General features: G+C 43.9%; 3 protein-coding genes, 2 long non-coding RNA genes and 1 pseudogene across 5 annotated transcripts; 2 read left to right on the top strand and 4 right to left on the bottom strand.

Annotated features, from left to right (window-relative positions):
• Nucleotides 1–15,555: 15,555 nt before the first annotated feature.
• Nucleotides 15,556–17,125, top strand: LOC123162340 (ervatamin-B). Its single transcript, XM_044580138.1, has 3 exons — nt 15,556–15,821; nt 16,056–16,237; nt 16,459–17,125. Exons 1-3 carry the CDS (start codon nt 15,622–15,624, stop codon nt 17,058–17,060), a joined length of 984 nt encoding a protein of 327 aa, XP_044436073.1. The 5' UTR covers nt 15,556–15,621; the 3' UTR covers nt 17,061–17,125.
• Nucleotides 17,126–41,581: 24,456 nt separating this feature from the next.
• Nucleotides 41,582–48,893, top strand: LOC123179843 (uncharacterized). Its single transcript, XM_044591733.1, has 16 exons — nt 41,582–41,712; nt 41,816–41,954; nt 44,980–45,045; nt 45,455–45,550; nt 45,651–45,966; nt 46,035–46,183; nt 46,265–46,441; nt 46,522–46,647; nt 46,721–46,924; nt 47,009–47,304; nt 47,392–47,590; nt 47,669–47,785; nt 47,851–48,110; nt 48,204–48,279; nt 48,370–48,499; nt 48,598–48,893. Exons 3-15 carry the CDS (start codon nt 44,989–44,991, stop codon nt 48,493–48,495), a joined length of 2,199 nt encoding a protein of 732 aa, XP_044447668.1. The 5' UTR covers nt 41,582–41,712; nt 41,816–41,954; nt 44,980–44,988; the 3' UTR covers nt 48,496–48,499; nt 48,598–48,893.
• LOC123179844 (probable serine/threonine-protein kinase PBL28) lies at nt 42,819–62,963 on the bottom strand (annotated as a pseudogene).
• On the bottom strand, nt 49,909–56,038 carry LOC123179846 (uncharacterized). Its single transcript, XR_006490601.1, has 3 exons — nt 54,837–56,038; nt 51,953–54,736; nt 49,909–51,495 (listed from the first exon to the last, which is right to left on the bottom strand). It is a non-coding gene; the product is annotated as an uncharacterized lncRNA (long non-coding RNA).
• LOC123179845 (uncharacterized) lies at nt 56,228–57,768 on the bottom strand. The gene is made up of 4 exons (XR_006490600.1): nt 57,479–57,768; nt 57,354–57,406; nt 56,958–57,044; nt 56,228–56,869 (listed from the first exon to the last, which is right to left on the bottom strand). It is a non-coding gene; the product is annotated as an uncharacterized lncRNA (long non-coding RNA).
• Nucleotides 62,964–66,110: 3,147 nt separating the features above from the next.
• LOC123162332 (wall-associated receptor kinase 2-like) lies at nt 66,111–70,785 on the bottom strand. The gene is made up of 5 exons (XM_044580129.1): nt 70,708–70,785; nt 69,800–70,604; nt 69,271–69,396; nt 67,706–67,867; nt 66,111–67,264 (listed from the first exon to the last, which is right to left on the bottom strand). Exons 1-5 carry the CDS (start codon nt 70,783–70,785, stop codon nt 66,276–66,278), a joined length of 2,160 nt encoding a protein of 719 aa, XP_044436064.1. The 3' UTR covers nt 66,111–66,275.
• Nucleotides 70,786–72,089: the final 1,304 nt, after the last annotated feature.

Below are 72,089 nucleotides of genomic sequence, written 5' to 3'. Positions count from 1 at the left end.
CACCTCTATTTATAGGAAATCCCAAGGGGTAGGGTAGTTTAACACAAAAACCCAAAATGAACATGAATGAAGTCCTTCCTCAAGGACATAAGAGTGAAACCATGGAACAAGAGGGGCTCCAAGGTGGAGCCCCAAGTGTGGCCGGCCACACCCCTTGGTGGGCCCCCATGAGGGTCTCCCAATCCATCCATGTCATCCCTAGATCTTTTGGGCAAAGCCCCAAAAGGTGGCTTTCCATAAAATATCCCAAAAAGCACTTTCACTATTCACGATGACATTTTTCAGCGTCCGTTCGAACTGAAAATATCTATGTGGGCTTAGAACATTTCCAGTACCCATCATAATAATTTTCAACGTGTTCTGGAACAATTCCAGTTTAGTGATTTTCATCCGCGAAAAGCATCTGAACCGGTTCCTGCAGCTCCGGAACATTTCCGGTTTTTATTTCCGAAAATTCCAAAAAGTTTCGAGAATGATTCTGGCACCCTCCAAGAATTATCAGGCATGTTTTGAAACCATTTTGACTTAATGGCATACCCCGAAACAACTATTTCGGTTTCACCGAAACTCATCCAGTGACCTCTCTCTGCGGAACTTTTCCGCTGTCCGAAACTCTTTCGATGATTTTCTCTCAGACTCCTTGTCTAGTATTCAGCAGATAGATGACCCTTAAGCGTGTGACCCTATAGGTTCGGTGAAGTATAGACATGACCCGGAACCCCTTCCGATCAATGATCAACATCGGAGCCGTGGACACCCATATTGTCCCCTATACCCACACGAATGAATATTCGAGTGAACCTCCAGTTGCAGTGAGCTATTCCTGTTGCTTCGCGATATGTCACAAACACCCGTTGTGAGATTTGTTGCATCCCCGTGGACGAAAAATTTGTCCACCATGCAAGTTACCTCGTTACCGGTTTTGTTCTCTTTTCTCGTTTCTGTGTTCCGGCATCCCAGTGATCAAATCACACTGTGTCTGGCCAGACGATGATGGATACCGTAATACCGAGAGGGCCCGAGAATATCTCTCCATCGTCGGAGGAGCAAATCCCAATCTTGAGTTATCAAGTTAGTTGACACACTTTTCCATGAACCCGTAAGCTGCCGTAATAGCCACCCATTTACGGATGACGTTTAACAAACCCCAAAGTTCATGAAGCAAGCATGAAGAAACTCGATACTCTCATGGTCTAAGGAATTATGCAAACGTTAACCATCTCTGTGTTATGCACCATTAACTTGTGACGAATGAATCTCTTAGCATAACATCAATCCGGGTCGATTCAACACAAATGTTCTCTTAACATTGTGCCCTCAAAATTGCTGGCATAACATGCCCATGATCAGGAAAACAGAACCATCATGCAACACTAGAGCTAGTCTTAGAGGCCAGACTAGGAATACTTCTTACCGTTTATTATTCCACACGTGCATATGAGTCTTCCTCTGAGCCTCGTGGATATTGCAGACTCGAGAATCATTGCAGTTATAGCATGGAACATAAACATAATTATGAACTCGGAGATAAATAATATCATTTATTATTGCCTCTATGGCATATCTCCTACAGACTCCCACTTGCACTCGAGTCAATAATCTAGTTAATGCTAATGCACTTTACACCTATGGCATACTGGTGTAAAAAATGCTTCGCATGTGGTATAGCCTGATGTCCATCGGATTTGACAATTTCAGCTCCGTATGTATCTCTGCATATCCTCGCATTTTCATGCTTTCACAAAATTCATATTTTGTGTGGACTTGGCGTTGTATGTATGTGAATCATAGGTCGAACCTGGATTCCTCAGACTGAGTTATGGAGCAACTACCTGCAGTAGTGTCCCATTGACAGAAGCCATCTTGGAACCATACTAAGTTCATGAATGAACTATATGATTCAACATCTTCTTTTGTCCCTTCTAAAGCGTCAACATACTTAGTCATTTGTTATAGAATTCGCCACAGTATCCTGTTGGGAACAATTTCTAACTACCCTGCCACCATATTGTGTATTACACAAAACCCTTAACTTAAATTGAAAATCGCATGGAGAAAAGATGAAGACTGTATCGACGTAGCATTTTATAACGAACTCTTCATGATCTCCGCTTGAAAGAAAACATATCATCAGTACTTACTCTAGTACTCAATGACATCTTTCACTGTTTTCCCACGATCAGTACTTTGATCACTTTAGTATCCATACTTGCAACACCTTGGGAGTATCGGACATATCTGGTTGTTTTACATTGGTTGTTTTACATACCATGGAATACATGATTAGTCCAAAACACGAAGGTGTGTGGAATCTCATCAAGTATTTTACTCCTCAGTGTTTTGGGACAACGAGTCTTGTAAAAGCTCTTTTCATGTGACTTAGTCAAGAATCACTACTTAGCGTTTTAAATGCTAAATAGGTTTTAGCACCTTGTCAATATGTATTCATTGCTTAGCCATATTAGGTAAATCTATCTCCATAGATCATCATGCCTAAAATTGAGGCTATTTAGCCTAAGCACTTCATCAAAAACAATTTCCAATGAAGTCCTAATTCGTGTCAAGAAATTTATTTCCAATTAACAATGTGTTAAGCACACAAAGTTTTTAGAAATATTATTACGCTCCCACTTACTTTCTTGAATTACAAGCATCTTCGTTACCCATTGATGAAGTCAGAACCCTTTGACCATTTCACCAAAACACGAAGATTCCAACTCCATTTTGCTCTCTTCTGTCCATCGCTGGAATTCTGAAGTTTGCACCCTTACTAGCATCCTCTGGATAGACAAAATGCCTTGGACTGTAACAGATGCAAGTCCTTAGTTTCATTTCCATCAGATGGAAATCCTATTGTCATCCATGTTTCATATCTCATGATTGAAATATGTATTAATTGCTAGTTCAACCCGAACCGACTTTAAGCATCGCTACGATGAAAACAACCTTATCGTAGTCAACTCTTGAACTTGTTATTTCAACAAGTCGAGCTTTATGGATAAAACATTTTTATCCGTATTAGTTTAAGGTTCCATAAATATTCGTTAGAATCTAAGTCTTCGGAAAGGTGTGTCAAGGTTTTAATCTTGAATCACTTATATGGAAACTAACTCGGGTTGTATTGGCATTTAGCCAATTCCAGAGTCAGGTATAATGTTGTCTAACAACAATATCTCATTCGCGCACCTGAGAGGTTTGCACGAGCCTTGCCTACGTGGTTCAGTTGCAAGTTCGACCGAAGTTCATACATTTTATTGTAGAGACTTCCGTATCAATCGCAGTAGGAAACTCTGGAATTACTTCCAAGGTCTCTTTCCTTTGATCTGATGACGAAGATACTGTTTATCTCGTCGAGTTGCACTATTCTCCCACTTACCTTTTTGAAAGAACCATTCTCTTTAAAAGCACACCGTTTCGCGGCAAAACTATTTGCCTCGGTATAGTGAGGGAGGAATACCCAACATTTTTGTATAACCTACAAAGTAGCACTTGTCTAATTTGGAATAGGTTTGTAACCTTTTACACAAGACCCATATTCCAAATGTTAAGAAAAGAGATAACATGGTTGGGCGTACCATACCATGGATTCATTTCAACAGACCCGATGTAGCTCTTTTCAGTGTAAAAGCCGCAGCCTCTAAAGCATCACTTTAAAAGGGATAATGGCAAATTTATTTATGTCATCTTTGACCTTACCATGTCATAAATGGTTTGATTACATCTTCACAGACATTCCACTCATAGTGGTGTTCCAGAAGGTGTATGTTATGAAACTCTTTTCACAACTCATCACACATTCGCTAAACTTGTAACTCAGATATTCCTTTCTGCAATCAAATTATAGAAACATAATTTCCTTGTTACAATAACTTCTACTTCATTTTTGAAAACCTTTTGAATGATTTCAAAAGATCCAGACTTACGACTCATCAAGCAAATATCCATATATCTACTTGAGTCATTTCTGAAGATATATAAATCCACTACTTGCAACAACATTTATTGAACTACATACATCAAAATGTATGATCACCAATAAGTTTGTTGCTCGTTCCTTATGGCCTGTGAACGGTATTTCAGTCACTTCACTTTTCAGAGGAAAGTTTCAAGTGTCAGATGATTCAAAATCAAACGACTTCAAAATCCATCATAATGGAATTTTTCCATGCGGGTTTCTCCAATGTGACCAAATGCAGTTCCACACATGTGTGGTATTCTCATAGTCTTGCGACATTTAGCGTCAGTGTTATGGATGTATCATTTTACCATCAATATTCCCAACATACATCCCATCTTGGATGGAAGCATGGCCCTTCATGTTATTCATAATACTGAACAACAATTGTTCTTTTATGAACAACCCTTTTGCAATAAAAATTATGCAATGGGCTAGAGTGTAAAAAACTCTAAAATGAATTATGAAAGTAAACCCAGAGGTTTTGTATTATTATCAATATTCATAACATACATATCATTCATAATGAAAGTATGGCCCTTGTGTTATTCATAACATCGAACATAAAAAGTTCTCTTATGAACAACCTTCTTGCAAGATACCTTATGCAATGGGCTAGAGTTTGTAAAACTCTAAATGAATTATGAAAATAAATACAGACGGCAATACACCGATGGAAAATATAGTAACATTTACTATGTTCCCTGTGTATACCTTAACCTCATTTCTGGCTAGTCTTTTTAGGTCATAGTAGCTTTTACATTGATTCGCAACAGAATGCAATCGAGCGGGTATCTTTGTGATTAACTCACAATACCCAAGAATTAGTGATTAACATGTTTAACCAAAATTCCCAAGAACTATATCTTTGACCATCCTACGATACATCAAAAACTTGTATGGCATTCATACATGAGATGGATATTCCAGTCATCTCTCTTTCTGCCTTCATACTTCTAACTGTTTAACTTTTAGTATTTCTCCTACTCGCAAAAGAAGCACCCAACATAAGAGTGGCGTTAGCCCCGGACTTCCTAGGCGTGTAAGTCATACTAACACCCTTTGGACACTTCCTTTATCTTTAAGTTGTTGTTTTATTCACCTTTCATTATATGACAGTCGTTCTTCTGGATCCCTTTCCCAACAGTCAAATGCATAGTAAACACTTTTATTAATACTTGCAAACAAACATTGCTTTGTTTGTATCTGAAAATAATTTTCAGTTCCATGAATATCAAATAACTATCCCAACTTTCGAAGTTTGGGTTTCATGGAAGCAAACATATTCCACTTGACCGTAACAGAATTCTAGCTTTTGGATCGAAGGACGAGAGTCACATGATCCATAGCATTAGCGGGAGGATACGGAAAGCATGCGATAAGACAAAATCCTTCTCGGCACTTTTGAGGACAATCCTCACATTAAGTTACCAAACGTAAAGTTTTAACCAGATATTTAACAGCTAATCAATTTTAACAGGGAAGGTGGAAACGCGAGCCATTATTCTACAACTATTTTGCAAGAAACACTTAGACAGTGTTCATAATTAATTGCACTGAGAATTAAACATGTTAATTCAACAGTGCGCTCCCACTCAAATCAATATCTCTCATAATTGATTTAGAGTGATTCAAGATCCATATTTCTATTCGATGCCATTGACGGGTTCATCACTAATGACACGAATTTCAATCGGTAGGCCAACTTGCCGATCACATCTCTATGTGATTCTTGTTCATCTTTCGATGGGCGTGTTCCAAGCTCAGGACTCTCCTGCCTGAACGTCAAAGACAGCCAAGTGATCTTGCTGCGAGGTCTGACCTCACCCGCCTCATTCCTGTCGATTCGTTCGTGCTCATGTGTACATGGCGCACCCCGAAAAGATACGAATTTCAGACGGTGCTACACTTGGGTGAACACTAACTACTTTGATATTTTAAGTGAGAGATCACCCTAATAAAAAGCGACTACCGCGCAATCAAGAAGGGTGCATCATAAGGGATAAACATCTCAGGCAATTCATAATAGCATGATATGGTATAGCCCTTCCTGTCGGAGAAGTATTTCATTTCTTCGTCTTCGGCATTTGCGTCGGTGTTCACCTTCACGAAGATTGCCACCACCCTGTTGATGCACCACATAATATTGCTATCTCTATAGCTAATAAAATAAGTGCATTACTTAAGGTTGACACGCAGGTCATTAAAGTGACAATCATATGGCTCCAGCCATCATGCCGAATCATGAAACGCAGGTCATGTTAATTACATCATATAGTCATCTCATACATAATCAAATTGAATATGAGCATTGCTATACCACATCACATGCATATCCTGCAAAACCAAGTTAGACGCCTCTAATCGGTTTATGCAAAAATTTATTTTTCGCGGCTTCTAAGGTTTTGACTTAAACCGCAGCTACCAACGTTTTATCATCAAGTATGATTATTCAAGTTGCTAGATTAACATCTCGGGGTGTATGAAACACGAGATAATTAAATCTCGAGCCCCATACTAAACTTCGTCATACGCATGACCCCCGTGCAGATCATATCTGCAATGCCCTTTCATCTGCGAATTTCATCTTTCTTTTGACTACGGCAGAACCCAAAGAACTGATAGCACTTCCATGATCAATCAGGATCACGGATTGCCAGAACTTTGTCAAATTCCACCATGCTGTCTCGAGATTGAGCAAACGCAAATTTTAGGGAAGCAACAAGAACGTCGGGTAACAGATTTCATCTGTCACCCGCATAAATAATTTTCAGTAATAGATCTCATCTACCACCTAATTATATTATGCAATACCCATACATCTCTATGTATTCTAGATCGCAACCTGCATCTACCCATAGCACGGCTCATGATGCCACTGTAGGGGAACGCAACAGAAAACAAAAAATTTCCGACCTACGCACCAGCCCAGGACACTACTCTAGTGCCAACTCCACTGGAAGAGCACCACCGCCCACCCATGAACGCGGAGGTGACCGGCCGCCCGCTGCCTGCCAGGATCTCCTTCCTGGCTAGGCCTCCTCTGCGCCGCCGCCTCCGTGGCCGTGGACATGCGCTGATGCCACCCGCTCACCTTGGCACACTCCCTGCCTCCCTGCTGCCTATCTCGTCGGATCTGCTGCTCCTCCGCGCTCCTCGCCGTGTGGGCAACATCACAAAGCTCTCGCGTCACCGGCCACACCACCACCACCGAAGCCCTAGTGATGGCCCGCCTCGACAGGAAGATGGCCCGTCGGTGTCCGCCGCCTTCAACGGCCGGGTGCCACCGCTGGGAGCGGCAGGGGGGGAGATCTAGGGCCTTCCGGTTGTAGGGTTGGGGTTCCTCTGGAGCCGCACACGCGTGCGAGTGTGCGACCTTGGAGGCGAGAGTGATTCAATTCGATTCAATTCAGCAAAAGAAAGAAAAGTGCTTGGAGCTACATCCACCTCACATCAGTAACCGCATTCATCATCTTATTGTGACTGCCTTTCTTTCAGTCCCTGGACAAGGATCTCGTATGCATGAACTTAATATTTTGCTAGTATAGAAAAAGAATCTAGTAGGATGTTACTGAAGGCTACCAAATTAATGGGAATGCCGGTTTAGCTGTGGTTCTACAATTATGACCTGGAATACTTGAATTATACCATGTAACTTTATTCTTTAGCTGAGTGAAAGATTGCTACATATTATGTCAATAAATACAGATAAATTTTGGTGGTGATGACGTGCTTACCAGTTATCTACATGGCCTCTGTATCTCCACCGAAATCGTTTTTTGTCGATCAATAGCATTTAAATGTTGATACACATTGTATTTTCATACACTAAAACCATATCTCGGTATGTGATCTCAAGATATTTTTATAAATGAGATTGTTTAACTTTATATTATTTGGTAACACAGAAACATATTATGATTTTTTTTGTAAAATAAAAACAATACTACCTTACATTAGAAATACTAGGACCGGCACATAGTTAACAATAATGTAAATTTTTGTTTCGAAAAGAGAAAGAAAAAAATACATTTGCAAGCAGATGTAGGTAGGAGTATTACAAATTAAGTGAAAGGATTCCAATGGACTATAAGGACATACCAGAGCTACCTCATTGATATGTAATCCCTCTGTTTCAAAATAAATGCCTTAACTTTGTACTAACGTTGAAGTGAGTAGTAAGTGCTACTATTAATATTCATCATTTCATGTACGCATCCAGGAATGATAGGAAATTCAAGGCAAAGTACATGGATGTTGCTTGGGTATAATTCTGAAGGCAAAGTGTGTTAAACAACCCACGGGTGCAAAGGTATATATATATATATATATATGCATGTGGACTGAGTATAGCTATTTATGAGAATCATGCTCGCTGCGGCTAGGGTTTGCTCCTGAGCAGCCCACGGGAGCAACACGTGAGCGACCGGGCATGGCAGAAAGAATTCGTGGTTCCTTGTTTTTTCAACTTTATATTATTCTTTTTTTTTGCGGGTCAAACGAGTATGTATTAATTAAATTGTGGCATTACACTCGTTGTGACAAAGGTTACTAAAACTATCTGGGCCTGCTCTCAGCCAAACAGCAGTACGTAAAGAGGTACGGCCAAACTGAGCCATAAAATTAGCAGCTTCATTGCTGGGGCGGTGAACATGAGCAAAGCGGTGTTCCCGCTGTCCATGCAAACGCCTCTTCGTCTCCCCAACTAGGGACGCCACCTGAGACCGATTAATGCCTTGCTCCTGGAGAAATTCTACGGCCTGTAGACTGTCAGATTCGATGATGAGGGGTTTGTCCGTCCACTCCAATGCCAAAGATACTCCTTCCATGCAAGCCGCCAGTTCAGCTTCCAGTGCCGAACAGCAGCAGCGAAGGTAACGGCAAGCTGAAAAAATAATAGCACCCGCTTCGTCTCGCAGTACCATGCCCGCCGCACTTGTGTCTTCTCCCGGTATGAAAGAACCGTCAACGTTTAACTTTGCCCAGCCCGCCGGGGGGGCTTGCCATTTATCTGCAGATGGCGACGGCACCGGCGGCGGCTGCTGCTGGGTATCTCTCACACGGCGCACACCTGCACCAACGTCGACCACCATCTTGCCTTTAGCTATGTCCCCATATGGATTTTGTTTGATGCACAAGAGTGATGAGATGTAGCTATATATCAAGGAATCTCCGAGAGCTCTCCACAGGTGGTGCCGGCTTATGGTGAGAGACCTCATTTCAACAGTGCCATGCCCGCCAAAAGGTCATCAGGATGACGAGGCGTTCTATCTCCGTGCTCTTGTCAAGTAGCTGCAGCAGCCAGTCAGGGCCCGAGTTGTTGAGGCTGTTCAGGTCTGGCAGTGGCCATGACTCGCGCATGGCCTCCCACAATGCTGGCGCCATCGGGCATCTGCAGACAACATGGAAGTTGTCCTCCGGTTCAACACCACAAATGGTACATATGTCAGATCTTTCAATGTGCCTCTTAAATTTATATTGCATAGTGGCCAAGGAATCAGTCGCCAAACGCCAGCCGAAAACCCGTACCTTTGGGGGAGCAGGGCACCCCCACAATGCCGTCCAGACGGCGCGATTGCCGTCCGGTGCCCTGCTCATGGCGCACGTAGATGTGCGGGATTTGTCGTCGAGGGCGATCTTATATGCGCTCCGTACAGAGAAGACGCCTTTGGGATCCGGTGCCCATGGTAGCACATCATCAAGGCTTGGTGCTGGCCTGATGCGAAGAATTTCCTCAACGTCCGGTGACACGAAGTATTGGCGGAGAAGATCCACATCCCAGGTTCCATGCGCGCTGAGCAGGTCAGCTACACGTCGCAATCTGCATCTTCCTTGCACGGTGACGGGTCTGTATGATGGTGGTCGAGGAAGCCAGGGATCTCGCAAGATTCTGACATTCTGGCCATTGCCGACCCGCCACACAAGACCCTTCTTCAACAGCTCAAGCCCGTACGTGATCGCTTGCCATGACGATGAGGCGTTCCCTGCAAACACGGTGTCTTCCAAACGACCGTTAGGATAATACTTAGCTTTTAAGACTCTCGCACATAGGCTGTCCGGATTGACGAGAAGCCGCCACGCCTGCCGGGCTAGTAAAGCTTGATTAAAGATTCTGTAATCACGAAAACCCAATCCCCCCCTAGCCTTTGGCTGAATAATTTTCTCCCATGCCATCCAGTGAGCTTTCCTCTTGCCTTTCTCCGAACCCCACCAGTAATTTCTAACCATCCGTGTTAGATCATCGCATACTGACAAAGGTAATTTAAACACGCCCATAATATAAGCAGGAATGGCATGTGCCACAGCTTTTATCAAAGTCTCCTTTCCTGCTTGAGCCATGTGACTATCACCCCAAATGCAGATCCGTTTCATAAGCCGTACTTGCAAATTCTGAAATGTACCGCGATGCATGCGCCCATCAGGTGTTGGTAGCCCGAGGTACTTTGGTTCAAACTCATCTTTCTTTACTTCCAGAACAGACCGTACCACCTCTTGTGCCTCATTGGAGCATGCAGGACCAAATAAGATAGAACACTTGAGGGGATTGATAAGTTGGCCCGTAGCATTTTCATACACATTTATATTATTCAGTAAGACAGAAATATATTATGAATGTTCACGCTAGTGGTGAGAAATATTTTGGTAGAATAAAAACATTACTATCTTACTTTAGAAATACTAGGACCGTCACATGGTTAATAATGTATGTAGATTTGTGTTTCGAAATTTCTGTATTTTTATCTGGAAAAAATTGTGTTTCAAAAAGAGAGAAAAAAGGTAGATTTGCAAAAAGATGTAGTAGATAGGAGTATTATTGCAAATCAAGACGAAAGGATTCAAATGTACTACTACAAGGAGATACCAGAGCTACCTCATTGATATGTATCATTAGTTTTCCTGATTTTGTATACGGGAATGATAGGAAATTGAAGGCAAAAGTACATGGATGTTTCTTGGGTATAACTCTGAAGGTAAAGTACATATATGCATGTGGAATGAGTATAGTGATTGATGAGAATCATGCGTGACTTTTTTCCATGACAAAATTAATATGGATCAAAAAAGGGGTGTGGCGCAAGGCTCTCCTTGAAGAGAAAGTGACGAGCCGATGTGTTGCTGTTGATAAACCCTATCTTCTCTACGCTCCACTTGTCGGTAAGATGGTATACCGCAGCTAATTTTTCCATGTAGCCTCCCACCAGAATGACGTTAGGGATACCGGTGCCCATCGTCCAACGTACACAGAACGGCGGCGGCAGTTGGATCCGGAAACGGTGTGACCAGCTCCGGTCGTCGTCGTAGTTCTCGAGCACCCAGACCTCCATGAACTCGCCACAGAGTAGAGTGGTTGTTATGGCTAGCCTGCCGTGCAACTCCATGAGGCAGAGGTCGTTCAGGTAGGAGTATTGGCCCCTTGGCCACTCCGGGCACGATATTAGCCGGAATTCCTCGGACAGTGTGTCGAACGCCAAGATCTTGCCCATGCTCGTGGCCTGAGGATGCGTCGTCCAGTGAAGCTTCCCCCGATGGTAGAGGTGGCTGGGGACCTGGTTCTCGGAGCCGTAGGGGTTGACGACTACGTTTCCGGGCACCGGTCCCAGCCGGCGAGGAGCCTCTGAGGACACGGTGGCGGCTGCAAAATTGAAAACATAGTGCGCGGCGGAGCCAGTGAAGAGGTCCATGTTGGTCATCAGGCTATTCGGGCTTCGTGGTTCATTGGCCAGGACGAGAAACCGGTGCTCGACGGACGGGCCGTGGCGGTAGAAGCCGCAGAGCACCCGCAGGTTGCCGTGGCAAGCCGGCGGCATCAGGTCTAGCCATGTCCCCTGCCTGGTCACCGGGTTGCACACGAAGAAATAGGAGCAGCACTGGCCTGGAGGGAATCTGTCCAGCAGGAACAGCAGGAGCCCATCGCAGCAACCCACCAGCAAGTGAACATCACAATGCTCGGGATAATAGAGCTCACGCTGGCACCCCGCCGGGCCGTCGTCGGCTCGGAGAGAGAGCGGGATTGTGTCGACACGATCTTGGTAAGCCCATTCAGATTCAGGTTCTCGTGACACGACGAGCAGCTCGGCTGGGCGCCGCTCGGCGTGGGCTGCGAGGAACGAGGGGTCGGTGGTGATGCGGTGCCACGCCTTGCAGACGGCCCGGGAGCGGAGCACAGAGGTACACGGTAGCCTGAGGAGGATCTCCGTTACCACATCATCGTCCAGGGTCGCGTCTTCACCCAGCGCCGACATGGCGTTTTCTTCTACTACGTATATTGATCTACTAGTTATTATACTACAGCTTGTTAGGTAAATCTACGTAACATAAGTAGGTTCTGTTCGTGTAGGAGTCAGTTTGGGTGTAACCACATGTGTCAAAGGTAGCCGTGTTAATTTGGTTTCCTCGTGTCCATGCTAGTTGTGTACGCGGAGTACTAGTCCGAGTAGAAGTTCTTTTTTTTTCTCTCTTGAAATTCAGTCCGAGTAGAAGTTAGATGAGTATAAAAAAAATCATTTTATCAAGCGGCTAAACTGGACCTAGCCGATCCCTTATATGCAGTCTTTAGGGCATCTCTAATGACAACCCGCAAAAAACCTCCCGCATCCGTCCATGAACAGAGGTACTAGTCCGTGGTCACGGATGCGGAAGGCAGCCATCCAACGCTAACGGCATACATTTTGACAACAACTCCAACCAACTGGACGAAATTCGTTCAAACAAGTCCGGATTTCATATAAACACGGTCTGATTTCATATAAACATATCAGATTTCATATAAACATGACGGATTTCATTATAAATACATCAAAGCTGTCCGAGGCGGTGTCTGGAGTATAATTAATACCTAATCTAAATGATCGCCGGCGTCCTTGGCCCGTGTCCGATCATGAACCAAGAGAATAGAAGCTGCGCCTTTTCCAGCTCCGCCTCCGTGACCTCCGCCTCTGGAGGCCCGGGAACTGAAGCTGCCCGCCTCCATGTCGCCGCCAAGCGACTAATCGGCCGAAGATGTTGAGCCCACCAAGCTTGGCGTCAACGGGAGGGGAGGAGCGGTGGCGGCCTACCGTGCACTACTCTTCCTCGCATCCGGCGGTGCCCGCGGATGTTCCGGCTTCTTCGTTATCGTGGCACTGGGGCACGATCTCGGCGATGTCCTCTTCGTCGGTGCCGAACAACGCCTCGCCCGCGTCGTCGCACTCCTTGCCGGTGGCCGCCACCTCTGTCACACGCTGCCGGTACCGCCAGTGGGCGAGGCGGATCTCCCAGGAGGACCAATAGGACTCGAGCAGCGCCTCTTGCTCTGCCAGGTCTGTTTCCGACGCAACTGCCTACCGGCGGTGACGTGCTCCTCCGCATGCAGATGCTCCTGGAGCAAGTCGTGGTTGTAGTTGGCGTCGGCCTGCGCTTCCTGGAATTGCTCCTCCCGCTCCTCCCACACCAAGCCCATATAATGGGCACATGCCTCGTCGATGGTGAGGTTGTAATGCACCGGCGAGGGTGGAGCGGAGGAGGGTGCCGCAGAGGAAGAGGGGGGTGGTGCTGGCTCGTCGGAGGAGGCGTCTTGCATTTGCAAGTCTTTTGGCTGCCTGCTGGCCTGCCAGTCCGCAACAATGGCTTCCATGGCCTTCTTCTGCTCCGACGTAAGCTCGCCCCAGAGAGCTTTGGCAACGGAGGGATACATGGCGTGGAGTGTTGTGGAGAGGGATGACTTTGCAATGGCAGGAGCACTGGGGCAGCGGTTTATATAGCACCGGTGAGCGGCAGACGGACGAACGGGTGGCGTCGGAGGAGATGCCTCGGCAACCACGTGCCATCAATGCGGGCGGCAGACTGACGGACGGGCGGCCGTCGTATTGTTTGAACGCTCGGCAGTCGCCTGCAGTGGGAAGCGGCGCGGGCGGCACTCTATCAGCCGGCGCGCCACTTCAATGTCGGCGCTGACCGAAAACGCGCGGGAGGGGTGAGATATTTTTTGTGGGCCAGGAAGGTTAGAAACGGGCTTCGGATCGGTCTGAACTCCGGCAAACCTCCCCCACTTTTATCTCCAGTTTGCGAGAGAAATCGTGGCCGGACCGCCCTGCATACAACCCACCTAAGGCCGCCATGGTGGCGCTCTTTCCTCCTGCTCCTTCACGGCCGACCTGCCGGCACCACAGCCGAACAAGAAGTACCAGAACGTGCCGCAGCAACCGTGGGGGACATGGGTGTCGGAAATAAAGGTCACGGACACCGGAGTCTGGTACTGGCTGGGCTCGTTCTAGTCAAGCTAGCAGCGAGGGTGTATGACTTCAATGTGGTGGCACTCCATGACAGCGCTACTAAACTCAACTTCAACTTCCCCATTGACAACCGCAATGTCCCGGCCGGCGTCGAGATTGACCCCCTATTGGTCTCCCTCCACAAGTTGCGAGAGAACCAGGAGGCTCTCGAGCGGTTAGAGGTAGGGAGCGCCAATGAGCAGTATATGGCTGAGCTCCACCGGATGTATTCGAAGCTCTTCGCCGAGAAGCACAGGCAGCTCGAGCTGTACAAGAAAGGGGTTCCAACGATGACACCGAAGTAGACTCTGATTAGGTTTAAGTCGACTAGTTTTTTTATTGTTTCGTTCGAATCAACGAGATTAAGTTCATGTTTATGCACTGTAGTTTGAACATATTGGTGCTGTCCCTATGCAATGTAGTTTTAATCAAATTGGGCTGTTGATGTTCGTGTGAATATTTTTAAGAGCTAAATTTAAGAGTTCGGCTAGGAACCGCTTTTTTTGCTACAAGAATATAAGGAGTTGAAGGATAAGGGGCCGTTTGATGAGCTAAATTTTAAAAGACCTTCCACACGGAGGAGGGGCACTAAGGCCATCCTTGATGTTGTAAACATTATTTGAGTTTAATAAAACTAGCCATGATGGCCTTTCTTAACAAAAAGGGCCCTCCTTGAGGATGTATGCATTCAGCCCATAGGTCGCGGCTAAAACGAGATGAAGCACCTTCCCTTTTTTTGGCTACTTTTTTCTCTCCCGTTCATTTTCTTTTTCCATCTTCCTTTTACTTTCCCCTAGCTTTTTTTTCACTTTTTTTGTCCTTGTCTATTATTTCCCGTTTTTAACTTTTTCACTTTCTTTTCCTTTCTCATTTTCCTTTTCCTTTTTTGGGAAAAATATGAACATGTGTCAGAAACTATATGAACATATATCCAAACGTGCGTGAAAGAGCCTTGTTTAAGCCTATGATTTGTTTTTTAGGAATATATACAAATATTTTCCAATACATGAATGTTTTCTTATATCTACAGGAACCTTTTCCAAATATGATATTAATCTTCATTCCATATAATTGAACAATTATATTGAGGTATGTTAACATTTGTTTTTCAGTTTTCACGTTGTATAAAAAAATTCTGTTACTTGATTAATTTTCTCTAGAAAATACCCACCAAAAAACATGAAAATGAAAATAAATAAAAAAGAAAGGGCTAATGGGTCGTGCCAGTGGGCCGGTCCATACATGAGCTCGTGAGGCGGTTTGGCTGGTCTTTCTCGTCTCGGAGCAGCAGCTCATAAAAAAAAAAGCTCATAAATCTCGTTTTCTTGCCCAACACTCGTCCTCCTCCTCCTCCGCTATATTCATCGGATCCATTGTCGAGCGGGGGATGGAGATAGCGAGCTGGTGCAGGCTGGCATGTTTCGTCCGGCATTCGGCGCCGTGGGCAGAATCCTGTTGCGCCGCCGTTGCCAGGCCGCCGCGGCGGCGGCAGGCTCACTGTTGAGGCCGTCCGGAGCTAGGCTGCTACACCTACGCCCATCGCTTAATTCGGTCTTTCAACCATTGGTGACCAAATTGCAGTCTCGGAGTGTCCGCCGCTTTGGGCTCTTTGTGAGGTACGTAGTAGTAAATCTGTCAAACCCGCGGCATATGACTCTTATAGTTTCATCATCATAGACATGCATCATGTTTCCTCAGCGAGGAAACCCTAGAATATATGCATGGTTGCCTCTATGTAAACGTGCATCATGGCCCTCTATTAATCAAATCATGTACATGACGGGGTTGTACTCAGATTGCTCATGAGCGAGGTTTGTATAATTAAGTATGCTGTTGCATCGTTTTTCCAGGGACCACAAGATGCATGTCATAGCGATCCCTGCATGGTGCACCGTACACATTGCTCTTGGTCTTGGAGTTTGGCATATGAACAAGACTGGAGAGCATTCTGAGAAGTCTACCCGCCCATCAGAGATCGACTGGGTCCAAGCTGGCGCCGTCTCTCCAGTTGTGAGGAAACAAGGCGGTTGTGGTAAGGGTCTTCTTCGCTGTTGACATGCATGTGTTTGAATTCGCTCAATTAGTAGATCTTACTCCTTCCGTAGTGATCTAAAAGGTCTTATATTACTTTACAGATGTAGTAGGCTATTTCCAGCTACGCGGGCAGGGGTCGCTTAATTAAGAGTAATTACGCATCACAATTGTTGACATAGCTAGCATACACCACAACCTTAACTTGCACATTTGTTGCAGGCTGTTGTTGGGCCATGGCTACGACAGCATCAGTCGAAGCAGGACACTATCTGCAGACCTTGCAATCGATCTCCCTATCGGTTCAAGAGCTTATCGACTGCAACACGGAGAACAACGGTTGCAACGGTGGCTACTCTCAACATTCCTTCAAGTACATACGGGATAATGGACTCTCTAGCGAATCATCATACCCATACATGGCCAAGAGAAGTGCTTCGGGTTGCCAGAGGGACAAGACGGTAGCAGCAGCAACACGTATATTAGGCTTTTGGTGCGTCGACTCGACCGAGGATGCTCTCGAGGAAGCAGTAGCAAAGCGGCCCGTGGTTGTCTGTCTACAGGGTACGCCTGATCTCTTAAACTACAAAGGAGGCATCATGGAGTGCGAAGCTCTACCTGATGGTAGCGCAACTACATGGCATGCTGTCCTGATTGTCGGTTATGGTACGGATCCTGATGGCGTTAAGTATTGGCGCTTCAAGAACTCGTGGGGAAAGGATTGGGGAGAGGGGGGATTTGGGAGGATCCGTAGGCACGTTGCTGACGAGCGAGGTGCCTTGGGTATGTTTGTGTATGGAGGACTATATCCAGTGATTGACTAACATCGGATGCCACATCTTGGTTAGACCTTTGTGAAATCCCACCTCTTTTTTGTTGTAACTCTAGATTTTGCCTCACTAGCTACTTGACCGCCAGTGATCTTTATTGTGTTATTCTATAACATGCATGATTTTATATCTATTCCATGGTGAACTTCGTGCTAGGATGACATTTCTACACATCTTGAGCTTGTCTGGTTTGGTTTGTATTAAGAGGGACTGAGGCACGTGACAGCCGAACCCGCCGATGAACCCTTCCTTGACGGTGATGATCACCTTGTGGTACTTGGCGACGCTCCTGATAAGAGAGCGTGTTCCAACGGGTTGCCGAAACATGGCATCCAGGACGGTGACCCTGAGGCCCTGGCCATGCTGCTCCACCATGGCTAACACCGCCATGCAGCACTGCACCGTGGACCCATAACCCAGCAGGGCTACACTCTCACCCTCGATCATAGTCCCGCCTTTGCCGATCTAAATCCTCCGATACAAATTAATTGGCGCAGCTTTAGTGTACGTTGTACTAAAGGTGCGTCGACTAATTTGGATCTTATTATGAGCTTGATCAGAAAAATTAATGTACCTCGATGGCAGTGCCTTTGTTCTTTTGCGTCAATGGGACGCCGATGCCATTGCCTCTCGGATAGGAGAAGCATGAGGGGCAACCATTAATGGCCGCGGCAGTGGCGACCATGTTCAACAACTCGGCCTCGTCAGATGTGGCCATGACGACCATATTGGGCAGGCAAGCCATGAAAGTCACATCGAATGCGCCGTAGTGGGTGGGCCCATCAGCGTCGACGAGATCCACCCTGTCCTCACCGAATCTCACCAGGAGCTTCTGGAGGTCCACGTCGTGCACCACCTGATCGTAGCCTTCCACTTCATATACCTGCCATGACTACAGGAGGTTTGCCTTCCAATTGATATACCGGCGATTTTACATATGCCTTTGTGCACAGTTGATACCCGGGTTACCTCCGCATGGAATTTTGATAAGAGTGGAAGATGTTTTGTTTGGTCAGCTTTAATATGTTAGTGGACACGAAAGAAGAGATGCATGGCTGGATGGGACGGCATGATCATCAAGCATGGACCGCGATGCAAATCCATGGAAGCTCTTGTGGAGAACAACGGTTCCAAGTAAAATCCGGATGTTCTTGTGGCGTCTAGCAAAACAATCTTCACCAACCGAAGACGTTCGAGCACATAGGAAGATGTCCACAACAAGTTCATGTGGGTTATGTGGAGCACAAGACTCGTGGCGCCACTCTCTACTAGAATGCACAATGGTGAGATATGCTTGGGCCCTAGTTGATGGAGATTTAGCCGAACATTTATGTGAGACAATCTAGGCAGATGCGAAGCAGTGGATTTTCAATATGATTGATCTGTTATCTCATCCTGCTTTCACAAGGCTTGCAATGACATTGTCGGCAATTTGATGGGCAAGAAGAAAGGCCATACATGAGGTAGTATATCAAAGCTCATCAGGGACACATCAATTCATATGTCGTTTCATTGCTGACCTTGAGGTTCTTCCAGTAAGTCTCAACAGGGCCCCAGCCGCACGCACTGCAGCAACGGCAAAACCGAAAGCTCCTCCTCGAGGCTTCACCAAGATACATGTAGATGCTGCCTTGGCGCGGTCACTGGAAAGAGGGGCTGCAGCAGCAGTCTGCCGTGATATTTCAAGAAATTATATGGGAAGCTCATCGTTGGTGGTAAATGGAATGACGGATCTGGCTACGCTTGAGGCATCGCGTGTCGGGAGGGCCTTTCTTTGGTCGAGGATTTGATGATCCACAATGTGGTTATTGCATTGGACTCTAAACAGGTTATCAATGACATAGGAAGGAATAGTAGAGGTAACTATGGAGCTATCATTAGCGAGATTAGACAGAGAGCATCTTTATTAAATGAGTAAAAATGGACCGCTGGTCATTGAACTTGTCGTGTACACTTACTTTGGTCACTGTACTAACGAATACGGTCAATACATTCACTATATACACGTTGCAGTAAGGGTTTGACTATGTCACATCTAGATGTGAGATATTATCTCACATCTAACATGATGTCATGTGTTTCTAAATCTGGTTTCAATTTCCGGCATCGTGGTCTTTATTTTTTCATGTCTTTTTATTTGTCATCGTTGTTTGTTGTTGTTTCTTGGTTGGGCTGGGCTTTTTCTATACTAGTACTATAAAAAAAGTTTTACGATAGGGAAGAAATAATCCATTTATTCCTCTTGCTGCCTCGCTGGGTATCGATAACACACACTGGCTGGCTGACCAGTACCATCGCTAGACACCCAAGCTAAGCGGGGTTCATATTCTGGGCTAAACTTGATTAACACAAGTTTCCAAGCAACGTGGTGCACGCATGCATCATGCACGCTCCAGCCTGGCATGCATCCTCTAGGTCTTTTCTCGAGTATCATATAGCTTGCCTCTAGGTGAATGCCCTTTAGCTAAGCTACCCCATTTACGAATGTGATTTTTTTGAATTTTTTTTAAAAAAATTAGAAATGTTTGAGAATTTAAAAAACAATTTAAAAGAAATATGAATCAAAAAGTAATTGTGAATTTAAAAATTATTCATGATAAAAAATGTTCATAAATTTGAAAATTCTTTGACAACTTATAAATGTTCATGTATTAAAAAAAAGATTAGAAAAGATGTTCATGATTTGTTAAATTTTTAGCTTCTCCAAAATGTCCATGAATTAAAAACACCAATTTGAAAAATGTTCGCGAATTTTAAGAAAGTACATTGGGGCAAAAAAAGGATGAACAAACTAGTTGCATGTCAATGATGGACTTGCAACTAGGACGAACAAAAAGGGTGGGACCCTAGTTACGAGCTGTTGTTTGATGTGCAACTGCGGCAAAAAAAGATCAAGGGTCGAGTTGCATGTCAATAGTGGACTTGCAACTAAGACAAATAAAAGTTTAACCCTGTTGCGAGTCGATTATGGATTTGCAACTGAGATAAAAAAAAGAGTCGAACCCAGTTGCGAGTTCATTTGGACTTGCAATTGGGTCAAAAGAAAGTAGGGCCCGGTTATTAGTTGAAAGGTGGACTTGCAATTAGGAAAAAAAAGTCGGGCCCCGGTTATAAGTCGAAGGTGGACTCTCAATTAGGAAAAAAAAAGATCGGGTTCCAGTTGCGACTCGAGGGTCAAGTTGCAACCGGGACAAAAATGTTAGGCCTCAATTGCGAGTTAAGGGTGGACTTGCAACTGGGACAAAAACAGTTTGGGCCCTAGTTGCGAGTCGAGGATGAACTTGCAACTGAGACAAAAACTGTCGATGCTCAGTTGCGAGTCGAGGGTGGACTTGCAATTAGGACAAAAAGAGTTTGGGCCCCAGTTACGAGTCGAGGGTGGACTTGTAACTGAGACAAAAAATGTCAAGACCCAGTTGCGAGTCGAGGATGGGATTGCAACCGTGACAAAAAAAATTGGGCCCCAATTGCGAGTCGAGGGTGGACATGCGACTGAGACAAAAAAATGTCAAGACCTAGTTGTGTCGAGGGTGGGATTGCAACTGAGACAAAAAAATTAGCCCAATTGCGAGTCAAGGATGGACATGCAACCGAGACAAAAAAATGTCAAGACTCAGAGGGTGAGATTGTAACTGGGACAAAAAAAAGCCAGGCCACCGTTACAAGCTAAGAGTGGACTTGCAACCGGGAAGTAAAAAAGACAACCCCTGTTTGGTAGTAGACAATCAACTAACAAATATGGGGAAAAATCATGAATTTTAAAGAAAAAAGAAAAAGAAAATAAAAACGTGAATTTTAAAAGTTTATGGACTGAAACAAATAAATGAACAAAAGAAGAAAAAGGATAAAGTCAAAAGAGAAAATAAAAAAATCGCTTCTGGCCGCAGCCTACACGGAGGCAAACACACGATGCTGTGAAAAAACCTGTATTCACAAGCTTCTGGCCTAAACGCTACGACCTGCCACTTGTGCAAGCGACGCACGTACAGGAAAAACACTAAATGACAAAAAAGACAAAAAATACGAATCTTGATGTATAAATCATGTGGTTAGAAAGTTAGATGTGTGATAACTATTTCACGTCTAGATGTGAAATAGCAAATCTGTTGCAGTAATTATACGGTCGCTGCCATATCGCATAGCTTCATATTCCATCTAGTTGTTTGGTCAAACAGTCCAGCTCACTTTCTCTCTACCTATGCGGGTCCTACCTGTCGGTGGTGAAAGAGAGAAATAGAGGAAAAGTGAAAACAAGTAGTATAGTAATTAACTTGCTGTTAAGGTTTATCTAAATTGGAATCCGAGCTCTAACCTTTTCAAGGTACTCAAAATTCAAACTAGTTTTTGCTTGGTTCATATGATTAAGTTTGTTTAGATAAGGAGTACTTAGAACACTAGCGTTTGAATTAACAAAAAAATTATAAGCTTTAGAACTACACACTATGAAATTTTTTTTTATAGAAATTTCAAGTCATTATGTGCATGTACAAATATTTAGAAGTACCTTTAAGCGTTGGATGGGAGCAATTTGGTGTAGCAATTTCCTTTGTTAGGTGATAATTACAATGTTAATTAGTGGAGATTTGATGTAGTATCGTATATCAATAATATGTTAATAATATCTTAATATTCAACAATGCTATTCAATCACTTGATCTTATGGAGATCCCTCACAAATCCACAAGCTACACTTGGAGCAACATGCAGGACAATATATTATTGGAATAACTAGACTAGATATTTACCTCCTCCAACTAGACCATATCATTTCCAAGTACTATGGCTCTACCATTACCCACAGTATCATATGATCATACTCCTATTGTCATCAAGTTTAGTAATGATATCCCTAAGGCGGACGCGGCTAATCTGCACCCGAGCTCAAATGAGCTCGGGTGAACAGTAAAATCGAAAAAAAATCAAAAAGAGAAACATTGACAAAAGTTCTAAGTGCCTGCAAAAATTCGTCATAAAATCACATTCCTAGAAGGCGTGGCAAAAAAAACAAAAACAGTACTCTGAAAAAGCTACTTTCAAACGCATTTTGAAGCACTGAATTTGTTTTTTTTGTGGCGGAGCGACAGGGCAGGTTGAGACCGCCTAGGAGAGAGGTGGGCCTGGCCCTGGTCGGCGTTCGCGGATACTTAACACGCTTAATGAGATCTTGGTATTTGATCTGAGTCTGGCCATTTGGTCTATACGCACTAACCAACTACGCGGGAACAGTTATGGGCACTCGACATCGTGGTATCAGCTGAAGCTCTTCTTGATGTTAGCGACGAAGCGGCGCGCGCCAGATTGGACTGGAACGCCTGCTAGGCTAGGTCTGCTTCCGGCCGCGTACGCAACGTGCAGGTGTGCAATGGGCGATGGGCCCACACCCCTGCGCGCATAGGATTTAGACCGGCGTGCTGACCTCTCTGTTGAGCCTAGGTGGGGCTGCGACATGTTGATCTTCCGCGGCCGGGCATGACCCAGAAAAGTGTGTCCGGCCAAATGGGATCGAGCGTGTTGGGTTATGTGGTGCACCCCTACAGGGAAGTTTATCTATTCGAATAGCCGTGTCCCTCAGTAAAAGGACGACCCGGAGTTGTACCTTGACCTTATGACAACTAGAACCGGATACTTAATAAAACACACCCTTCCAAGTGCCAGATACAACCCGGTGATCGCTCTCTAACAGGGCGACGAGGAGGGGATCGCCGGGTAGGATTATGCTATACGATGCTACTTGGAGGACTTCAATCTACTCTCTTCTACATGCTGCAAGATGGAGGCTGCCAGAAGCGTAGTCTTCCACAGAATTAGCTATCCCCCTCTTATTCTGGCATTCTGCAGTTCAGTCCAATGATATGGCCCTTTACACATATACCCATGCATATGTAGTGTAGCTCCTTGCTTGCGAGTACTTTGGATGAGTACTCACGGTTGCTTTTCTCCCTCTTTTCCCCCTTTCCATTCTACCTGGTTGTCGCAACCAGATGCTGGAGTCTAGGAGCTAGAGATCCCGAGGATGATTCTACATGGAGTTCGGCTTCGAGGAGTAGTTAGGAGGTCCCAGGCAGGAGGCCTTGCCTTTTCGATCATTGCTACTTTTGTGCTAGCCTTCTTAAGGCAAACTTGTTTAACTTATGTCTGTACTCAGATATTGTTGCTTCCGCTGACTCATCTATGATCGAGCACTTGTATTCGAGCCCTCGAGGCCCCTGGCTTGTATTATGATGCTTGTATGACTTATTTATGTTGTAGAGTTGTGTTGTGATATCTTCCCGTGAGTCCCTGATCTTGATCATACACATTTGCGTGCATGATTAGTGTATGATTGAATCGGGGGCGTCACAAGTTGGTATCAGAGCCTACTGCCTGTAGGAATCGCCCTTCCACACTCCTTGGCCGAAGTTGAGTCTAGCCAATGAAAACTGTTTTACTAACATGGCTGTGTGGCTTACGGGCCCACGTCGCCATTGGGTGGTATTAGGATCTTTTACTCCTTGTCTATACCCTGGGACTCTGATCTCTCTTCTATTCGGGTTAAGTGAATTTTGCTAAATCTAACATTAGGATCTCGTTATCACTTTCACCCGGAGAGCCCCTTATTACTGATGATCGTCTGCTGCACGTGAAGACCCTGAAGATACTCTCCGCTGATAACTCGAGAACTTGTGTTCATCGCTTTTGCAATTCCCTTTCATCAATAAACTCCTATGGATAACCACGTATACTCGCCATTCATACAATGTTTCCCAGTTGATCTTGTTATTACAAGATACCCCGAAATTCTCTCTGTTGTTCCCAGAATCCTTTGAGCTTACTGCCTTGCTATTCTTTGTCACCTGAATACCCCTACGGATAATTCTCGCACTTACCGAGTATCCACTCACCCTCAGTTGATTCAAGTATTTCACAAAAGTGTTCAAAATACCATTCGATCTTTCGAAAATCCTGAGCAGCCTGTTGCTCTTGAAATTCTTGCTTGCTTGCATTATGGTTAATCCCATAAGTCTCGTAATCTTATTGGCATCCCTTGTCTTTATCATTTTAAGTCCGTTGATTCAATATGTTGAGGATGCTCGCATTCCTCAGTCGAATCCTAGAATTCACCCTTCCGGCTCAGATGTCATTTTGAACAGGAGCTGGTTCTCAACTCATCAAATTGTCGTCGATTGTACCCCTAAGGCTATTCAACTTATCCATCCCTAATCAGAGCATTGCTTCTGATCCCTTGATTTGGAAATGATAATTCCTTTGCATTTGAGCTTTGAATTACTCAGTTGTTTTTATAGTCCGATGCCCTTTCGTTCCTTCTTCCTCTGATAGAGTACCGATACTCGCATCAGCTCCGTTGTAGACCACAAGACCCCTTGTTGGGTTATTATCTGACAGTGTCCTTCATATTCAATAACCTTGTGATCATTTCCATGGATATATAATGCCTTTGGTAATTTGTATCCTCTGCTTGATAACCATACTCTACTTTTGAGCTGGTGATTTTACTCTTGAAGTTTGAGGTATATGTTTCTAAGATGCCCCGATGGATTGAACCTATACCTTCCCTAAAACCGTATGAACCCGAAGGTTTTCACAAGCCATACCCTTCTGGTATTTTACCAGATAATTTTCTACCATACAACTTCATCGAATGCGAGAAGTGAATGGAAGGTTATGCATTGGAGAAGTGGGAGTCGACCTTGAACTTTGTGTTCATGCCCATGGACACGATGTAGATCTTATCATTAGAGCTTCTCTTAAATTAATTATGCCCTGGGTATAAGTTCATCTTATATCTGGGATCTGGCCTTTTTCAATCGTGGTTCTGACCATGTTCTCCTTTAAATACCATTTCTCGTGCAAGTTTAAGCACTTGTCCTTTGCAGAGCAATACCCTCGTCCAACCTCTACTTTGGTCTGTCGTCGAGTATTACTCCCCTGGTATATCGAGAATGCCAAGGAACTACTTAACTTCTTATGAGTTCTTCATCAACTAATATTCTTGCCGATTCCATTTTTCCAACGGGTTCTGAGTTGTTAGAACCCCTCAAGGACACCGATAAGTGAATCAATTCCGCACTCCGATTCAATAACTCTATGTAATTTTTGTTGCTTATGAGTTTAATAATCCTTCAAGACATTCCTAGCCTAGTCGGCTATATCATTATCGTGCTGATTTTAACTGTGCTACCTGGTCCTTAATCCCGGAGCACAACTTCCGATGATGAGCTAAGCTTACGTCGATTTCCTCATCTTATCGTTCCACCTCAAACTACAAGCTTGATCCCGAGTTGGTGTTGTATCCGTGGATCCAATATCTTTCGCTACAACCGTCCCTTTGCTTGATGCAGTCGCTGTTCGATTGCTTCTTCGTGGAACCTCTCGACAAATGTGTCGTGATCATCATCAACATTCTGAGGTCTTCCAAGATATCTATCGAATTCTTGATGGGAAATACCATCCTTGCTCCTCGAGGATTTGTGTAATCATCGACAACATTCTTACCTTCTCCCAACACAAACTTGTTCATGTTTTGTGTTGTACCTTGATATCCTTGCTATCTAGCTTAGGTTATGTTCTACCTTGTAGTATTACTGTCTTCTATATCAAGAATGTTGTGAGGATTGCTCCACCTCTTAAGTATTCTTGGTATAGTGATGCTTCTCGCCATCACCATTCCCTTCTTGGTCCCCGTGTTGAGTGAACTCTGTTGTGCGAATTTATTATCACTGGCAGCCCTATTGCTTCAGAGTTAATGGACAATTATTCCAATTTAGTGTGTTGGTTGCTCAATCGCCATTCCGACGTTGGGCGTGCAACCCAACCCTTATTTCAAATGCACCTTTCAAACCATGTTTAATTGTGTATGTTTTCCTCCAGCATACATCATTAAGTCATTTGATCTGGCTAATGTTATCTCCTTGTTCACATAGTTGTGGAAATCCATCCTTTTTGGAAATGTCAATGGATTGTCGCTGAGTCAATCAGTCACCTCCTCACCTCTCCTTGATTTAATGATGAACCCTTGTTCGGAACTCGCTTCCATAGTTCATCTCCCGAGAATCTTCGATGTCGTTTCGACAATTTGTGTTGCACCTTTCTTCTCAGGCATCCTGAGTCTGAGTTATCCTGACACCAATCAGATCTGAATCTCGGTCAGATATGATGGTTGGAACATATTTCCAAGAGTTATAACATTGGTCTATTTATGACCCGGTAAGGTGATGTCATGCCTAACACACCTGGCCGGAGGACCTATTGTTATAAGTTTTCCTTTTTAGCAAGGTCAGCTATTCTTCCATGAGGAAATGGTAAGACTTACTTTATAAGTTGTTCCTGATGGATCCTTTGTGTATCCATTGCCTGACCTTACCTAATGACCATGTCAATGCTATCTCGAAGCATGTCTGTGGTACTCCGATCTTCAATAAAAACATTTGAAGCACAATGCTAAATTTTCGTTATCAATTATTCAAACACCGTTGTTTGGGTAATGTCATGAACTTCCTCTTCCCTAACCTAAATGGTTCTCTTCTAACCATTGTCCTTGGGAAGGATATACCCCTGAAATATGTGTTTAAACACATTTTCCTTTCCATTGTTCTGTTTAATCTGATAATCATATTTTCCTTTCCATTGGTTGGTTTAACGTTTCTGGTGATCTTTATGATCTAAGCACTATTAATTCCCTGCTTGTGCAAACACCTCGGCGTACAACCCAGTCAGTAAGGCCCCGTTACTTTTGTTGATGACATTTCGGTCGCCGATAGACGAGAACTTTTCCTACTGGTCCGCCTCATTTCAACGAGCAGGAAAATGGTTCTCTTCGTCCCTTGCCCTTGGTACCGACGTTGTTGACGACATAATCGACAGGCTACCCTCTGACATGTCTTGCTATCGTGACCGTGCAAGATGTCACCGTTCCTCCTACTTTTAATCCACATGGTGGGCCCATAACCCACAGTTCCACATGATCGAAACCTGACTCTCCTATACACCCCCTGTTCCCAAGGATGTTCCTCGCCCGTGGCCTCTTATATAATTCATGAGCCACCTCCCGTGGGATCATCAATTCTGGTATCAGACACAAGACTTATTCCCATTGCTCTGGACCCCTTTTACACTTTGTTTCAGGCATCGAATGATTGCCTACCCGCTTGAAACTTCTCATGGTACCTGCTTACCTTGCTCTCGATATTTTCTTAAAGTTCCAGTTCGAGAGTTACTTCCGCCACCTTCCTCGATGTTATCGACCAGATAGTCGACTTTGTAGAGGTCTGTTCTCCTGGAATGCCCATCCTTTATTCTTTCGTAAGTACGATGGAGTTCCCGAAGAAAGGATGCCGACTTCATTAAGATGACCTGAAGCAGAGAAATGAAGACGTCAATGTAATGGATCGACCTCTTCGAGAAGAGAAACTAAGACCGAGAAGACTCGTTAGAATTTCGTAACCAAATCCCTTCCCCCTTACCTCCCCTCTTAAATCTCGGGACGAGATTTCTTGTAGTGGAGGAGAATTGTGACGCCCGGGTAATCAAGCTACAGTAACCCTCTGGTATCATGCCACGTCACCACGATTACTATTGCTAATCTCGTGTTAGTTCAGAACCGATCCAAATTCAAATTTGAATTAAAGTCAAACAATAAAAGTTTTCAATTCTCAAAACTAAAATGTTCTTATTGTGACAATTAAATCATCGATAGTATGGGTGGAGAAACAACATTTTTATAAAATAATTAATTACTCTAACGTGATCAGAATTGCAGCAAAACAATTAAGTGAATACCTTTTTCGATTAATAAAATTCTAAACTAAGTTATTTCGGGGTAAAACATTTATGGCAGTGGGTGGTTCTCAAACATCAATTTAGGAGTTGTTATCATTTTTTTCTAAGCTAAAAACAATGTCTATCTAAAATAAAACAGAACAGAAAAATAAAAATAAAAAGAAGAAAAGGAAACAAAAAAAAGAAATAAAGGAAAAGACCCCCCCTACCCCGCTGGGCCTCGGCCCAGCTGGCCACTGGGCCACCAGGCCAACCCACCTGGCCGGCCCACCCCGCACCCCATAACCTCCCCTACTCCCCCACTCACCCACCGACACCCCCACACCCCCCCGAAATATCTTCCCCCCTCTCTCTCCCGATTGGATCGGGGTCGAGAGGAGGAGGCCGCCGACGCCGCCCGGTGCCGCCTCGCCGTGATGCCGCTGCCTTCACCTCGTCGCCTACCCCGCCGGCCTGCCTCCCACTCCACGGCGTCGTCCCCGTCGACCACCCCGACCCTCACTGCCCCGTCCCTACTCCCCGCCGTGAGCCGCGCCCCTCCTCTCCTTCCCCTGTTCCTGCTCGTCGTCCCCCGCCCGCGATCACCGCGCTCACCGCGTCGTGGCCATGACTGTCCGTGTCCGAGCTTCGGCCACCGCCTCGTCCATCCCCGCCGTCGACTCTGGCCGTCCCTGGCCAAGCCACCGCCACCAGTCGACGTGCGGCAGCGCCTGCGTCCGACCAGCACTCGCTGCGCCGCTCGAGGCTGCGCCCGCACCGGCGCCTCGCTAGTGCCCAGCGCCCGTGGCGACCGCGCCCTTATCTGCACGCGCCCGCCTACTCTCCCCCCCGTTCGCCGCTGTCCGCTCGTCGCCCGCTTCCCCCCCCCCCCCCGCTTCGCCCAGCCGAGCCCGCGGCCACCCCCCCTCCGTCGACGCCCCGTCTCCGGCCGCTCCGGCCGCTGCGGCCTGGGTCTCCCCTGACCAGCGCAGTGGCCGCCGGCGCCCTGCTGCGCTGGGTCGTGGCCTCCGCCCGTTAGCGGGCGCCCGCAGCGCCCACGCACCCGTAGCGCCCGCACCCGCTGGACCAAACCCGCATAGGCCTCTGGGCCACTGCCAAACGGGGCCCACTGCCCAGAACGTTTTTAATAAAAAAAGAATTAAAAAAATATAATAACAATAATAAAAATATTAATTAATTAACTTAATTAATCATAATTAGTATAACATAATCACTAGTTAACTTAATTAAACCCTGTTTAGCCTAATCTGTCAATGAAACGGGGGCCCCACCCCCTTTTGACCAGTCAAACATTGACTGGTCAACTGGGTCCCCCTGGCCCACATGCCAGCCCCTGTGTAAACTGCTGTGTACACAGGGCTGGGTACATTTAGCAGTTTCTCTTTTATTTTTGAATTAAAATAAATCCTGGAAATTTAGAAAATCATTTAAACTTATAAAAATCATATAAAATAATCCATAACTCGGATGAAAATACTTTGTACATGAAAGTTGCTCAGAACGACGAGACGAATCCGGATACGCAGCCCGTTTGTCCGCCACACATCCCTAGCATAGCGAACACGCAACTTTCCCCCTCCGGTTCATCTGCGTGAAAAGGCGAAACACCGGGAATACTTTCCCGGATGTCTCCCCCCTTCGCCGGTATCACCTAATACCGCGTTAGGGCATACCTAGCACCGCGTATTACCTCATTATGTTTTGTGATGCTTTGTTTGCTCCGTATTTACTGTTTCTTCCCCCTCTTCTCTCCAGTAGACTATGAGACCGACGTCGCTGCTGGTGCCTCGTCTGACTACGTTGTTGACGACCCCTCCTTGCAGAACAACCAGGCAAGCCCCCCCCCCCCTTGATCACCAGATATCGCCTATTCTTCTCTATACTGCTTGCATTAGAGTAGTGTGGCATGTTACTGCTTTCCATTAATCCTATCCTGATGCATAGCCTGTCATTGTTGCTACAGTTGTTACCCTTACCTGCTATCCTACTGCTTAGTATAGGATGCTAGTGTTCCATTAGTGGCCCTACACTCTTGTCCGTCTGCCATGCTATACTACTGGGTCGTGATCACTTCGGGAGCTGATCATGGGTATATACTATATACTTTATATACATGACACATGTGGTGACTAAAGTCGGGTCGGCTCGTCGAGCCCCCGCAAGTGATTCTGATGAGGGGGCTCAAAGGACAGGTGGCTCCATCCCGGTAGAGGTGGGTCTGGGTTCCTGACGGCCCCCGACTGTTACTTTGTGGCGGAGCGACAGGGCAGGTTGAGACCACCTAGGAGAGAGGTGGGCCTGGCCCTGGTCGGCGTTTGCGGATACTTAACACGCTTAACGAGATCTTGGTATTTGATCTGAGTTTGGCCATTTGGTCTATACGCACTAACCAACTACGCGGGAACAGTTATGGGCACTCGATGTCGTGGTATCAGCCGAAGCTCTTCTTGACGTCAGCGACGGAGCGGCGCGCGCCGGATTGGACTGGAACGCCTGGTAGGCTAGGTCTGCTTCCGGCCGCGTACGCAACGTGCTGGTGTGCAATGGGCGATGGGCCCAGACCCCTGCGCGCATAGGATTTAGACCGGCGTGCTGACCTCTGTGTTGAGCCTAGGTGGGGCTGCGACGTGTTGATCTTCCGCGGCCGGGCATGACCCAGAAAAGTGTGTCCGGCCACATGGGATCGAGCGTGTTGGGTTAAGTGGTGCACCCCTGGAGGGAAGTTTATCTATTCGAATAGCCGTGTCCCTCGGTAAAAGGACGACCCGGAGTTGTACCGTGACCTTATGACAACTAGAACCGGATACTTAATAAAACACACCCTTCCAAGTGCCAAATACAACCCGGTGATCGCTCTCTAATAGGGCGACGAGGAGGGGATCGCCGGGTAGGATTATGCTATACGATGCTACTTGGAGGACTTCAATCTACTCTCTTCTACATGCTGCAAGATGGACGCTGCCAGAAGCGTAGTCTTCGACAGGATTAGCTATCCCCCTATTATTCTGGCATTCTGCAGTTCAGTCCACCGATATGGCCCTTTACACATATACCCATGCATATGTAGTGTAGCTCCTTGCTTGCGAGTACTTTGGATGAGTACTCATGGTTGCTTTTCTCCCTCTTTCCCCCCTTTCCATTCTACCTGGTTGTCGCAACCAGATGCTGGAGTCTAGGAGCTAGAGATCCCGAGGATGATTCTACATGGAGTTCGGCTTCGAGGAGTAGTTAGGAGGTCCCAGGCAGGAGGCCTTGCCTTTTCGATCGTTGCTACTTTTGTGCTAGCCTTCTTATGGCAAACTTGTTTAACTTATGTCTGTACTCAGATAGTGTTGCTTCCGCTGACTCGTCTATGATGGAGCACTTGTATTCGAGCCCTCGAGGCCCCTGGCTTGTATTATGATGCTTGTATGACTTATTTATGTTGTAGAGTTGTGTTGTGATATCTTCCCGTGAGTCCCTGATCTTGATCGTACACATTTGCGTGCATGATTAGTGTACGATTGAATCGGGGGCGTCACATAACTGTGCCGATTTCTAACTACGAATTCGTTCTTTTTAAGTGGGCTCCTTAAAGCTGGCAGGACCCATTTGTGAATTTTAACTGCCCAATATGTGATCCTATCCGAGAGGAACTCGAAGGTCCCACCCTGCTAGTCGAAACGCTTTTGAAAGGTTGATATCATTACATCGTACCATTACATAATAGTTGGGGATACATACATAGGGCATACAAATGCCACAAGAATACATCAAACATCATACTTGAGAACAACATCCGGCTACGGATGAAGCAGAAACAGAAACTCAAACGACATCCACCCTGCTAGCCCGGGCCGCCAACTAGGAACCTATCCCCTAAACAAAGGAGAAGCAGAAGAAGAACTCCAAAGCAAGTAAACATCGCTCTCACGTCACGATCATCGCATTACCTGTACCTGCAACTGTTGTTGTAGTAATCTGTGAGCCACGAGGATTCAGCAATCCCATTACCATGGGTATCAAGACTAGCAAAGCTTAATGGGTATGGAATGGATAAGTGGTTAGGTTGCAGCAAGCGACTAAGCATTGTAGGGTGGCTAACTTAGGAGTACAAGAGTAAGATGAGATACTACACAAACGGTCGCAAACTAGTAAAGATCAATAAGTGATCCTGAACTACTTACGAACATAACCCCACCGTGTTCTCTTCTCGAACTCACTCAAAAAGAGACAGTCACGGTTACGCACACGGTTGGTGTATTTTATTTCAAGTCTGGTGTCAAGTTCTCTACAAACGGATATTAAAGATTCCCGTCAGCCACATAACCGCGAGCATGGCTCTCGAAAGTTTAAACCCTGTGGGGGTGTCCCAACTTAGCCCATGAGAAGCTCATGATCCGTGGAGACAATCCTCCATCGTAGGACATCCGATCAGACTCGGGATCCCAGTGCCACTACTAGGGAAATGCTTATACACAGGGGCTTAGTAGTAGCGCTTTTTATAAGAAAGCGCTGTTGCTAAAGAACGGTAGCGCTTGTCACCGAAGAGCGCTGCTAATATCCATCTAGCAGTAGTGTTTTTTATAAAAAACGCTACTACTATAGTTGCCAACGGTTTGCATGGCAGTGTAGGTATACTAGTAGCGCTCTTAATTAAAAAGTGCTACTGCTATTGTACATAGCAATAGCACTGTCCTCTGTCGAGCGCTACTGCTAAATAGCAGTAGCGGTTGTTTCTAAAGAGCGCTACTACTACGCTCATCTTATACACCTCGCGCGCGTCCCTCACTCTCCCTGACACACTCACTCGCCGCACGTCGCCTGCCGTCGCCGCCGACTCCCCCAAGGTATCTGCCTCCCTCCCTCCCTCCTCCTCTCGCCGCCCTCCCCTCCCTCCCTCCTCCTCCTCTCTCCCTCCTCCCATGGCCCTCCTCTCTCCTCCCTCTCCGCCGGCGGCCCCCTCCGATCCTCCTCCCCCCTCTCCTGCTCTCTCCTCCTTCCCCTCCTCCTCCTCCCTCCTCCTCCTCCTCCTTCCTCCTCCTCCTCCTCCTTCCTCCTCCTCCTCCTGGCCTCCTCCCACCTCCTCATCCCCCCTCTGTAAATAGGTTTTAGTTTTTGTTAAATGTAGGTTTTTCTTTTTAGTAAATGTAGGTTTTTAGTATATTTTATTTTTAGAAAATTTGAATAAGTAATTCGAAAAGAATAAGTAAATGTAGGTCTTTTTAATAGAATAGGAAATTTTTAGAAATTTTGAATAAGTAAATTTGAATAGAATAAAATATGAAATTGAAAAAATAAGTAAATGTAGGTCTTTTGAATAGAATAGGAATTTTTTAGAAAATTTGAAGAGAATAAAATATGAAATTGAAGAAAATAAGTAAATGTAGGTCTTTTGAATAGAATAGGAAATTTTTAGGAATTTTGAATAAGTAAATTTGAATAGAATAAAATATGAAATTGAAAAAAAGTAGATGTAGGTCTTTTCAATAGAATAGAAATTTTTTAGAAAATTTGAATAAGTAAATTTGAATAGAATAATTTAATGTAGCTTATGGAGTTTCACTAAGTCCTAAGATGACGATAATAATGTTTTTGTTTATATTTTTTTTTTGCAGAAATCAAGGAGCCCCTGGATCATCCCCGACGTCGTCCTCGTCACCGAGCTCCTCCGACCTCGATCGAGGTGAGACCAGCCACCCCATGTTGTTAATATAATTTAGGTATTTTAGGTGTTTAATCTTAGAATAATGTAGTATGAACCCTAGTTATGATCGAATCATGTTCAAAATGTAGGTTTTTAATTAGGTGTAGTTAATAGAATTTAGGTGTTTTAGGTGTCACATTTGGTTGTTATTTTTTTAGTTAAAGCAATTATTCCCGCATCGGCGTCGATGATGCCTATCCCGCATCCTCGTCGTCGACTCGGCGGAGGAGGCCTGGGCTTGGTGTGGAGCCATGTCCGGGACTGGGCTCCGCCGGGCTGGTATTGGGAGGTGCTACCTTCGGGGGGGGCGCAGCTTGGTAAGGAGCCAGCACGTCGTTGACCCGAACCTTCTTTTGTAGCGATCGCGTGGGCCAGTGATGGTGCAGAAGCTTGAGGACCTCGCGGAGGTGGTACGTCACCGTGTCAGCGAGGAGGACGAGCACGTCCGTCGCTACATGGTTGCGTTGGAGGGCAGGTTCTCCAATACCTGGGAGGTTCTTCAGGGATCTCACTGGAGCTATGATCCTGTGAGGGCTCCTTCTCTTTGAGTGTCCACCGCCCGCGCCGATACCCGTTGTTCGCTAGGGTTTTAGCTGTATTAGTGATGTTATATGTATGATACTATTCGAGATCTATTAGTGATAATATTCGATGATGTACGGACGAAAGAGATGATTTAGTTTTGCTTATTGAATGAATGCTAATTTGAATACTAAATTATTTTATGATTTGGTTTTGCTTATTGAATGCTCAAATTGGAAAACTACTCCATCAAGTTTGAATGCTCATGATGTAGATATAAGCATGTATATCTTGTGTTGCTCAAATACGATATGTGCTTGCCCAAGTGGCCGGCCATGTTTGTAGGTTACACCTCCTATAGTGGCCTATGTTTTGCCAGAGTTTTGATTAATTTCCGTTCCGGCAAATTTCAGGCGCTCGATATGTCCTTTTTTAGCAAAGGTCATGCCGGATTTTTCCGTGAATTCTGGCATGACCTGTGCTAGAATATGTAGGAAATATCGAGTGGCCTGGATTTTCTAGAAAAATAATTAAACGACATTTCAGGTTGACTTTAAGTCTGTCGAGGCTCCATCACCGAAGGTGGAAAATTTAGTGAGGGAGTGTATCCACCATATATGAGAGAGGACGAAGAAGCCCGACTGTTGTCGTGGGGGCCGTTTCTCCTTCTTCTCCGGGTGCTAGACCTTTGTTATGCACTAGGGGAAGGAGGAGTAACGACCATCACCGACGGTCGCAAATGTTAGAGAGGAATCAGTGAGTGAGAGTCTCCACCACATATGAGAGGACGAAAAATCCCAACTGTTGTCGTGGGGGTCGCTTCTCCTTCATTCCCGTGTGCTAGACATTTTGGTGCAATGCACTCGGGGACGAAAGGAGGAGCGATCATCACCAACGGTCGAATGTATACACCACGCGAGCAGAGTTTTCAAGAAAAAGACTCGGCAGACCGATAGTCAACCCGTGATGAATAATAATGATCTAGTTTAGTTTTTGTAGTACATATATTGAATTGTACAAGTTTAATCTTTGAATTATGAACCTAGGAAATGTCGTTATCAGACGACGAAAGTCTCCCGGGGGAGTGCGACTGGTGCAACGACAACCGGTGTCAATGCGACAGGCCTCACCTGGACGAAGGTCAGCGCTTCAGCATTAAGCTCCAGGAGACCTTCGATGTTGAAACGGTACGCAACGACGACAAGTGTTTTTTTCATAATTAAGGATGACTTCAACTATTTCAACGAGTAATTTTCATCTTTTACAATTCGAGTAGCTTATCCCATGCCATGCAAGACGCTATGTCTTGGAGAGGATGGATTTTGAAGACCATGAAAATTTCGAAACAAAGAAAATTCACCTAACGACCCATCATGGTATGGATTTCCAAGTAAATCTTTACAATTCTGAGAGCGTAACCCATTTTGGTTGCACAAATTGGGAACCACTTTGCAAGATGTATGGTTTTTTATGAGGTATGCTTGTCACCATGGATCTTGGTGATCCTGACATCGACCAAGACAATATGGAAATTTGGGTCCTTGTTCATACGCTTCCAATTCTACCGCTATATGAGTTTCTCAAACATAGTTATTAACTAATTTATATTGTTTATTTCAAAAAAAGTTTACAGCTTATTTCCATTGACAGCTTATTTTCATTCTTCAAACAATGTGCGGAAGATGGTAGACGGAACCTACTACACCGATGGCTCTGAGTTAACTAATCAGGAGAAAAATCATCTCGTCGCATTTTGTACTGATCTTGAGAATTACAATAACTATTATAAAACTCCTCCACATTATGGTCAATACGTGCCACTAGTGCACGTGTTGAACTACGATAACATCCATGGAGATGCCATGGTAAGATTTTTTACTATTACGACATCCGTACATCTTTTGCATAAATTCTTTTAAAACTTAACTACATTGCTAACTACGAAGTTATTACTATGTTTTTCAACAGAAAACCCCGAAGGATTGTGTACCTCATCTGATGTATCAGAATGGCCGCCTTGATGTTTTGAACATACAACAAGGTCATCCTACGAATCACACATGTCCATATCGCATTTCTAAAACCAGTGAAGACATGAAAATCAAAGAATGGAAAAATGTATGGACAGTCGTAAGGACGTACTTGGAAGCAACATTGTGCGAAAGGCAAGAATTGGAGACAGGATAATCTCCATTCTCCATAATGAAGAGTCAGGGCCTATCTTGTTTTATGCTATTCTACCTAAGAGAAGGTAGTAGGTCCTAGTTAATAATACTCATGATCATGTGCTAAGAACAACTAAGTATGATTGGTTAGATGACTATGATGATGATGTGGTATCGAGTAGAACTTGTGTGATTGATGATGATGAGTATGACTTGTTATTATGATACCAATGATGAGTTATTCATTATTATGATCGATGATGCATGATGTTAAGTTGTTATATGAGCATGATGAGTTATTATATATATCAGTAGGTGAAATGAACATGGATTAGATTTAAGTGGAGGCAACACGTGATGCACATCAAAAGTACTACTAATCCAAACTAGATCAAGTTTGGATTAGAGTAGTACTCTCGACATGCACCACATGTTGCCTCCACTTGAATCTACTCCACGTTCATTTCACCCACTTTTATAGATAATAAGTAATCATGGTCATAAAATCAATTGATGAAAGTACTGTATATAAAACCACAACGAAAATAAGTTGTATTTTTAAAAATACAGGAAAAGTCAGCAGCAGCGCTTTTCAGAAGAAACACTACTGCTACTTACTACTAGGAGTAGCGCTGACCCAAAGAAAGCACTACTGCTAACTAGGTATAGCAGGAGCGCTCCCTTCCTAGCGCTACTGCTACTAGTTAGCTGTAGCGCCTTAATGGTAGCGCTCGTACAAGCGCTACTGCTAGCTATAAAACAAGCGCTACTACTAGGGTTTTCCCTAGTAGTGTGCACAAGACATTTCGACAATGGTAAAACAAAACCAGCAAGGCCACGATCGGATGAGCACAGCATACAACAACTGAGACCCGAGTTGCCCCGGGGGAAGCCGCACACGACTCTGTTTTGGAGCAACACTCATGGGGAGCCTTGGCCCGGGGGTTTGATTAAGAATCCTCGGGTGCTAGCCGGTCCCTATGCAAGTTTTAGTTGTTATTAGGCAAATGGTAAAACCAATGTTGGGCCTTGCTGGAAGAGTTTTATTCAAAGTGAACTGTCAAGAGGGGCCCATAAACCCTCATCGTGTTAGGGACAGAAAATCAAGGAACATAACACCGGTATGACGGAAACTAGGGCGGCAAGAGTGGAACAAAACACCAGGAAAAAGGCCGAGCCTTCCACCCTTTACCAAGTATATAGATGCATTAGTTAAATAAGAGATATTGTGATATCCCAAGATATCCATGTCCCAACATGGAACAACCTGCAACTGCACCTGCAACTAGCAACACTATAAGAGGGGCTGAGCAAAGCGGTAACATAGCCAAACAAAGATTTGCTAGGATGGTGGAAAAAAGGTTAGAGGCTATCATGGCAATTTGGGAGGCTTGATAAACAAGTGGTAGGTAGCGCGGCATAGCGATAGCATCGAGCATCGAGACAACTAGCATAGCAATGATAGTAGTGAGATCCAAGGTGACGGTCATCTTACCTGAAATCCCGTTAGGAACAAGAAGGAGTCCATGAAGAAGACGAACAGGCGTAGTCGAACGAATGCTCACGATCGCAATGAAACAGGAACTATCGAGAAGGAGCACAACCGGAAAGAAGCAAACAACATGGTAAACACAGAACACATAAACATGACATGATGCTCATCCAAGTATGATGCATGACAAGGCTACATGATGGTACTCATGGCAACAAATGAGGCATACAAGAACAACACATCAAAGCAAGTTTAAATGAGGCCGGAATCAACATACAATAATTCCGGTAAGTCCCCATATGCAAAATTCGAAATTGGTCCAGATCTGAATAACACATTATATTGAAGTTGTTAAACAGCAAGTTAAAGTGCACCATGATGATCTATGCGTCTTTCTTGTCAAGTTACATACAAAGTTCATTTAATTCGAAGCTACGGCCTAGAAGATATGAGCAAAACAAGTTAAACATGGTATTGATGGAAAAGCAAGCAAAACACAATCACAAGCACTCCAAACCATGGATGCAACATGGCATGTTGAAAGTACATGCAAAGCCAAGCAAGTTTCATGTAGAGCATGCTCCAAACGGAGCCACGGTTCAACACATACACTCAATACAAGTTTCCAACAGAATTTGCCCAAGTCAGCAACTAAGCACTTTGCAATCAAAGAAACAATATGCTACAGGAAACATATGAATACAAACTTGATATGCACTCAAAGTACAAATTACATGCTTAAAATATCACCAATGTTAAGTCTCATAGGCATCAGGGTTAAACCAATGTGATCAATGTAAAAAGCAACTTTATAACACAGATTAAGACTTAGTGAAAAACAGGGCATACATGTGAGCAGAAAGAACATGTTGACATGTTGGAGGGATGAAACAATGATACTACATTGCACGATCATAGCAAACCAATGCATGGAATTAAATTAAAGGTTAAACATGGCAAAACATGATTACTAAATATCTCCATATAACCTCTAGATCAATGACATTCATGAAGACAAGTAAGCAAATCATAACAGATTCTCAGACTTTGAGACAAGATTACTAAGTAGGCTGGAAACAGATTCATGATGCATACTTTGAGACAAAAAAAAGGATATGCTACAGGAATATTTCATGGTATAAAAGGGCAAGGAAAGCATCTACAGGTAGTGCGTTACAAAACATGGTCACTGAGCTACTTCTAGAAACCACTAGAACATGCTCAAAACATCATGATAAGAATGCAAATGATAACAGATTCACAGACTTACTCCGAAGGTGAAGTCAACATAAAGCATATCATGGCATGTGAATACAAACAACAGCAAGAAGGCATATTTTTGCAGCTACCCGTGGCAAGAACGTGGTCATAGGATGCATAGAACACTAGCCATTCACATGGCAAAACTGAACTTACTGATAACAGGCTGACGAAAACATTATTTAGCAATTTTAGGGCATGGTAATGATAAGCTACAGCAGACCATAATTGCAAAAAAGGGCATGGATTGATAGATCATAATAAGATCTACAAAACATCCCTAATGAACATCACCATATTATGCATGGATTCACTTGTAGCATCAAGTTAACATGGCAACATAATGGAGCAGATTCAGACTTAGCAGAAATCATCAAGTCACTGAAATCAGCAACAGCAAGTACCCTACTTTGCATGCTTGTGCTAGTCACCACAGGATACAGAAAAATACATGGATTGCACCACTATAAATATGGCATGCACATGCTCCTAGAACATGTTGACACTATGCTCAAAAGATAATCACACAAAATGCTATGAAAAAGACAAATAGGCAAGTTACAGCAGTTTACAATAGTTAATATCACTTAACACTTTTGCAACCAGGATTAAGGCATCAAGATGAACAGTAATATGAATACAAATGCAACCATCATGAAGAGCATCAAGAGGTGAATATTTTGACATGTCATACACTCAAATCGGAGCAACATGCACAAAGTTATGATATGATAAAGATGCACACATGCTAACACAATCTAGGGACTTGTGGAATTTTACCCTCGCGAAAATGGGACGAGGTCGTGCAGCGGGACGGAGGGGTTCGGGATGGGCGCGACGTCCGGCGAGCTCCAGCGAGGTGAGGAGGAGGACGGCGAGACCGGCGACGGGCAAGGTGCGGCGTCCGGCGAGGAGCGCGGGCTAAGGGGGGCGGCGGCGGCTGGCACAGGCGGCGGCGAGGCGGCGCTGGAGGCGGGCGGCGGCGCTGGCGAGGAGCGGGCGGTGCAGGGGCGAGGCGGGCCGGGGCGGGCCGGCTGCGGGCTCCACGGACGGCGGCGGCGGGGAGGAGCGGGGAGCCATGTGGCGCGCGGGGATTGGTGCGGGGGCGGTGGTGGACGCGTCCGGCGGCGGGGTCGGACGTGTCCGGCACGGTGGAATAAGAGGGCTAGGGTTTGCCTGCAAATTGTGGAGGGAGGGTGCTTATTTATAGGTAGAGGGAGCTAGGAGAGGCCTATTGAGGGCGGTTTTTGCCCACACGATCGTGATCCAACTGCGAAGAGCATGGAAGGGGTTTAGATGGGTTAGTGGGCAGTTGAGGAGGGGTGCTGGGCTGCAAAGAGATATGGGTCCGGCGGTTAACGCGGTTAACCATTGGGGCATCAAACGACCTCCAAATGGAAAGAAATTTGACAGTCAGTCTACTGGTGATGTACCAAGACCACTCGTCAACTCTCGGCCCATTCTGAGAACGTTTTTTCTCCCGCTCACGAAACAAGATCTGGAAGGTGCGGCGGGTCCATGTAAGAGTGTCGGATTTCGAAACGGACAACGGGAAAAAAGACCGGATGCATGTTTTGAAAAACATGCAGAGGAAATGCACATGATGACATGGCAACGATGGCGAATAACTGGAAGACACCTGGCGCATCGAACTCGGGGCATCACAACTCTCCTTCACTAACAGAAGATCTCGTCCCGAGATCTTAGGAGCGAGACGGAAGAAAAGAGGATGATGTGAAATAAGAACGCAAGAGAGAAGATTAACAAAGTCGCGAGCACTCGGGTAGAAAAGAGAAACGACGAATATGACGAGAATCAAAAGCTCAAGGACAAGATCGACTCTGAAACCACTCCGGTTAGAACAAGATAGAAAATAAATAATAACGAAGGAATTGGGTTAGCCTCCCGGTTGAACATGGAATGGAATAGAATATGAACTCGACAAGATGGAACGATACTTGACGAGAGGAACAACACAATGCCTCCGGAAGAATTGAAAGAGTTGAATGAAAAGAACGAAGAAGAAAAATGACATCTTCTACCACAATGCGTGTCGAATCTTCGCATGCAACGCAGAGTTCTTGTTCCAGCCTTCCCAATTTAATGAGAATGAACCCACCATGTCACCAGCCAATCAGCAGTCATGCATGCATCCAACATATATTTAGAGCCCACAATCAGTCCGCGCATCCATTGCATGTATGTTCCTCCTCCTTTTTCTTACTCCATCTGAAATTTAAGCCACAATCAAGGCATATGTTACATCTCCGTCCTCCCTTACCTTTTCTCGATTTGTTCCTTCATTCTCTTTGTTTTTTGGGTTCTCGGGGCTTGCTGCCAGGGGCGGAGACGGGGGGCGAGCAGGGGCTAGAACCCCCCCCCCCCCCCAACCACTCGCCCTCCCTGAAGTTTTCTAATATATATACGTACTGGTGTATTGGAGTCCAGGCCTAATTAGAGATGCTAATGGCCGAGTAATCACTTGATTAATGATAGCCCAGCTTGATCAATCCTGGAATTAGTACGCAACAAACTAAGCCCAGTAGCCCATGTGCCATCACGGCCTTTCCCCATACCCCATGTACGTAGTAACTGTTTTGCCGAGCCCAGGTGCCATCGATCAGATCAATTTATTGATCCCCTGTACGTGCATCTGGCTGCTAGGGCGCTTGCCGCCGCCGCCGTCGCTCGCCACGACGCCATCTACAGCTAGGCGCCGGGAGGCCACCCTTTCGATACAAGCAGGTACTAGTACCAATAGTGGATATTAGCTATTAGTAATTCTATTTTGTGAATGAGAACGTTATTCTGAATGTTAGTATTTCTTTTGATTTCGTTTCTGGGATAGATCGCCGCCGCCTGCATGCGCTAGGGCATTGGAGCATTGCCATCAGCTGTGTCAAGGAAGATTTGGCGGTTCGTTGAGTCTATAGCTAGCGTCAACCGTTGACACAAGCTCGTCCCAATGAAGCAGTTGTCGCTTGTTGGTGAGTATCAAGTCCTATACCATAGTCTTATGCTTCATGTGGTCAGAGTTAAACCAAAATCTCAAGTTATATCCAACATATAATAAGACTACACAAATTACGAGGTAATGTTATTGTTACATTGGTTACTACAAATCATAAACTTGTATAACAACTATACATCAAGATGACAATCAGATTTTTTTCTTTTTTGGTTTGTTAGGTTTCGAGAATGGTATTGTTGACTTGTTTGATATATAGGTAATAGGTTTTGCGGTCTAGAGTTATACTTAAATAAACTAACAAAAGTGTTATCTTATTCCAAATTGTGAACTACATGTACTTGCAATTTGATTCCATTGATATGTACAATAGACTTCTACAATGTTATATATGATTGGTTGGTTTTGGCTTCTTCTCGCCCCCCTCATGCTCAAATCCTGGCTCCGCCCCTGCTTGCTGCTAGGTAACTTGTAAACGTATATAAACGGGTGAAACTTAGAGAAAAGGACCGTGGCGGGACTATTAGATAGCGAAACTAGATTTTGTAGCAGAAGCGTACATACTCTGTTGGTTGTCCAGCGCCGCACCCGCTGCTGCCCTATGCGGCTCGTTGCTGCTGCGCCCACCACCGCACGCCACTCCCCGCGCCCACTGCGGCGCCCCCGCTTGCGCTGCAACCTCCTAGCATCCGCTGCCGCCGCTCCCTGATAGCGCTGCTGCTAGCTGCTTGGCGCGCATGGCCTTACCCCTGCTGGTGCGTGCTGTGCTAGCTGCTATTGCTTCGTCTTGTTGCGCTTCCGCCGCTGCTGCTTAGTACTTCTGCCGCTAGGTGCTGCTGCCGCTCGGTACCACTACCTCCTACTGCTGGTTGCGGCTGCTTTGCTAGCTGTTGCCGGCGCCATACCTCTGCCTGCTACCGCGCCTAGCCGCCGCATCGAACGCCCAGTCACCGCCGCCTAGCGCCGTCGCACCTGCCTCTGCCCGACGGGAGTCGAGCCCCTTCCGCTGGGGCCGCTGCTGGCCGGGGCCTCGCCCTGCTCTGCCATCCCCTGCGCTAGGCGCCTGCTCTGCCATCCCCAGCGCTGGGCGCTGAGGCCGCCGACGCCTCCTGTGTCGTGCGTGCCGGCCAGTGGGAATCCCAGTCGTGGACACTACAAAACGTGGCTGGTGGCCCATTAGAGAAATCTTAGCGACGCGGGCCAAGGCAGAGGTCCATCTGAGCAACCTACGACCAACAACGTACGGAAAACGAACCGGGTCGGACGGACGGACGAACATGCTATTAGTACCACCTCGTTTATATTACGATTTTGTCTATACGAATCGTAAAAGCGTATATCGACTGAGCGGAAGCGGATTGTGACGGTGAACCCACGGAGTCAATCCGTGCTTCATCTCTCTCTAATCTATCTCTAATAATAAAGCACGGATCGACTTTGTCGGGTTCACCGTCACAATACGCTTTTTTCTCATGTTATAATGCGCTTTTACAATTTGTATGGACAAAATCGTAATAAAAACGATATAAACGAGGTGGTACTAATGTTGCCATCGGTATAGAAAACGACTCGAATCGCTACTTTGTGCTACATTGTCCCTCCTACTTCGTACGCCAGCCATACTGGGCCGATATGGTGATGGGCTTCTCCCAGGCTTCATTGGATTATGATCCAAAAAAAATAGCAGCTCCGTTAGAGGAAAAACAGAGGAGGGGGAGGGGTGGCGCTCATAGCGAGCTGCAGCTGGGGTCCATGGGAGGAGCTCGGGCTCCTTGGTGGCTGCCTGCTGCGTGGATTGGTTTGGGCGCACCGGGTTAAGGCCGGCCTTCGGTGGGGCGCAGTGCGAGCTGAGCTCGGGCTCCTCGGTGGCTGCCTGCTTCGTGGATTGGTTTGGGCGCACCGGGTCAAGGCCGGCCTTCGGTGGGGCGCAGTGCGAGCTCTCTGCTCGGGCAGGAGGCGGCTGAGATGGGGCGCGGCGCTCCCCTCCTCCTGCGGCGCACGAGGGAAGGAGGAGGGGGTCGACAGAAAGGAGACGGGGAAGTGGAGGAAAGGGGGCAACCGAGGCGTCGGAGTAGGCCGGCCGTGTCCTTCTCCAACACAAATTGATGTAGTGCCCGACCCGGATTTGATTGGCTGCTATAAGAAGCAAGGGTCCTCGGCCGGAATCTCCATCAGGTTTTGCCCTTCGACCATAATCTCCATCATCCTGTCCAAATTGCAATTTTTGAACAAACATCCAATGTCGCCGCCAAGTTCGCCGGAGGAAGAAGCGCCGAGTTCGCCGGAGGAACAAGCGCCGAGTTCGCCGGAGGAACAAGAACGCCCGCCGAGTCCTGTAGTGGCTACACGAGAGGTATGTATCCCCTCGAAGCTACGCCACGGCGCGGTAGAGCCTGAAGTTCATCAAAACTTGACCTGACCGTGACCGTAACTGACGCCACCTTGCTGCCGCTGTTGCTGGAGATGAGCTGAATATCAAGCTTTGGTTGCCTCTTTGCTTCCACTTCACTGCTCTTCGACTATCTGTAATTGTAAAACACCTAATACGATTCTTAAGCACTTGATACCGGTGGTCATGGTCTTCTTCTCTTACTGTTGTGAGACTTGGTTTTAGTTAGTAATCTTGAGATCAAGTGTACTCGTGGATTGCTTAGATGGAGGACCACTGTTGGTTTTGTACTTAGATGCGATTGTGAATCATGTACGGTTCAATTCAGATTCATGTGGTATTTTTCCTAAATTTGTGCCTGCCTGAACATTATTACTATTAAACTATGAATAATGATTTTTGCAACTGTAGGAGAATTTCTTTGCCGCATCACAAGAAAAACAATTTGAAACAGAGAACTGGACTGAACCTTCTAATTATTGTATGAACTTGCTTCACTTAATTTGAACGGCATATTTTTCAGTAGAATTAAGTGCCGGGTGCCACTTGAGAGAATAAAAGAATGATCAGCTATTTTTTTCACAGTTATGATTTAGTCAACATTGATGTCCGTATGCAAAAAGCTTATTCTGATTTGGAGTTGATTTTTTTTCAGGCCCTTAAGATGAGTGATGAACATCCGTTGAGCCGTCTAATGTTGCCTTTGGCAACTACACGAGAGGTATGAATCCCCTTCATATTAGTTTGCATATGTGAGCCCTGGTACATGTACAATGCGTCTATTACTGCGACACTTTTCTCCATATATACCTTGTAATACTTTGTTTTATCTAATAGAAGCTGGGTGTTTTCCCTTCTGTCAGGGAAAAAAATTAGAAGAACATAGCTCACCAATGCAACATAGCTCAGTTCTTATCAGAACAATTGAGAGAATGATGAATACAGCCTTTTTAGTTGATGGCACTGTTTGTATTATTTCTGTTAACACTGAAGTGTGGCATCTCTTTGATGGTTTAGTAGAATTAAGTGTCTGCTGTCACTTGATGTTCAGAATTGCCCTACCATTCATGCAATAAATAAAAAAGTGATTTGGCCTGGTTTTCATGTCTCTGATGTGTATGCACGTGCAGGTGCCAAAGGCATCCAATCCAACTCAGGTGGAGGCCAAGGAGGTTCAGCTCTCCGACATTGCACCAATAATGCTGGATGATACCGACGTGAAGACTGTACGTTTCATATATTCAGACTGGGAGCTATGGTGTACTACCTCTGTTTCAACTGATCTAACGGTTGGAGGTTTACATTTTATTTTTGTTCTGACTGCAGAAAATAGATGACATCGATGAACTGGACATTGCAGAGGATTTTGATAACCGGCCTTCCAAAAAGGCAAAAATTTCTGAATCACGTGTACTGGAACCATCACCTATGTCACCAACTATGAAAACATCTTCTCCAGGTTCAGAGTGTTTTGAATCGTTTGTGCCGGAATCAGATAATCAGATGAATCATGATACACTACCATCACCTCCATCCCCATCTAGCTCGACAATATCTCCTGTTTTCCCATTGCATGATATTAAGGAACCAAATTCACATAAAGAGATCAAAGTTGGTGAGACATATGATTATCTCCCACAAGGTATTTGCTTGATTTATCACGTGTGCTTTCGTATACAATATATTCTTAAATTATTTGATTTTATGCAGACTATACATTGACCGACCATGATCTATGTGCTCATATAGCAATAGAATCATCTTTGAGAAAACAATTGCTGGTTCAGATAGATGGAAGTTCTGTCTTGCAACATCAATTGATGTGCCTGCTAGATGAGAAAGAGTGGGTAAATGATGATGTAAGTACCCTTACTCAACAGTAAAGAGTTTCTAATCACTAATATCAATTAGTAATGTATTTTTTTAATTCTTAATTATAGGTGATCAATGCCTATATATGTTGTATAAAGGACCAAATACATCTCCAGAATGATAATAAAGTATATTTTGAGAGTCCATTTGTTACCTCACTATTTAAACGAGATGGCACCATTGGAATACAAGAAGGTAGTGCCTTCATGACAGAGATTGTCCTCGAATATATGCAGCATGACATGGTAATCTCCATATTCATAATTTACATGTTCTAGGTTTCATGCATTTTCATTTACTATTTTCCTAATTATCTTTATTACAGATTAAACTTCCAATAAATGCCACTAACACACATTGGTATTTAGCTGTTGTGAATACAAAAAGATGTGAGGTTCAAGTTCTAGACTCATTGTGCTGGAATTCTGACAGAGATGATCTTGCTAATACGGTTAGTTACAACACGATTTTTAATATACTTAGATAATGTGTATCATTTCTTCTTACCACTATTTTATTTTTAGCTACGAGGAATACAATTTCATTTGGACCTTCTTAAAAGTCAAAAGTTGGTAAGCGACGATTGGAAAGACGTTGATCTTACTGAATGGAAGATCACAGAACAATTACAAAAGGCAATTCAAAAAGATAGTTCTTCATGTGGTTTATTTGTGGTTAAATTTATGGAATATTTCACCGGATGTGCACTATCCTACCCAATTACACAGGTATATATCTTTTTTTAATAAAAAGTATGTTACTTTTACAAAAAGTACTTTTTAAATATACTAATAATTGTTCGTGTTGCACAGGAAATGATTACTTCTTTTAGGTTTAAGTTAGCCAGCATACTATTATGTTGGAAAACAAACACTGCAGCAATGACTACAATCGTTGAAGAAAGTAACGATGACAGCAAGGGAGATCCTGATGATGTTCAAATATTGGAAAGTTTAGATGATATAGAAAAAACAAAAACAAAAATCCCATTATCTGTTGAAAATAAATACAGATCACTAATATCAATTCTTTCTAATATGACCTTACATGAGTTAACAGCTGGACTCTGTAGCTTCATTAAATCAATTAATTACACCGAGATTTTAGAGTAAGTCATTTTAAATTAGTATTGCAATTGTATAGTATCTAAATTGTTTTATTAATGGTTTATTTTCTTAATTTGTATCATTATCAGGAAAGTATGGATCCGAAGTTCAAAACCATATCCAATTAGCTTGTTTCTCAGAAAACTACAAGGATTGCTAAAGGATGATTTACCCATGGACCGTGATTGCTTTAATTTGATCGTACGGAAGATTATGTTGGATGACATCCAAACATCACAAAAAACAAAGCAACTGATAGCAAAGCATTATCTCGACATGAAATTTTGGGTATGTTTTTATATTTGTTATATTCTTTTTATATTCTAATTTTTTATCATCTTTCTAACCAATAATTTTATATACTAGATGACTACTGATTTTGGGAGGCACCCAGATTTTCGTAAAAAGTTAGATGTGGAGCAACTAGCAAATTCTGTTCGTAGTTGGCCTGGTATCAAATATAATGTTTCAACATGCAAATCGGTAAGAGCACTTTTGTATACTTTAGAGCAATTTTTTTATTGCATCTAATATGTAGCCTATTTCAGATCCATATTCCAGTACAATGCATTGGTGAATTCATTCTATTCACATTGGATCAAGATACCAGAACAGTGTACATTTTGGACCCTACTCCTATTAATCCAATGTACCGATACAACCCACTCGCAAAATATGTGAAAAAAATTATATGGATTTCCGAACATTTACCGAAAGCAATGTCAAAAGCATGCCCTGGGTCTAGATGGAACGAGGATATTCTCTTATGGCATCATAGAATCCTAGATGATATTCCAGTTTACAACAGGTATTTTTCAGAAGATGAATACTAGATACTGATTATTTGTTGATTTGGGTATGTAGACAATATTAATAAAGTATATTTATATTCTTATATAAGGGAATTGTCTGGTTATCTTGTTCCCCTATTCATGTCCACATGGGAAGACGAAAGACCACATTTGCCATTTTTAAAGGTAAATATTGCAACCGTATAGATATTTGCTTTTATGATTATTATACATGTGATGCTGATGACATTCTTTTACAAAAAAATGAATGAATAGGATGGATATGAACTCAGAAAACTAATTTTGGGCCAACTACTAACATTCAAGGACAATGAATGTGAAGATAACATGCCTGCTGGTGTACTGGACTTCATCAATTGTATTAGGAAAATCCAAAGTTAAACGGGTATGTCAAATAGTATCAATTCATCTCGAAATGTCAAATGACTCAAATATCTTATTCCAATATGCTAACCTTGTTTTCCTACCAATATGCTTGTGTAGGGAGCTCAATCGGTGGAAGGTAATTTGTCAGAGAGATTTCTTGCAGCCAACAGTTAATAGACAATGAGCAGGGAGACGATGAACATGTAGAGATGGATTTTTTTCCTTTGAGAAATTAATAGTAGATTTTGGTTTCTACTTAAGATATCCGTTACATATATGTAGAAAACTTTTGGAGCTTGCCAGGATATACATTTTTGGGGGTTGCCAATTATAAGAGATGACGGATTGCTTCAAAATTTGATGTTTGTGGGTTCAGACATGACAATACTGTGGAAATCACAAATAGTACAGCATCGTGTACTCTGTTGATTAATAATTATTTTATAGTTTGTTTCTATTCGAAAATGCCAACTAGAGACCGAGCTCCACGGAGGCCTTTATTTGAAAACTTCTAAATCCAAACTTTTTAGTTTCAAAAAATTCTGAAAATAAATACACATATACGTAGATACATAATGCACATGTAACTTCTAAATCCAAACTTTTTAGTTTCAAAAAATTCTGAAAATAAATACACATATACCTAGATACATAATGTACATCTGTGCAAATTTTCAGGTCGAAATACATTAAAATGTGAGCTAGACAAAAAAGACAAATCTATATGTACTGTACCAAAAAAATTGCTTTGTATTTCCCTCTAACGTCACTGTAGAGTGTACGTACATGTATGGTGTTGATGAAAAAATTAACGTTTGGATTGGTATATTTACTTAATTCTCAAGAGCTAAACGAGAATATATTCATAAAAACACGTAATTTAAACAGGCTACAGAGTTTAGCAGGCTTGACCTAAAACCACGAAGATATTACACATCTGTATCTCTTCTTAGCCTCATTTGTCTAGGTATTGCTCAGAAAAAATACAACCGCAAAATATCTCGCTCTCCACAACAACAGCACTGTGCTGGCCGCACATGGAAAATTGAGAATAAACAAAACAAGACCCGAAGCTGAAAAGTGCAAGTTGAATAGTAGTCCGAATCCTACTGGGTGACATGGAAAGTGCAAGCCAGTGCAAGTCCAACTCATACTGGGTACATGAGTCCATGGAAAGTGAAAGCCCGACTCCTACTGACTACAAGACTCCAGATCCTATTTATATACATACATGTACAATCCCCTTGATCCAATATATATCAAGACTTCGGTCGATTCTTCTTAACAAGTCACCTTTCCAGATCGACTTGCCGGTGTCGCCGCTGACGTCAAAAACAACGAGCCAGGTATGTACAAATCAATTTAGAATCAGCAATGACTTCCTCATGCTTCTAAGGACAACCATAGGCGTATATGGCCCTCTGCCCCTGTCCTGCTATTGCAATTTCATTAGAATAAAACAATTAATCGTACAGTCTTAGAGTGATTACATGCTGATCAGCGAAGGAGTACAATCGATATAACTCAAAATTACTGAGAATATGCATGTCCTACTACTGCATGTTGGGTAACTCTTGTAAATACATGGATCAGGTCATGGATTTTATATATTCCTAAATATATCTACATCATCATATAGATATGGGAAAGTGAACAGTCGGTTTCACAATATTAGGGCCATGTTCGGCAGTCGCCCGCTCCCGGAATGTGCAGAGCGGGGGAAGTGCACCTCCGCCGTTTTGAACTGCAGCTCCGCCAACTCTGCTACCGGAGTTGTGGAGCGGAGTGGTACCGAACAGGGCCTAGATATCCAGTCCATGAAGGCTCCAACTGCACGGATGCATATTTAGAATACTGTTTATTACTTATAATAAATCCCTCTCATACTTAATTTTGCTAACTGAAATGCAAATCAAATAATTCTCTTTTGAAGAAAACAATAGAAATGATAAGAAGCTTAAAATTTCCGCAGAAATCACCAAAAAGATATCACTAATATAATTCTAGAATGGACAGAACAACACAAAATAAGAAAGGACCAAGTACCCTTGACTCTCTGTAGCAGTTTTATTTCATGTAACTTGATAAATAATTCTTTCCACCATTTTCTAGAGCTCAAGACCTGTGGTGATACATATATAAAGGCTAGCTAGCTTTGTACTTTGATGCAGGCAAGCCATGGATGCGAAGGAGAAAAGAAGAAAAAGAGATACCGAGCGATATGAACGGATGACCAATGAAGAAAGGCAGGAGAAATTGAAAAATGCTAAGGAACAAAAAAGAAAGAGAGATCAAGAGCGGTATAAAGAGCGGAATGAACGCATGACCGATGAAGAAAGGCAGGACAAACTCAAAAAACGCCGTGAGGCCTATCATCAAAAGAAAGATTCAGGGAAGACAGCAGAACAGAAGGCAGCACATTGCACACATGAAAAACAAAAATATGCAAACTTGCAGCCAGTTCAAAAGAAAGCAAGAGTAGAACAAAGAAAAGCTCGCCGTCAAATGGAACGGAGCACACCATGCAAAGATTCACTTGCAATGGAAAACCCTGAGTATGTCGCAACCGAACAAGAGGTTAGTACTTCTACGTTGGCTGTAAAACACAGGGATCATGTGGCAGCAGGAAAAAGGCAAACATTGCTACACCATCGTAACGAACAATTCATGAGAAAACGGAGGCAAACTGGTTCCGTATCATCAAAAGAAGATGCATCCATGACGAAAAACACCGACGAAAACAAAGAACCTCTGGAGCAACCACAAGTCATGACTTACGGTAATAATCTCAAGTTTATATAATACTCGAACTCTAAGTAAATATAAACCTGTATGTACAACTAACCATCTTTCCTGGACAGACATCCCCTCCTCAATGTTTCCAAGCATCAGAGAAACAGATGAACAAACACAACCATTATACAATGATGATCAAGGTAAAGTGGCTCTCTGGCCAGACATACCCTCCTCAATGCTTCCAGCAATCAAAGAAGTGGATGCACGAATAATATCATTCTGCAATGATAACCACGGTAAGGTTATAAATTACATATAAATACTTTTATATACAAACATTTTATGTTCATAACAATAAAAAATTATTACACAGATAATGATGGAATCATATATGAGCAAGAAGCAACCATTAAGGAAATAGATGCTGCAACAAGATCAATCTACAACGAGGATCATGGTAAGGTTATCAATTTCATATATGTTCTTACGCAATAAAAATAATATATATATATATATATATATATATATATATATATATATATATATATATATATATATATATATATATATATATATATATATATATATATATATATATATATATATATATATGCAAAACACAGGTAATGATGGAGTCATATTTGAAGAAGACGCAGACGAAGATGAATACATGTTCACCGGTGAAGGTATGCTTAATACAATTAAAATAAATTTGCAACATTACAATACTACTTACCAAATTAAATATGTTGTATATCAAATCAGAGTGGGACAGAGAAGTGGAAATTGAAATCATAGAAGGCGAGGAAGACCTCAACCCTGATCCATATGATCTCATCTACAGCAACATACCAACAAGCACAAACATGCTCGAAAAAGAAGAAGATTGCGATTTCTGCCATGCAACCAAATTCAAGTATGAAAGTCCGGGATTATGCTGCAAAAAAGGACAAATAAGGCTAGCCAATCCAAATACACCACCGGAACTTATGAGGCTTTGGACAAGCAACGACTCTGATGCAAGACATTTTCGGCAAAATATAAGATTTTTCAATGGGCACTTCTCGTTTACTACACTATCTGCCAGCTCGACAGAGATACAACAGACATGCGAACGGCCGGTATTTACACCTTTCGAGCACATGGTCAAATATATCACAACATACACTCATTTGGTAATAGTCACTTAGATCCAAAGCATCTAGAACTATACTTCTACGACGATGATCCAAGCTTAGAGCATCGATACCACTGTTGTCGTGAGGAAATGTCCGAGCAAGACAAGCATGTGATGGCAATAATAACAGACATACTACACGGTAACCCGTACTCTCAGCAGTTTAGGAGTTTGGGACAAGCCCAAAACCTTGAGGACTACAGACTGATCTTGAACCTTGACCAGAGATTGGACCAAAGAACATACAACGAGCCAATCAATTCGGAGGTAGCTGCAGTGTGGATTGAAGGAAATGAAAGAAGAGATACTTATGACAGAAATGTAATATTACATGGGAACAACAACGAAAAAGAGATCATTCGATCATATTACGGGTGCTATGATCCGTTATCGTATCCTCTATTCTTTCCAAGAGCTGAACTGGGTTGGCATAGGAAAATCCCGAAGAGGGAAACACGACAGGAAGATATTCGTGCTGAAAATATCAGTAATGATGATGACCCAGGTAAAAAATTCAAATACTATTACATTCAAATTCAATTTTCATATACTACCACCTATGCAACTAACTTTTTATGTTGCAATATTTGCACAGATTCGAACAGTGGCCTATGGGTAACAATGAAAGAATACTACTGCTATAAATTCCATACACGACCAGGCATATTCAACCCAATTTTGCATGGCGGACGCCTATTCCAGCAGTTTGCTGTAGATACATACATCAAGATTGAAAGCTCCAGACTGGATTACATCTGGCACAATCAAAAGAAAATAAGGGCTGACCTATACCAAGGCCTTCTAGACAGCATTCAAGCTGGAGAACAGAATGGAGATGCAGTTGGAAAATGGAGAGTACTTGCCTCGTCATTTATTGGAGGGCCACGAGATAGACTTCGTCGGTATCTCGACGCTATGGCTTTAGTTAGAAAATATGGAAAGCCAGACATATTCCTAACAATGACCTGCAACCCCAACTGGGAGGAGATCACACGTGAACTAGAGACTGGACAAACACCACAAGATCGCCCAGACATTGTCGTTCGTGTTTTTAGGGCGAAGCTACAAGAAATGAAGCAACAACTATTCGAGAAGGGCATTCTTGGAAAGGTTCAGGCATATACATATGTCGTAGAGTTCCAAAAGAGGGGATTACCCCATGCTCACTTTTTGCTCATCATGACTGGAAGATACAAGTACACATGTCCAGAGCAGTATGACAGAATCATCTCCGCCGAGCTCCCTAACAAGCACAAGTACCCAGAACTATACAAAATGGTAATCAAACATATGATGCATGGTCCTTGCGGTGCATTGAACAAATTGTGTCCATGCACAAAGAATCGTCCGTCATGCAAGAACAATTATCCAAGGCCATTTAACGAAACTACGATTCAAGGCAAGGACACCTACCCAATATATAGGAGGCGCGACGACGGACGGACTGAAATGGTCCGAAATTGCACATTAGATAACAGGTGGGTGGTTCCTTACAATCCCTATCTGTTAAGAATGTTCAACTGCCACATAAATGTTGAGATATGCTCAAGCATTAAAGCCGTTAAGTATCTCTTCAAGTACATCTACAAGGGCCACGACCGAGCATCTGTATCTGTAACTGACAAAGTAGAGGAAGTCGAAATCGACGAGATTAAGCAGTACAGAGACGCCCGGTGGGTGACACCTCCTGAAGCACTGTGGAGAATATATGGCTTCGAACTAAGCAAAATGCACCCACCAGTCTTGCAACTGCAGCTGCATCTCCCAAATATGCACATGGTTTCATATCATGCCATGGAGAAAATACAGAATGTTATCGACCGTGAAGGCACGGAAAGATCAATGTTAATTGCGTACTTTGAAGCAAACAGCTCACATGAGAAAGCACGAGGCATACTATACAGAGATTTTCCGGAACATTATAAGTGGCAGAGTCAGGGGAAGTTTTGGCAACCAAGGAAGCGAGCCGCTGTGTTCCAGGTTGGCAGGATCGTCGCAGCACACCCGGCCGAAGGAGAACGATACTATCTTCGGGTCCTCCTAAACCACGTGACAGGCGCCACCGGCTACGAAGACCTACGAACAGTCGATGGACAAGTAATGCCAACCTTTCGTGAAGCTGCAGAAAAAAGAGGGCTCATTGAGGCAGATAGCACATTGGACGACTGCATGACAGAAGCGGAGTTGTTTAGAATGCCATCATCGCTGCGAAGGCTATTTGCGACAATCTTGGTTTTTTGCGAACCCAGCGACGTACGTAGCCTCTGGAACAAGCACCTTGAGGCAATGTCAGAGGACTACAGCAGAAATTGCAAATGCAAGCACACAGTCGAACAGATGGTTCTGAAAAATATCAAAGACATGTTGCACTCAATGGGAAAAGACATAGAATCGTTTTCTCTTCCAGAGATCGACGAACAGCATGAGATGACAGACGACATACCGAGGGAGATCATCGAGGAGACCTCCATCGAGGTGGAACCCGAGGATGCATCTTTGCATAAGAACCTAAACAAGGAGCAGAAGGAGGCCTACGATGAAATCCTAGCCACAATTGACCGCCAAAGAGGAGGTATATTCTTTGTCGATGGACCTGGAGGCACGGGAAAGACTTTTCTTTACAGGGCGCTCTTGGCAACAATACGCGGACAAGGCAAGATTGCTGTGGCGACAGCCACTTCCGGTGTTGCTGCTTCCATAATGCCTGGAGGGAGGACCGCACACTCGAGGTTCAAGATTCCACTAAAAATAGATGACGGGGCTATTTGTGGATTCACCAAACAGAGTGGGACAGCCAAGCTACTCAAAGCAGCATCACTGATAATCTGGGATGAAGCATCCATGACCAAGAGGCAGACAGTGGAGGCGTTAGACAAAAGCATGCGGGACATAATGGACAGACCAGACCTTCCATTTGGTGGAAAAACAATAGTATTTGGAGGCGATTTTAGGCAAGTACTACCTGTTGTTCAAAAGGGAACAAGAGCCCAGACAGTAGATGCATCACTACGCAGGTCCGAGCTCTGGAGTTCAATGAGTCAACTGAAGCTCGTGCGCAACATGAGGGCTCAAAACGACAACTGGTTCGCGGAATACCTCTTACGCATTGGAAACGGAACAGAGGAGACAAATGAAGATGGTGAAATACTACTACCAACAAGTATATGTGTGGCAAATAAGACAGATGACAATGGCCTGGATATGCTCATCGACAGTGTCTACCAAACGGACAATGCTTCCCTAAAAGATCCAAAGTACATCACGTCAAGAGCAATTCTATCAACAAGGAACGACTCCGTAGACAAGATCAACCTAAAAATGATTGATCGCTTCCAAGGGGAGGAGATGGTGTACCACAGCTTCGATTCGGTAGAAGACGACCCACATAACTACTATCCACCAGAATTCCTAAACACTCTCACCCCAAATGAACTGCCTCCACATATGTTGAAGCTCAAAATTAATTGCCCAATCATACTACTCAGGAACATCGACCCTGCTAATGGACTATGCAACGGCACGAGGTTGGTCGTGCGCGGATTTCAAAAAAATACAATTGACGCAGAGATTGTGGTGGGACAACACTCTGGAACGCGAGTTTTCCTGCCTAGGATACCATTATGCCCCTCTGACGATGACATGTTTCCGTTCAATTTTAAGAGGAAACAGTTTCCAGTCAGACTCAGCTTTGCAATGACAATAAACAAATCACAAGGCCAGACAATACCAAATGTCGGCATCTACCTGAGCCCGTTTTCTCACATGGTCAACTATATGTCGCACTATCCAGAGCAACCGCGACATCAAATATAAAGGTACTAACAGGTACACATGATGAGAACACAAGCGGGACATATACGAAAAATATTGTCTACAAGGAAGTCCTAACCAAATAGGTAATACAACCTTTCAATTTCTTCTTCAAAATTTCAATTACTACTTGAAAGGATCATCGTTTAAGAAAAACTACAGTGTTTATATTTCAAATTACATTCTTCATTTTCTAACATTAAACATACTACTTGGATTCTACAGAAACATTGCAGCCAAGTGACAAATTCGCAGTTAGAATTCAGAACTTCAACGTCTTCAAGGAGACAAGACTCATTTGTTTGTTAAATTTTTGTTCTATTTAGTGGATTCAGAAAGATGAAACCAGTATGATGGCATCTACCAAAGAACCGTGGCATGTCTTTTTCATGGAAGTGGTGTGTGACCATGAATGCATCAATGAGGATTGCTATGTTCATTCTTTTGTTGTAGCAGACTACTGATATGATAGTCATATGTATATTATTTTAACCTCACAAGTAACAAGAAAAGATAATGGTGGTGTTCTAATACCTGGACTATAACTACTGTCACAGTATCAAGCAAAGCATTGGAGGTATAGCTATTTGACTTCAGCCTTGTTAGCTTTGCTTCAATGTATACCAAAGTTTTTGCACAAATCACAATTACAGTTGAATCCAAAACCTAAATAAGCAAAGTGTCAACAATTAGAATACCATAACAATGATGAGAAAATACGACAATAAATTCTAAGAAATCCTGATGAACAAACCTCCCATTTCGTCAGTGTAAAAAGGGGATAAATCCTTAGGGTCCTGCTTGTACTGGGATCAACCATACGGATTACATCGAGACCAATCTGCAGTATGAAAAGATAAATTATCAAATTGGTAAAGAAAATGTAAAATAGAAATAATTAATTTACATAAAAATATTTCATAGAGAAATGTGCCGACTTACATAATTTTTTATACTACTCTTCAAAAGGTTTTACATTTTTAATAAAAACAAGGAAATTTTCATGTTTAAAATATATTTAAATGAGATATATAAAGTGGCAGAAAAGTACCCATGAAGCAGGGCATTCAACAGATATTTTTGAGAAGTAGAGCATTGTGCAGAGTACTGCACTCAGATTAGCATAGAGATGCAGGGGTGGCGTAGTTACATGCGAGACGCCGTCCTGAGCCTCACCTAAGCCGCCTCACCACTCTCTCCTCGCTGCAGATTGATATAGTCAAGAATCAAATCGAATTGAATAAAACAACTTTTACAGATTGTACAAGGATGTACCTCAAGTGGGCACGGCTAGCAGGACGGCGTTCCAGTTAAGTCCATGTTCCGGCGAGATTAGAAGGGCTTGACAGCATGAGATTGGAGGTTGAGGAGGCTTCAGGTGGCGCCGGAGAAGATTGGGACGGATGGGGAGGGAAAGGAGAACAGGCGGATGGCAGAGAGGCGGCGCGCGGCAGCGGCGGCGGATGGCCGGAGAGGCGGCGCGCGGAGGCGGCGGCGGCTGGCCGGAGAGGCCGCGGGCGGCGGCGGCGGCGGCGTACCCATACGCATCGAAGGCGAGCCCTGGATGCTCGTGTGTGCCTGTGTTTTTCTTTTACAATTCTGCTCGCTCGTGTGTATTTCTTCTCCCTCGTAAGGCCCAGGCCCACCCACGTAACGTTTTCTCTACAGAGACCCACCCACGAAACGTTTTCTCTACGGACTTAAAATAACACTGCGGGTTGAATACATAATTTATCAGGGTTTTTTTTTGTAAAAAAGCCATGACGGTGAACCCAGATACCCAATCCGTGTTTTTTCATCTTAACAAATAATAAAATAATATTATTTTTCACATCCGAGGTGGTACTATTTTAGTTGTGTATACTACAAAATCTAGACGTCACGTCCAAAACCTCCATCGATCAGGAGCCGCCTAGCACACGTATTCCACGGAACGATCTATCGATTCGTTTCATAAAAAAACAGATGCTAATCAATCCCTGAAAACCAGGAAACTGCATGCTCCAAAAAATCAAGGACCACACACGATCGCTCTTGAAGTTCAAGGAAGTCTCTGGTCCGCTGCAATCGCTATCTTCAAACAACATCTGAAGGAAAAGGACCTGGCTTGGCGCGAGCGTCCTGCTCTCGCACGCTTCACCGCGAAGGGCCGGTTCCGGGCAGCCGAGCGACGTCGCCGTGAGGACCAAGGAGGAGCGCCCACATGGCTTGGATTTTTTTGAATTTATTTTTGATTTAGTTTTGATTTTACTGTTCACCCGAGCTTATTTGAGCTCGGGTGCAGAAACTCCGCGTCCCTTTCTCATTTGCTTCCTGGTCATCTCTATAGAGATAGAAGAAAGAAGTCCCAAGCAAGGGTCATGCTATTTCTATTATGAGCTCGGGTGCAGAAACTCCGCGTCCCTTTCTCATTTGCTTCCTGGTCATCTCTATAGAGATAAAAGAAAGAAGTCCCAAGCAAGGGTCATGCTATTTCTATTCTTTTCACTATTGCTATTCCCTATTTCCTTAACTGATCTTGAGTTGTACCTAACTCGCCTAAGGATTGACCACATTTGAATACACAGATGACGTGGATCTATGGGGTCTTTAGCCATGTTTATCAGACTCGCAGCATGCGATTTTTTTCTCCCGTTGCAACGCACGGGCCCTTTTGCTAGTAATAATAAAGCACGGATTGACTTTGTCGGGTTCACCGTCACAATACGCTTTTTTCTCATGTCATAATACGCTTTTACAATTTGTATAGACAAAATCGTAATATAAACGAGGTGGTACTGTAAGTTGCTAATGGAAACAATCAATGTGTCCGGCAGCTAAATCAGTATGGGCCACGTAAATCCACCTGGGCCAGAGAAATACTCTTGTGGGCCGCGAGCCCTGGGTTTCCAAAAAAGACAGAAAAAAGTAATGTATGCGTATGGATCGAACTCACGACCTAACCTCAAGTCATCAAACCTGCCACCAGGTATGCTAGCTGAAGCCTCTCATGAGTTGTAGGATTGTTTGTTCATTAGTAATCCCACATCGCTCTTGTCGACCAAATCTCATCAACCTATATATGTACGACTGCGATATTAACAGACGGCGAGGTGACGGAGATTTGAGAAAAAGAGAACCTAACTAAGAAGAGAACGGAATAGACAACGAACGTCTGAGTACTCCATACACAGACGGGACAACAACGGAGGAGGAGCCATGGACGGCAATAGACCGGCTAAGCACAGATGGACGGACAAGAGCAGACGAGGAGCGGATTAGTAGGTACGAATGACGGTGGAATTGCTTCAGAGCATTAATTTGTGGCGCAGCACTTGGACGGGCAACAGCGGAGGGGAGCGTAGATACGCGACGGTGTTCATGGCATGGCCTCTACTGTCTACATGGGCTAGCTGCTACTGCTATCGTTAACGCTGGGCTTAGGCCGAACAAAAGCTTCTCTATTTTCTTCATAATTCAGAAAACTTTTGGATTGTTTTAACGTCCAAAAATTTACTCAAAAGCCTTTTAAATTTTCAGTGGCCTTATATGGATAATTAGAGAACTAAACAAAATATTTACATATTACACATAGTTAATATTTTCTATATTCTTTATAATTCAAAAAACTTATTGATTGTTTAAAGGTCCAAACTTTATTCAAAAGCCTTTTAAATTTTTAGTAGGCTTATATGGATCACTAAAGACCCAAATAAAATATTTACATATTACATGTAGTTAATATTTTCCCTTTGAAAATACAAAGTGAGTTTAAATTAAAGTACATTCAAACTACCAAAATGTTATTTTATTTTCGACGACCATTGCGGCGCCAAAGCCGAACGTTGACGAGCGCGGAGGAGCTACACGGGGAGCCAGCTAGGCTGACCTAGGCACCGTCATTCTCAACGCTATCTCCAGCCACGAGCGAGAGCCGCTTCCTACTACTCTTCGGAGAGATCCGCAGTACAGGAATTTCCTCATTTTGCCTTATTTATTTGGGTGTTTATCGATCCGAGTGCCGGGTGTTCATTTTCTTCCGACATTCTCCCTTTGTTCCTTTATATAAGATGTATTTATTTTTTGAAAAGTCAAACGAGTGCAAGCTTGACCAAGGTTTTAAAAAAATATATCAATATTCACAATACAAAGTTTATATCATTTGATCCGTCATGAAAAGTAGTTTCATACTCCTAGGTATTGCAGATATTGTTATTTTATTCTATAATCTTGACCAAACATTCAAATCGTTGATTTGCACGAAAACCAATACACCTTAAATTCTTGAAGGGAGCATGGCACATCAGTGGTGCCTGACCCCTCGAGGACATGATTGAGTAAATGATGCCATCCAGGCTACACACATTAGCTGGGCTCCCGCTGCATGCTATCCGTTAAAGCCCGTGCCATAGGCCAGAAGCCATCCTCGACCAGCTGGCACCCATACGGCAGAGAGGATGGTATTTATTACTCCCGTTGCAACGCACGGGCATATGTCCTAGTTATTAGGAAAAGATTGATATAGTGTTAGTTACATCACAGGTAATTTCCTTGTTTACCACATAGTTGACAAATATATTTTTGGCTACCAGATGAGGTGACTGGTACTTCACAGATGAAAATTTATGCGGTACAACTTCACCAAACAATCAAACATATATATTTGCTGGGAATTATTCTTTTTACACTGTTTAAAACACACTTCCAAACTACGAAATGGATAAGATGTAAAAACAATTACAAACCAAGTGAACAACGAAGTTGGATGTCTTCTTCTCATTAGGCGCCCATTTCACCTTGGTCCCGATAAGGTCGATGATTGAGGTTGAACTGAATATGCGGATATATTATGTTGAACAGGCATGACTGAATTCGCATTGATAAATCTGTGAAGAATTGCAGTTTCTATGCTTGTCACACCCTCCAGTACCTTGATCACCATTGACAAGGAAGGCCTTTGACAGCCATCATTTAGCAAACACCACATTGCAAGCTTCATCATTTGAATCACTTGCTCCTGGTGTGAGATCAATCTTCACTATGCTTGTCAATCAGATCACTCAATTGATTATCTTGAGCCTTTCCTCGTAACAAATTGATGAGGTGGAACTCGCCTCAGGCAGACACTTATCAATATTTTTCTCCCACTTATTAGCTCCATGACAACAACTCCAAAGCTGTAGACATCAACTTTCTCAGTGATTTGCGAGGTTAACCATTCAGGTGCCAGATACCCAGGCGTGCCTCTCATCACCGTCATTACCTTGCTTTTGATCCCTGTCTATTAACTTAGATAGTCCGAAATTAGCCACTTTGGCATTGAACTTCTCATCTAAGAGAATATTTTGCGGTTTGATGTCCAAATGAGCTATCTTTCGCCTGCATTCCTTGTGAAGATAGCATAGGCCTTTGGCAATATCCAGAGTGGTTCTACACCGCGTGTGCCAATCGAGTGGGGCATTGTTGTGGCGGTAATTGATCCACCTATCAAGTGGCCCTCTCGGCATGTATTTGTATACTAGAAGTCTTTGAGATTTCTTTGCACAAAAGCCAATTAGCATGACAAGATTGATGTGTTAGATGCTTCCAATGGTCTCTACATCTGCAAAAAATTCTTTCTTTCCTTGTCTGGCACTTTCCAAATGTTTCACTGCATGTCTCTCTTCACATAATTTCCCTTCATAAACAGATACAAATCAACCTTCTCCCAGTTTTTATTGAACCCCTGAGTGCATTCTCTCACCTTCTGAAAGGAAAACCTGGCCGGCATTCTAGTAAGTTGATCAAAATTAAAGTCTTCATCGTTCTTGTCATGTGATCTCGTTTGTAGATAAAGGGTGACAACAATAGCAAGTAATACAACAGTAATAATAGCTGCAATTGTAGTCCCTAATATCTTGTTGTTTGCAGAAGGAGCAGAAGGAGCGGCCGAGTTTGAAGGGCTAAGCTGCACCTTGATGAAAACAGAGTTGTTGCAACGACCATTTTTAGGTTTTATTGATTGCAATGAGAAGACCTTGGTCACCCACCAGCAATAACCTTTGTTTTCAGTCTGGTCAAAGTAACGTCTGAAGCTGATGGCCCTGCAGGAGCAGTTTTTCAAGCAGGCTTGTTTACAATCATCTAAGGTGGTTACATTCACACCTAGGTAGCTTGAATCGAAGTAAGAAACTTTGTCGATGGTTAAGAGCTGATGGTGTTGCATTCCTTGACAAGAGATTGGGGTCAGGGGTGTGCAACCAATATTTTCTTCGGGGTCACCAATCGGCTTGAAGTAGCCTGAACTATTATTATCCTAAAGGGAATAGGTGCACTTCCTGCCTGTGCATATTCCATACTCCCCGCACGCAGTTGGGAAACCACACTCATCATAGTCTGGCTTCATTATATCCCATTCATACATCCTCAGGTGGCCATCAGACTCTAGTCTCAAGAACTGGGTCGACTTAGCTGTTAGCAATGAGATGCTATACAAATCTAGATATTTTGGGTGAAGAAAGATGGTGAGGCTGCTGTTCCTTTATTGTCGTCGTTTGATGTCGCCGTTATAGTGGATCTATGGTGGTGCTGACGCAATTTAAGCATATAAACCATCCAGGCGTACAGTGACATACAACTGATTCTCAGTCCAATTTGTTGCAGATGTACTTGTTGTGAGCCTCATGCCCTCCAGAAGTGACTGTCCAGGGACTAATGCGTGGGTAGGATGATCAAATAACTGCCATACAGTTGCATTCATCAGGTCAAAAAACACCATATTGCTGATGCTGGTGATCACCATGCCTGCTACCAGCCACCCCGAGCTACCAACAGCCCCCCTCCTTCATTTGCTACGGGGGTTTCCAACAACATTACGAAGGACCAATTCTCCACCCAAAGTTAGCTCAACAGTGGCATTCTCCTTAACAGGACTAGCCCGGTTGGCAGTCCAGACCACCCGTGGGTTCCCATGAAGGATATGGGCGCCAGCCGCCAGGGTCGCCTTGTGCAATGAACACGGCAAAGTATAACATGTCACAAGGTGGGGCACGGAAGAACCCTGTGGCAAAGGACTGCCCATAGTAGGTACTTTGTGAACAAAGGAGAATGGGTCGCATGACAAAATCTCCGTCATAGTGGAAGTTGTCCAGGAGGGAGGCATTCGTTGTTGAGCCAAAGGGTCGAGAGGTTGGTTGTCGGATAGCCAAAGCCTTGTGCCATGGAGAGCAATGGTGGTGCAGTTTCAAGTAGCAGGAAGAATAGACTGGCATGGCCACTCATGGTGCTTGAAGTTGAACGGAAACGGAGACTGCATGCATGAAAAGCCGATAAGCAACTGATGAGATGAGTGCAGGGATGAGCTTGTGGAGGGGAAAGTAGAGATGATACCGAGTCAATGGAGCTTGATCGCTGGAAAGAGCATCTCGGCAGCATGGTGGTGCCAGGACTCCCACTGATTGACTATCGTTTCCCTCTCACAGTTTAATATTTTGGACTATATAGTAGACATTATCATCTCAGGGGTCTCACTAGTTCCAAAAGGTCACTATCTAGCTCTGTTGGCCCAAGTCATTTTCATGGTAGTTGCTCGCCTGCTGCGCACTACTCTTCCTTGTTCAACACAAAACTTGGTGTGGATGTTAACAAAAATATTTTCATAAGAAGCTTGATATGTGGTACCAAGGAATATGCCGCACAATTCAGAGGTCCCTGATTTGCACTAAAAAAAGGGCAAGTAAGACATCCAAGAGAGTTGTTGTTTTTTACTTGTCTTTTCATGTAATATACCCCCTCCGTTCCTAAATATAAGTCCTTTTACAGATTTCAATTGGGACTATATACGGAGTAAAATGAGTGAATGTACGCTCTAAACTATGTATATATACATCTGCATGTAGTTCTTACTGAAATCTCTAAAAAGACTTATACATGGTCATCAAGGCGGAGTATTTAGGAAAGGAGGGAGTAATACTATATTTGCTGCTGGCACAAACCATTGTTGACGGGTTCCTGTTACTACAACTAACTTAATGGACGAGTTGCCATTTTGGCCTAGTGCCTGTTGAAGATCGTTTTGGCCTGCTGCAGCTGTCTTGCCAGTTTCCTGCCGCCTTGATGGTAAATGGTGTTGCTGGAAGTGCCGTTCTTTCTGCACTTTTCACAGACTTGCCTCGGAGCTGCAATGCAGGCGCTTCAGAATTTCTTTCTACCAGGCACCTAGCATGTAAGTTCACATTCCACTGAGTCCATGTATAAATCTTCTGAGAACTGTGGGGGTCAGAAATTGTGTTTCTGCATGGGTGTGAACAGAAAGTGCAGCCATTTTTTGTATGTAAGATGCAAGTTATAAGTTCAATTTTCATCCACTATCTTAATTATTCCAATTATCTAGACTGAGGTGGAACCAGATAAATAGGCAAACCCTAATTCAAAGGTGTCCATTGTTTTCTTGTCGTGATGAAATCAGTGTGGTATTCAGGGATCATATATATATATATATATATATATATATATATATATATATATATATATATATATATATATATATATATATATTTCCGCTGCAAAAGCAAATAATTTATGAAAAGTAGGACATGGTGTTGTGAAATAACCCGATATAGCCGTGCAACTGGATTGTTGTTTCTAGAAATTCTCATCATGTAGACACCTGCACCTGCACAATAGCAATCATCAAGAGGGATGTGTTCCACCGGCATTCATCCTTAGAAACAGCAACCATCTATTGGCGCCAAATAACAACTCGTGCATTAATTAAATTACTGCTGATTGGAAGTCCTGACATCCTTAGAAGCAGGGACTACTAGTAAGATGACTGCCCATAAGATAAATTTTTGGAGCGCTCTCTTGAGGTCAGATATTTCTAAAGATCAAGTCTTTGTCGCTGAAGTAATCTAGTATAGCACATGTCTGACTCCAGGAAGGAAGAACAATCTTAGATATCTATAACCATGGTGTAAACACCAGGAAGAGTACTACCTAGAGTAGCATTCACTAATTAAGCCTGTACATCTTATCTGCCTTCGAACTTGCTTCAGATGTCCAGGTCCTGAAATGGTCATTGTAGTCGTTTTCGTCATCATGTAAGAAATTGCAGTGGTAAGCATTAGTTTTTTCGGTCCGTGTCAACAAACAACGTCAATAACTTTCAATCAACAGTCAAATTGAGGGGGGGGGGGGGGGGGGGCGATGGCGAAAACGGCGAAAGAGATCTTGGGGCGGCAACACGGCTGGGACCCTGTGACCAGGTGGCGGCCTTGTAGTTTTGTGCTTTAATTATGCTGTTGTTTCTAACGGAGTTGTTAGTATAAATCCTGGACTGCACTCGTGGGGACTAAAATTCATTTTATGTCTCGAGCTGCTAATCCAATTAACGTTCTCTTTGTACTGAAGATTTCATTGCAATATGATCTTCAAACTTGGATCCTCATGTTGATATATTTTGACCACCTTCTCCGGTGGTAGTTACAATATTAATGTCATTCATTTACTAGGTTATATTCATTTAAGTTGCCAGATTATAATAATTTAGCTATCATAAACTCGCACTCGACCTCAAGGGCGTATGAGTAGGACGTCGACAACAGCTACACATAGAAAAAGCTAGTATGGTTCCTAGTACACCAAGCAAAACTAAAGTCATCGCAAGCTTATATGGGTACACAAAGAAAAACTAGTATGGCTCCCTTGGAAAATTAGACGAGGTTGCAATTCAACAACGACTGTGTGGGTAGACGACGTACTAGATTTTCACTCGACTATTCTGTTTTGTATTGAATCATAGAAGGCAGGTGTCTCTGCGAAATAAAAAACCATTACATACTGTACTAGTGATGTACCTAACCCAGATATTGTTATGGAAGATGATGTTTCGTAATGATCACATTGAGCTCTGCAGGAGCAAGATTAAATCCCTATTACAATATAGTTAAATCAGAAAATCAATCCATATATTTGGTCATATGAAATGTAAAGTTACTCACTATAGTAGTACAAATTTCTTGGAACAAGAAATACAACAAAGGTTGACACTGATAGCTACCTATCTTATTCAACTTAACATACATGCCGTTGAAACTCTGATCCGTAAACAAACCTAAGGATTACGGGACCTATGCAACATGAGAAGGCGCCCTGCAACATCTGTCATTGATGGTCTTTGATCTGCATCAAGGTTAAGACACTCAAGAGCAATCTCTGCCAACTTGTTAAGAAATCCCAAATCTCCTGTTGTTGCAATTTCCTTATCAAAAAGCTCAGTCATGCTCTTCCCTTTTTGTTGACATTCTAGGAAGCTCCTCACTAGGCTATTATTTTCAGAATGAGTGGCGCTCTTCCTGCTAATGAGCTCTAAGATGACAACACCGAAACTATAGACATCACTTTTGTCGGTCAATCGACCTGATTGTAGGTACACTGGATCCATATAAGACATGTCGCCTATGATGTTTGCAGTGTGGTACTTACCTTTTGCAAGCAACCTCGATATCCCAAAATCTGCAATCTTCGGGGAAAAGTTCTCATCAAGGAGTATGTTTGCTGGTTTAACATCACCATGAAGGATTTTATTATGGATTTGTGAGTGCATATAAGCTAGACCTTGTGCCGACTCTTCAAGAATACTTAGACGTACATCCAAGTCTAGAATCTCCTCGTTGTCTGCACTATGAAGATTGTCCTCCAAGCTTCCTTTGGGGATGAATTCATAGACTAGCATGGGGTTATCCACTTCGAGGCAACAACCTAAAAGCCTTACAATATTCTTGTGGCTGACTTGAGACAGGATGATGACTTCATTTGGAAATTGCTCCTTCTCTAGCACACTACGACCATTTGGTTTCTTTACTGCGACTGTAGCTCCATCAACAACACCCTTGTACACTTCGCCGAAGCCACCTTTACCAATTAGATTGCTACTCTTTAAAATTGGTTTGAGATTGTCCCTTGTGTAAATCTTAATAGTTCTAGCTTTCTCTAATGTAAGCCCACCATTCTTTCGGTAAAAATCTCTGGCCTTCTGCTTCTCTTTGCGAAGAACAAAAAAGAATGCCAGAAATGCCAAGACAAGAATGCCACCTGTTGCACCTACATGGACAAAGAAACATGCTTAAATATTGTAATAATCAAAGTTTATGGTCATTAATTAGTTTGCCATCAAACGTAACTAGTGTAATAATCAAACTTAATTTTTAAGTTTACACTTGGTATGAAGTGCAAGCAAATATTTTAAAATGTGTAGCAAGATACTTACAAATTGAATGTAACCGTTCAATTAGGTATCCTAATATATACTATAAGATTGAGGATTGTCTTTTTGTTCATCGGGTAGTTTAAATTGCCTTAAATCCTTGTGACTTGACTTGTGAGTCTCAAACAATACGAATACATATTAGAGATAGTTGCAAGAATAATTTAACTAGCTCTGTGTATGTATTTTGGGGCGACTGAGAAAGAACAATTTACATAACTAAATTAGCACAAGCGATGGCATGAAAGTAACACATGTAGTAGGCGTATGATGTTTACCTATGGAGATTTGTGCTGCAAGTGGGAACTGTTGAGTACATGGTTCTGTTCTTGGGTCATGGCTCCGATAACCTGCAGGACATTCGCATCCGTACCATCCTTGGGTGTCCTTGCACACACCGTAGCAAGGATACTTGGCTGGATCTGCACATTCATCTATATCTGTGTCCCGGCCGCAAATTCACAAAATGAATATTATTTAGAACATTGGTCTAGAAAAAACATAGTTTTGTATGTTTTCATCTACCAAGGCTTTTTCAGTCTCAATTGATTTAGAAAATGTGTGATTTCAATTCAATGAAGAAAAATTTAACTATATATGTGGAAACAAATATACAAATTGCATATTCACCAAACATTGAGATTGTAATCAACCACCACTGCTAGTGAGGGCGATGCTAGAAGTCAACAATGACACCACTTTACGACCAGTCAGGTTTTTTTAAGCAAACTATCAGTCAGGTGACCTGTTAGTGGTGAGTCTTTTGTCCTCTCCATGATGTCCCTCACTCATCTGCCGCTTAGATCGGCCCGTTAGTGGTCATATTTCACCACTAAGAGCATGTTTAACAGATGCCCAATATCTAACAATATTTAGATAGAGTTGGGCAAAAGACACGCTTCAACAGATCTCCAATGCTCAATATTGTTTGGGACGCCCCAAATACATTGAGCTTCTTCCAATACTCTCCCAAATAACGTGAGGCCCATATGTCAGTTGCTAACTCTATCACCCGACGCTGCCTGTGCCAACGTTGTTGCCCACCACGGCACCACCGCCTTCGCCGGCCACCGGACAACAGCGTTGTTGCCGCCTTCAAAGCCCACCGCAATCGTCGTAGTTGCCGCCACCACCCCAGAGAGAGAGAGAGAGAGAGAGAGAGAGAGAGAGAGAGAGAGAGAGAGAGAGAGAGAGAGTTGGATTTGTGAAAACCCCATCTCCACAAATGGGTCTATGCCAGGTTGGGTGGAGATGGGGTTATTAGGGATTTGCGAAAGCATCCATCCCAATAACCAAAAAACAGTTATTTGAAAGCCCCAACAAGTGATTACTGGGGTTGTTTTATTGAGGATTTGGAGATGCTCCGCCCAAATTAGCCACCAGCCAGTGATGACCACCATGCACGCCCTTACAGCATCACCAACAGTTTCCCTTCCCTGTAACTATTATTGTTTAGGGGGAGTTAGGCCAAAAAAGTGCTCCAACAGTTTCCATGAAACTTAAAAGAAAAATTAGGGGACCCGTATGATCAGCCCAACTCCCGTTCCATCTAGGGGAGATGATGCTTCCGGCCGAGCGGCGCTACTAGGATCGCCGATGATGGACTCCGCAGACCCTACCGCCCCTCTGGGCCAGCCATCGAGCCCGCTGCCCGCCCAACTGATCCTCACGGCTCAGGCTGTCTGCCACTTCCCCTCCTCGACGTGCCTCACGCGGCCAGTTGTTCATCGCCACGCCACCGTGCTGCCCGTCTTGCCTCAGCCCACCGCCGGTCACCTCACCGGGCTATGAGCCTATGACACTGCCCCGGCCATCTAGCCCACGGCTAACCCTGCTGCCTTACCCGCCTCGCCCCGCTGCGGGGCAGTCCGGGCCAGCTTGATGGTTATCCAGCTGAGCTCAAAGGACCTTGCTGCAATTACAGTTTTGGTTTGCACCGGCTCGAGGCTGTTTTTCTTATTTTGAGGACCTAAATGTAATTAACTATTTACTTTTGTATGCTAGTTAAGAAAGAAATAGGAAGGAAAAACATATTTTACCTGAAAGATGTTTACGGGTCCTGCTAAAGCCCATAAAACCATATTTTTAGGGGGAGTTTTTTTACAGGTCTTGTTCCCTTATAACTCCGTGGTCCTTGTCTTCCTTCCAAACCTTACCCTCCTGCGGCCGGCCGCTATTCTTCCTTCCGTTGTCCCCTACCTAAACCTACCTTCTGCCGCCGATCCATTGCTCGTATCTACCTTCTTTGCTGTGACAGGCGAGGGCCGTTTGGCCTCTTCACCAATCCGATGCCAGGGTGACAGTCTCCCGAGTGCCATGGCGCCCTCTTAAATAAATAAAATCGTAGTCAGACTAAAAGCACGGAAACTTACTGGTGCATCCGTCGACGACGTAAGCGTTGCCCTCGTAGCCTTTGGAGCACTTGCAGTTGTAGCCAGGTCCATTGGTCGAGTTGACGCAGCCACTGTGGGCGCTGGCGCAGGCGTCCTGACCTGTCTTGGCCGCTTGCTTGCATGATAGTATGTCGTCGGAGATGGAATCGTTTACGCGAATGGCCCAGTCCAGCCACACCGGCATGGTCCGGTTTGTGTTCATCTTGAGGTCGGACCGCTGGAAGGTGTAGTTGTTCCTGTCAACGAGGAAGGCGTAGTCGCACGGGCTGTAGTCCATCATGGCGGAGTGGTCGTACTCGTGGAAGTTGAAGTAGTTGTCAGTGAGCCCCGGCGGGATGTTGACGTGGCAGCACCCGACGCCATCGCAGAGGCCGTCCTGCGCGCTCGCCGAGTTGTTGCAGAAGGATATGCATCCAGTCTCGTAGGCATACTTGTAATTGCTGCCCTTGGTTGGTTTGCTGGCTGCGTAGCCCATGGTGTTGCAGCCGATGACGACGAGCATGTTGTGCGTGTTGGAGATACGGTAGACGCCGTCATTGTTCATCGTCGTCTCTCCATAGTCCCAGTTGTTGTAGGTGTCGATTGGGTCGGAGGCGTTGTAGCACTCCCACCCGATGGGAAGCATCACCTGCGACTCGTCTGGATCCAGAGACAGCTTGAGCACCCGGAGGGATGTGCCGGCGAGCACAGGGCCGCCATTTATGCACTCGATCTCGAAGCCCTTGCGGAAGCAGCCGGCGCCGATGCCGAAGGGGTAGGGGATATCAACGCCGCCGCAGCTCGGCTGACACCCACGAGTGGTCGCGGTGGTAGCTGCTGTTGCAGCTGCCGCTGCCCCAAAGAGCAGCAGCAACATTAATGGCGTCCACAGTCTCAGCATTGCTGACCGTATGTTGGTTTTCGGGCAAGAGTAGCGAGTGTTTTATAAGTAGCCAACCCTCTAAAAGGATGCGCCACATCTCCATCTCCAGCGAAACAATAGTCAATAACATGACAAAAGTTTCTCAAGGAACTGTGGCAAATAAAAGACAAGGGGTGCGACTCATGACCATGCTACGTCCTTCAATGTACCATCATCCACAAATCACAAATACCGTTCAGACATATATATGATCTTTTTTTACAGCTAATATATCCCATCAAATACGATAATGTAGCCGTTACATCGTACATGACACACGATAATGTGTACACACTAACTTGACTTATCATGTGTACACGCTAACTTGACTGCTCAATTATTGCAGTTGTTGTGTGTGTGCAAATGACTTGCACTACTCCTTGACCGTGATTGCAACCCAAACGAATTAATGCGTTTGGAGCCACACTTTCCATGTCAAGACAAGCACGGATTTAGCCTCATGGCAATAGTGCCTCTGCCTGACTCCATCCTCTATTAAATTATCACTTACAACAATTCAAATTCTTTATCATCACCCATAAATCAAATATTGGCTGTATACACCATATATTTAATATATCCCATCAAATGGGTTGTGCTATCTTATTTTCTATTGAAATAAAAAGGCAATAATATAGCCATTACAACATACATGACATATACAAGTCTGTCATGATTATGCGTAAACACTTCACTTCTCAAAGTACCGCGGATGCTGCGTATGCACCATATGCAAGTTACATTATGAAATGACCTCCACTCCTGCTTAACCCTGGTTGTAACCCAAACTAATTAATGCAGCTGGAGCCACACTTTATCAATCTCAGGATGTTGTGCCAACTCAGTATTTCGAAGGTTCTCATAGGGATAGAGTCTGAGTGCGTGTGTTCATAGAGTTGAGTGTATGTACATGTATACGAGCACCTGCATTTGTACTCTGTTTTTTTTTTAAGATCAGATCTATCATAAAGATTCACCAGAAGTACAAAACACCTCAAACATAATAAAAATTACATCGAGGTCATTGGACCACCGAACAACAATTGCTTATCATAATAAAAAACCTAGAGCTAGCCATTCGTTCCATGTCAAGACAAAAGTCTGCCTTTGGTCTCATTGCAACGACGTCTCCCTACGTTCGTCCTCTATTGAATTATTGCTTACGAAAATTTGATTTGTTTACTTTCATGCATTTCACAAAGAAAACAAAATTACACATTCCACCCTAAACTTTATCTGAAGTATTCAGTGTTCATATCAGCACACAAAAACTCATCCAAGAGAATGTTTATCATAAAAGGATCAGCAAGCTCAAGGCATGTTGATGCCTACAGAATGAAAGACACAATAATATGACAAATTTTTTGC

Source organism: Triticum aestivum, chromosome 1D, assembly GCF_018294505.1.
Source record: "Triticum aestivum cultivar Chinese Spring chromosome 1D, IWGSC CS RefSeq v2.1, whole genome shotgun sequence".
NCBI lineage: Eukaryota > Viridiplantae > Streptophyta > Magnoliopsida > Poales > Poaceae > Triticum > Triticum aestivum.
The sequence above is the reverse complement of the archived record's forward strand: the minus strand, read 5'-3'. Positions and strand labels throughout refer to the sequence as shown.

Coding starts and splice junctions, on each gene's coding strand:
- LOC123162332 (XM_044580129.1), bottom strand. CDS start 70,785: ATGGAGATGTGGCGCATCCTTTTAGAGGGTTGGCTACTTATAAAACAC. Junction 70,605..70,707: donor TGCCCGAAAACCAACATACG/GTCAGCAATGCT, acceptor CGTGGGTGTCAG/CCGAGCTGCGGCGGCGTTGA. Junction 67,265..67,705: donor TGCAGCACAAATCTCCATAG/GTAAACATCATA, acceptor TTGTCCATGTAG/GTGCAACAGGTGGCATTCTT.
- LOC123162340 (XM_044580138.1), top strand. CDS start 15,622: ATGTTTCGTCCGGCATTCGGCGCCGTGGGCAGAATCCTGTTGCGCCGC. Junction 15,822..16,055: donor CGCTTTGGGCTCTTTGTGAG/GTACGTAGTAGT, acceptor TCGTTTTTCCAG/GGACCACAAGATGCATGTCA. Junction 16,238..16,458: donor GAGGAAACAAGGCGGTTGTG/GTAAGGGTCTTC, acceptor CATTTGTTGCAG/GCTGTTGTTGGGCCATGGCT.
- LOC123179843 (XM_044591733.1), top strand. CDS start 44,989: ATGAGTGATGAACATCCGTTGAGCCGTCTAATGTTGCCTTTGGCAACT. Junction 45,551..45,650: donor ATGATACCGACGTGAAGACT/GTACGTTTCATA, acceptor TTCTGACTGCAG/AAAATAGATGACATCGATGA. Junction 47,786..47,850: donor ATGTTTCAACATGCAAATCG/GTAAGAGCACTT, acceptor AGCCTATTTCAG/ATCCATATTCCAGTACAATG.